This window comes from Trichosurus vulpecula, chromosome 1 (assembly GCF_011100635.1).
Source record: "Trichosurus vulpecula isolate mTriVul1 chromosome 1, mTriVul1.pri, whole genome shotgun sequence".
Lineage (NCBI taxonomy): Eukaryota > Metazoa > Chordata > Mammalia > Diprotodontia > Phalangeridae > Trichosurus > Trichosurus vulpecula.
Genome location: NC_050573.1, coordinates 218,514,841 through 218,586,929, shown reverse-complemented (window position 1 = coordinate 218,586,929; position 72,089 = coordinate 218,514,841). Strand labels below are relative to the sequence as shown.

The window sequence follows — 72,089 nt, the reverse complement described above, 5'->3', positions numbered from 1 at the left end:
CTGAACTTCTGGGAGCCGTGATGACCAGGTAAAATGGCTCTCATCCCATCCCTTCCTCACCCAGATAATACTCCCTCAGGAGAAACCCTGAAATGGAGGAGCCAGAAGTGGAGCTTCAGTAGCCAAACAGCAGGAGTTCCTGAGCCCCAGAGGGGTGGAGCCAGCAAGGGTCAACACCAGGAACCCAGAGGTGCCTTCACAAAGCCAGGGGAAGTGGCAGACACCAGGACAGACAATGGCTGAGACCACCCATGCTCTAGCACAGCACTGGAGGAGACTTCCAGCAACCAGATCACTCCTCCCTCACACCTCACTAAACCAGAAGCCATAGCACAAAAAGTCAGTAACTAGGCCCACAATTCCCAGAACAAGAAGCCTGGGACAGAGCCCCCTGAGACCCAAAAGCAGAAATACACTTTAAAGCCAGGAAAAAAGTTAACCAACATGAAGAAGTACTCAAGGAAACCAAGGACCACTGATTCTTTTTATGGATACTGGGAATATCAAAATACCAATTCCGGAGAGGACAGCATGGATACTACACCCACATCTGAAACCTCAAAAGGGAATGTGAGCTGCTCTCAAGCCCAAAAAGCATTCCTGGAAGAGCTCAAGGAGGATTTTAAAAACAAAATTAGAGAAGTAAAAGAAAAAATGGAAAAAAATTACTAATGAGAACAAATCTTTAAAAAGCAAAATCTGCAAAATGACTAAGGAGATTCAGAATCTAATTAGAAAGAATGACACACTGAAAAGTCAAATTAACCAGATGGAAAAGGAGACTCAGAAGGAAAATGAAGATAACAATTCATTAAAAATTAGAATTGAGCAAATAGAAGCTAATGACTACATGAGGCATCAAGAAGCAGTCAAACAAAATCTAAAGAATGAAAAAAATAGAAGAAAATGTGAAGTATCTGATTGGAAAAATGACAGACCTGGAAAATAGATCCAGGAGAGACAATCTAAGAATTATTGGTCTACCAGAAAGCCATGATGAAAAAAAGAGCCTGCACAGTACCTTCCAAGAAATCCTCAAGGACAATTGCCCCGATGTCCTAGAAAGAGAGGGTAAAATAGTCATAGAAAGAATCCATCTATCACCTGCTGAAAAAGATACCAAATTGAAAACTCCAAGAAATATTATCATCAAATTCAAGAATTATCAGGTCAAGGAGAAAATACTGTAAGCAGCCAGAAAGAAACAATTCAAATATCATGGAACTACAGTCAGGGTCACAGAGGATCATGCAATTTCTACATTAAAAGACAAAAGAAATTGGAATATGATATTTCAAAAGGCAAAGGAGCTTGGACTACAACCAAGGATCAGCCACCCAGAAAATCTAAGCATACTTTTTCAGGCAAGGATATGGACACTCAATGAAATAAGGGAACTCCACACCTTCCTAATGAAAAGACCAGAGCTCAATGGAAAATTCGATCTTCAAACACAAAACTCAAGAGAGACACAAAAAGATAAATGGGGGGTCACACTTTGTTAATGAATAAGGGCAAATTGTTTATATCCTTATATAGGATTATATTGTTTTATATATGTTTTATGTGTGTATATGTGTGTGTGTGTGTGTGTGTGTGTGTGTATGTGTGAATCTTGAGAATAGTACAGTCATTATGACAATTGAAAGGGATATACGTAGACTGTGGGTGTCAGTATAAAATAACTTATATAATGATAAAGATATAATTAAAAGATGTAATGGGATGGTTCTGGGAGAAGAGGTAAGGAGGTAGTAGAAAAGGCTAAATTACATCCCATGAAGAGGCACAAAAACATATTATAGTAGAGGGAAAGAAGGGAGGGAGAAGCAGTATTTCAGTGATACTCTCATTGGATTTAGTTCAAGAAGGGAATAACATACTCTGATAAGTGTAGAAATCAAACTTGTCCTACAGGCAGTAGGAGGGTTAAGGGAAAAGAAAAGGGGGGATCAGAAGGGAGAAAAGGTGTAGTAAGGGGAAAAGGTAAGGTAAGAGAGGGTAATCTAGAGGGAGGTTAAACTGAAGAAGCCAGCGGTCAAAATCAAAACTCTTTCAAGGAGTGGAAGGGAGAAGAGAAAAATAAAAGCATAAAAGAGAGGGAATAAGATGGAGAAAAAGACACAGATAGTAATCATAACTGTGAATGTGAATGGGATGAATTCTCCCGTAAAATAGAAGTGAATAGCATAATGAATTAAAAACCATAATCCTACAATATATTGTTTACTAGAAACACATTTGAAACAGGGGAATACACACAGGGTAAAGGTAAAACCTGGAGTAGAATATATTGTGCTTCAGCTAAACTAAAAAAAAAATAAAGCAGGAGTACCAATCCTAATCTCAGAAAAAGCAAAAGCAAAGATAGAGCTAATTAAAAGAGATAAGGAAGGATACTATATCCTGCTAAAAGGTACCATAAAAATGAAGCAATATCATTATTTCACATATGTGTACCAAGTGGCATAGCATGCAGATACTTAGAGGATAAGATAAGGGAGTTACAAGAAAAAATAGAGAGCAAAACTACACTAGTGTGGGACCTCAACCTCCCCCCTCTATGAACATGATAAATCTAACTTCAAAATAGATAAGAAAGAAGTTAATGAGGTGAACAGAATTTTAGAAAAGGCAGATATAATAGACCTCTGGAGAAAACTGATTGGGGTTAAAAAGGAATATACTTTTTTTTCTCAGTGGCACATGGCACATACTCAAAAACTGACCATGTACTAGGGCATAAAAACCTCACAATCCAGTGAAGAAAGGTAGAAATATTCAATGCATCCTTTTCATGTCATGATGCAATAAAATTATTTGTAATAAAGGACCATGGAAAGATAAACTAAAAATTAATTGGAAACTAAATAATCTAATCCTAAAGAATGAGTGGGCCAAAGAACAGATCATAGAAACAATCAATAACTTCATTCCAGAGAATGACAATAATGAGACAGCATAAAAAAACTCATGGGATGCAGCAAATGCAGTTCTTAGGGGAATTTTTATATTTATAAATGCTTACATGAATAAAATAGATAAAAAGGAGATCAATGAATTGTGCGTGCAATGGAAAAAGCCAGAAAAAGAACAAATTGAAAATACCAATTAAATGCCAAATTAGAAATACTGAACGTCAAAGGAGAAATTAATAAAATTGAAAACAAGAAAACTATTAAACTACTGAATAAAACCAAGAGCTGGTTTTATGAAAAAACCAATAAAATTGATAAACCTTTTGTCAGTTGGATTAAAAGAAAGAAAGAAGAAAACCAAGTTATCAGTATCAAAAATGAAAAGGGTGAATTCACCTACAATGGAAAGGAAATTAAAACAATAATTAGGAATTATTTTGCTCAATTGTATGACCAAATATTTGACAACCTTAGGGAAATGGATGAATATTTACAAAAATATAAATTACCCAGATTAACAGAAGAGGAAGGAAAACACCTAAATAATGCCATTTCAGAAAAAGAAATTGAGGAAGCCATCAATAAACTCCCTAGGAAATAATCTCCAGGGCCAGATGGTTTTACTTTTGGATTTTATCAAACATTTAAAGAACAATTAATTCCTATAATTTATAGACTTTTTGGGGAAATAGGTGGAGTCCCACCAAATTTTTTTATGACATAAATATGGTACTAATACCCAAACCAGGAAGACTCAAAACAGAGAAAGAAAATTATAGACCAATTTCCCTAATGAATATTTTTGCAAATACTTTAAATAAAATACTAGCAAAAAGAATGCAGCAACTAATCATGAGAATAACATACTACAGCTAGGTAGGATTTATTCCGGGAATGCAATTCAACATTATTCAATATTAGCAAAATTATCAACATAATTGATCATATCAACAACAAAACTAGCAGAAATCATATGTTTATCTCAATAGATGCAGAAAAGGCTTTTGACAAATTACAACACCCATTCCTATTAAAAGCACTAGAAAGAATAGGAATAAATGGAGCCTTCCATAAAATTATAAATAGCATCCACCTAAAACCATCAGCAAGCATCATATGTAATAGGGATGAGCCAGATGCTTTCCCAATATGATCAGTGATGAAGCAAGGATATCTATTATCATCCCTATTATTCAATTTGGTACTATAAATGGTCACAATAAGAGAAAAAAAAGAAATTGAAGGAACTAGAATAGGCAAAGAAGAAACTAAATTGTCACTTTTTGCAGATGAAATGATGCTTTACCGAGAGAATCCTAGAGAATCAAGGAAAAAAAACTACTTGAAATAATAAACAACTTTAGCAAAGTTACAGAATATAAAATAAACCTACATAAATCCTCAGCATTCCTATACATTACTAACAAAGCCCAACAGCAAGAGATAGAAAGAGAAATTCAATTGAAAGTTATTGTAAACACTATAAAATATTTGGGAGTCTACCTGCCAAGTCAAGCCCAGGGCCTATGTGAATACAATTATTAAACACTTCTCACACAAATAAAGCCAGATCTAAATAAATGGAAAAACATCAGTTTCTTGAGGTTAGTCTGACCTAATATAATAAAAATGACAATTTTACCTAAATTAATTTACTTATTCAGTGCCATACCAATCGAACTACCAAAAATTATTTTGAAGAGCTGGATAAAATAATAACAAAATTCATCTGGAAGAACAAAAGTTCCCAAATATGAAGGGAATTAATGAAAAGATATGCTAAGGAAGGTGTCCTAGCCATACCAGATATTAAACTGTACTATAAAGCAGCAGTCATCAAAACTATTTGGTACTGGCTAGGAAACAGAGTGGTGGATCAGTTGAATAAGTGAGGCACACAAGATGCAGTAATAAACCAATATAGCAATCTACTCTTTGATAAACCCAAAGAATCCAACTTCTGGTCTAAGAATGCACTATTTCACAAAAACTACTGGGAAAATTGGATAATGATAGGGCAGAAACAGGGCATAGACCAATATCTTACACCATATACCAAAATAAAGTCAAAATGGTTTCATAATTTAGGAGTAAAGGCTGATACTCTAAGCAATTTGGGAGAGCGAGGAATAGTTACCTATCAGATTTATGGGAAAGAAAAGAATTCATGACCCAACAAGACATAGAGAACATTGCAAAATGCAAAATGGATCATTTTGATTAGGTCAAATTGAAAAGTTTTTGTATAAACAAAGCCAATGCAACAAAGATTAGGAGGGAAGTTGAAAATTGGGAGAAAATCTTTGCAGCCAGTGTCTCTGATAAAGGCCTCATCTCTAATATATATGGGGAACTGAGCCAAATTTATAGAAATACAAGTTATTTCCCAATTGAGAAGTGGTCAAAAGATATGAACAGGCAGTTTTCAGAGGAAGAAATTAAAGAAATCTATAGTCATATTTAAAAATGCTCTAAATCACTATTGATTAGAGAAATGCAAATCAAAACATCTCTCAGGTACCACATCTGTCCTGTCAGATTGGGTAACATGACAAAACAGGAAAATGGTAAATGCTGGAGAGAATGTGGGAAAATTGGAACCCTGTTACATTGTTGGTGGACTTGTGAACTGATCTAGTCATTCAGAGAGCAATTTGGAACTATGCCCAAAGGGCTATAAAAATGTGCATACCCTTTGACCCAGCAATACCACTTCCAGGGCTGTATCCCAAAGATATCACACAAGTGGGAAATGAACCCATGTGTACAAAAATATTTATAGTGGCTCTTTTTGTGGTAGCAAACAATTGGAATTCAAGGGATGCCCATCAAGTGGGGAATGGCTAAACAAGTTGTGGCATATGAATGTAATGGAATACTATTGTACTATAAGAAATGGGGAAGATACGGACTTGGAAATAACCTGGAAAGACCTACATGATATGATGCTGAGTGAGGAGAGCAGAACCAGGAGAACATTGTAAACAACCACTGACATATTGCTTCTGTGATGACTAACTTTGATAGACTTGGCTCCTCTCAGCCATATAAGGTTCAAAGACAACTCCAAAGACTCACGATGGAAAGAGCTATCTACATCCAGAGAAGGAAGTATGGAGTCTGAATGCAGACTGCGGCAAACTATTTGCTCTCTTTTTTTTCTCTTTTTTTGGGTTTTGTTTCTTCTTTCTCATGATTCATTCCATTGGTCATAATTCTTCCTCACAACTTGACTATTGTGTAAATAAGTTTAATGTGAAGGTATATGTATAACATATATTGGATTTCATACCATCTTGGTGGGGGGAGGGAAGGAAGAGGAATAAAATTTGTAACTCAAAAACATGTGGAACTAAGTGTCGTAAACTAGAAATAAAAAATCTTAATAAAAAGAGCTATGTGAAATAATAGCAGGGGAAGTGGCACCCTTGCTTTACTTTGGTATTTATTAGAAAATCTCCTAATATTTCCCCATTACATCTACTTCTAGTTTTTGGTTTAGATAGGTTTTATAATTTTTTTTTTAATTTTTTATTTATTTATTTATTTTTTTGTTTCTTTTTTTTTTTTAATGCAATTTATTTATTTAACATATTTGGTTTTCAGCATTGATTTTCACAACAGTTTGAATTACAAATTTTCTCCCCATTTCTGCCCTCCCCCCCACTCCAAGATGGCGTATATTCTGGTTGCCCTGTTCCCCAGTCAGCCCTCCCCTCTATCACCCCCCTCCCCTCTCATCCCCTTTTCCCTTCCTTTCTTGTAGGGCAAGATAAATTTCTACGCCCCATTGCCTGTGTATCTTATTTTTTAGTTGCATACAAAAAATTTTTGTTTTTGAACATCTGATTTTAAAACTTTGAGTTCCAAATTCCCTTCCCTCTTCCCTTCCCACCCACCCTCCCTAAGAAGTTGAGCAATTCAACCTAGGCCACACATGTATTATTATGTATAACCCTTCCACAATATTCATGTTGTGAAAGGCTAACTACATTTTGCTCCTTCCCAACCCATCCCGCTTTATTGAATTTTCTTCCTTGACCCTGTCCTCTTTCCAAAGTGTTTGTTTTGATTACCTCCACCCCCATCTGCCCTCCACTCCATCATTCCCCTGCCTATTATTTTTTTTTTATCTTCCTCCCTCTTCTTTCCTGTGGGGTAAGATACCCAACTGAGTATGTATGGTATTCCCCCTCAGGCCAAATCTCATGAGAGCAAGGTTCACTCATTCCCCCCTCACCTGCCCACTCCCCTCCTCTCCTAGAACTGCTTCCTCTTGCCACCTTTATGGGAGATAATCCACCCCATTCTATCTCTCCCTATCTCCCTCTCTCAGTAAGTTACTCTCTCATCCCTTAATTTCATTTTATTTCTTTTAGCTATCTTCCCTTCATCCTCAACTCACCCTGTGTCTGCTCTCTTTCTTTTACATATATATATATATATATATATATATATATATATATATATACACATACATACACATACATACATATACACATAGATACATGCATACATACACATTCACTTATATATATACATAAACATATATATGCATATATATATATGCATATTCCCTTCAACTACCCTAATACTGAGGTCTCATGAATCATACTCATCATCTTTCCATGTAGGAATGTAAACAAAACAGTTCAACTTTAGTAAGTCCCTTGCAATTTCCATTTCTTGATTACCTTTTCATGCTTCTCTTGATTCTTGTGTTTGAAAGTCAAATTTTCTATTCAGTTCTGGTCTTTTCACTGAGAAAGCTTGAAAGTCCTCCATTTTATTGAAAGTCCATATTTTGCCTTGGAACATGATACTCAGTTTTGCTGGGTAGGTGATTCTAGGTTTTAATCCTAGCTCCATTGACCTCCGGAATATCGCATTCCAAGCCCTTCGATCTCTTAATGTAGAAGCTGCCAGGTCTTGGGTTATTCTGATTGGGTTTCCACAATATTCAAATTGTTTCTTTCTGGCTGCTTGCAGTATTTTCTCCTTGATCTGGGAGCTCTGGAATTTGGCGACAATATTCCTAGGAGACTTCTTTTTGGGATCTATTTGCGGAGGCGATCGATGGATTCTTTCAATTTCTATTTTGCCCTGTGGCTCTAGAATATCAGGGCAGTTCTCCTTGATAATTTCCTGAAAGATGGTATCTAGGCTCTTTTTTTGATCATGGCTTTCAGGTAGTCCAATAATTTTTAAATTATCTCTCCTGGATCTATTTTCCAGGTCAGTGGTTTTTCCAAGGAGATATTTCACATTGTCTTCCATTTTTTCATTCCTCTGGTTCTGTTTTATAATATCCTGATTTCTCATAAAGTCACTAGCTTCCACTTGCTCCAATCTAATTTTTAAAGTAGTATTTTCTTCAGTGGTCTTTTGGACCTCCTTTTCCATTTGGCTAATTCTGCCTTTCAAGGCATTCTTCTCCTCATTGGCTTTTTGGAGCTCTTTTGCCATTTGAGTTAGTCTATTTTGTAAGGTGTTGTTTTCTTCAGTGTATTTTTCAGTATTTTTTTGGGTCTCCTTTAGCAAGTCATTGACTTGTTTTTCATGGTTTTCTCGCATCCTTCTCATTTCTCTTCCCAATTTTTCCTCTACTTCTCTAACTTGCTTTTCCAAATCCTTTTTGAGTTCTTCTATGGTCTGGGGCCAGTTCATGTTTTTCTTGGAGGCTTTGGTTGTAGGCTCTATGACTTTGCTGTCTTCTTTAGGCTGTATGTTTTGGTCTTCTTTGTCACCAAAGAAAGAATCCAAAGTCTGAGACTGAATCTGGGCGCGTTTTCGCGTCCTGGCCATATTCCCAACCAACTAACTTGACCCTTGAGTTTTTCAGTGGGGTATGACTGCTTGTAGATTACAGAGTTCTATGTTCTACGTTTGGGGGGGAGGTGCCAGCTCTGTCAGAGCCGCACTCCTCCTTCCCCAAGGACCCCCAGTCCAGACTGGGCTCAGATCTTCGGCAGGCTGTGCACCCCTGCTGTGATCCGCCACTTAATTCCCCCCACCAGGTGGGCCTGGAGCCGGAAGTAACAACAGCTGTAGCTGCCCCACCTCCGCTGCCCCCGGGGCTGGAAGCCGAACCGCGAACTCCTTCCACTCCCGCAGCTTTTCCCACTAACCTTCTCCGCAGTCTTTGGTGTTTGTGGGTCGAGGGGTCTGGTAACTGCTCACGTATTCAGGGCGCTAGGGCCCCCTCCGCCCGGCTTCTGGTCTGGATCGTCCACGCCGCTCAGGCTGGGCTCTGCTCCACTCTGTTCCCAGCTCCCAGCTCCCAGCTCCCAGCTCCCAGCTCCGTGTGGAATAGAGCTCACCCAGAGACCATCCGGGCTGTCCTGGGCTGGAGCCCTGCTTCCCTCTGCTGTTCTGTGGGTTCTGCTGTTCTAGAATTGGTTCAGAGCCATTTTTATAGGTTTTTGGAGGGACTCGGGTACGGAGCTCACTCTAGTCCGTGCTTACCAGCTGCCATCTTGGCTCCGCCCCCAGGTTTTATAATTTTTAAAAGGCGGTAATTGTATCAATTAGTTCTTTTATTATTCCCCAAAGAATTTCTAAGTACACAATCATATCTTCAGTAAATAGGAATGGTTTTGCTTCTTCGTTGTGTATCTTCACAGCTTTAATTTCTTTCGCATCTCCCTGCTATTGATAGCATTCCTCTAAACATGCCAAATGACAGGAGAGAAAGGGGACTCTTTTGATTTACTCCTGCATTTATTCCAATAGAATTTAATAGCCCAGTCAGCATTCACTAAGTGCCCACTATGTGTGAAGTACTATGCTAGACACTACACAAATACAAAATGGAAAATATCTCCATTTTCATAGAAGATTCTTTATTACTGGAGGATCTTGGCACACCAGATCCTCTCCCTTCATTTAGGCCTCCTGTGTCAGACAGAAGGGGGAGACTCCTTGAGCCTATATGCATACTTTGTTAAGTCTTTGTAGAGTGTGCCAAAGCTATTGAACAACATACATGTCTTGAGTACTGTACCCTTTTCCTCTCAGTACTTCCCATATACAGCAATTTCACCTCCAGAGAGGCAACTTGCATGGAGTTGGGCACTGGACTTGGAGATAGGAAGTCGTAGGTTTAAATACTGCTTCAGACATTTACTATATGTGTAACTCCTGGAAAATCACTTTATTTCTCTTTGCCCCAATCTCCTCAGCTGTAGAATAAGATAGGTGAACACAATAGTTTTTGAAGTCCTTTTGAGGTCTTGAGCTATGACTCTATGACCTTCTCTATCCTACCAAGACCTTGCTTCTCTATAACTTTTACCCATTGCTTCTGATTCTACTACTTTCAATTAAACTAAAGAAGTCAATGTTCTTCCACTGGTATCTTTTCAAATGCTTGAAGTATCTACTATGTTGCTTCTGAATTTGTTCTTTGGGTGATACGCCCTCAGTTCTTTCAAGAAATCGTATGTTCTGGTTTGGAGTTTGTTCATCATCTTTGGCAAGGTGCAGTGGATAGAGTGCCAGGACTGGAGTCAGGAAGACTCATCTTCCTGTGTTCAAATTTGGCCTCAGATACTTACTAGCTATTTGACTTCAGGCAAGCCACTTAACCTTGTTTGCCTTAGTCCCTCATTTGTAAAATGATCTGGAGAAAGAAATGGAAAACCATTCCAGTATATTTGCCAAGAAAACCCCAAATGGGGTCGTAAAGAGTCAGACATGACTGTAATGACTGAATAGCATCAACCTTATAATTTTTCAAAGGCCTCCAGCTTGTTGAATTAATTTCTACAATCAATAAACATTCATTAAGCTCCTACTATGTGCCAGACACTGTGCTAAACACTATGGATGCAAAAGAGGTAAAAGACAATCCCGGCTCTCAAGGAACTTACAATCTAGAGGGTGAGACAACATGGAAACAAATATACACAAAATAAACTATATACAGGATAAAAGGATAAATAGGAAATACCTAACAGAGAAAGTACTGGAACTAAGAGCAGTCATGGAAGGCTGTCTGTAAAAACTGGAATTTTAATTGAGAATCAAAAGAAACCAAGGATGTCAGCGGTCATAGTGGAGGAAGAAGAGCATTCCAGACATGAGGGACAGCCAGAGAAAATGACCAAGGCTGAGAGATAAGGGTCCTGTTCCTGGAATGCCATGTGACCAGTGTCATTGCATCAGAGTGTGTGTTACAGAGTAAGGTATAAGAAGAATGGAAAGGTAGGAGGAGGCCAGGTTATAAAGGGCTTTGAATGCTAAATAGGGTATTTGCTACTAGAGGCAATAAGAAGCCATTGGAGTTTCTTGAATGGGAAAGTGATGTGATATGCCACTTTTCTCAACTCCAAAATATGAGAGCTAGACTAAAATCTTTAACATCTCTTTCAATTCTCTATCTCTGGTCCTAGCTGAAATTCGGTGATACTATATTATGTAGTCATCTTGCATTCATGTATAGAATTTACCCCCAAATTTACCTCCATGATCTATCAAATTTTCAATGGCATTTAGGTAAGGCAGAGTGCAGATGTAATACAATATTTGTGGAAATACCAATCACCATAAGTTTCTATCACCATACTAGGTTAAATGAGTTGCGAAGTGAGGGACTGCATATAAAAAGCACAGCATATTCACTGATTATTCTGTAATATTGATAATAATAATAATATATTTTATAATAGTAATAGCTAGTATTTATATAACATTCAATGATAATAGAGCATTTTTAAAAACATTATCTCATTTTATCCTCCATCAACTCTGAGATATGGGAGCTACTATTATTATACCCATTTTATAGATAGGGAAACTGAGGCACACAGAGGGGATTTTTTGTTTGTTTTTTTGAAGTGACTAGCCCAGGGTTACAACAACTAGTGTTTGGGGCTAGATTAGAACTCAGGTCTTCCTAAGGCCATGTCCAGCACTCTATCCACAGAGTTACCTGATTTCATTTGCAGTATACTAAGTAAAGGATTATAAAGCACTTTCCTCTTAGCACCTCTGTGAAACAGATGTAAAACAAGACCGGAAAACAGAAATATGGTCCTGATTTTCTAAAAAAAAAAAAGGCATATATTTCAACATTTAGGTAGTTCAAGTACTATTTTATAGATGAATAAACTGAGGTTCTGAGAAATTGTCACTTGTTGAGAGTTACAGAGTTAATTAGCAAGTATCAGAGCTGGGATCTAAATCTAGGTGTCCTGACTCTAAGCCCAGTACTTTTTTCAATATAAAATATTAAAGCAGATGGTGAGCCTAAGGCCCTAAGAATGGTCCTTCAACTGACAATTTGCCCTTCTAAATCAGAAGAGCTGAAACAGTGTACTTACATTCATTCCATAGAACAAATCAGAAATACATTTCAGTTTAATTATAAATGATAACAGCACACACACACACACACACAAAGGAAAGAAGATGTGAGGTTATAGTTATACTTCCCATCTTTTTAAATATGATTTTTATTTTTTGTGTGATGATTCATACTGTTATTAAATTTAAAATGGTGAAATTTTTGAGTTATATCAACACCTGTGAAGTCAGAGTAAGGAGATTTACATGTAGTATGTTTTGAAGGGGTTGGGGTCCCACTTGTGCTTGAAATTCTTCTATTGGTAATATATTGCTTTGTGTGAAATACATTTTATTCCTTTGTTCACCTTTTAAAAGGCAAATACCCCTGGGAGGATTAACATTTAACCCTAAAGCATTAATGTGGAAATTTTAATCATATACTTTCCTCTTGAAAAAGAGATAAAGGGGCAGCTAGGTGGTACAGTGAGTAGAGCACCAGCCCTGGAGTCAGGAGGGCCTGAGTTCAAATCCGGCCTCAGACACTTGACACATGTACTAGCTGTGTGACCTTGGGTAAGTCACTTAACCCCTATTGCCTTGCCAAAAAAAAAGAAAAGGAGATATAGAAGGGTGCCAGAGAGAGAAAGAGGGAGAGCCAGAGACAGAGAGAAAACCAGGAGACACACACACACACACACACACACACACACACAGAGTCACAGAAAGACAGAGACATGGAGACAGAGAGAAACAAAAAGACAGAGAGAGAAATACAAAGAGACAGACACAGAGAAAGGGAAAAGGAGAAGCTATATTTCTGATGGAGGAGTATAGTATTCACAGGAGAGAGCTGTTGCTGGAAAGTGGCAGGAGGTGTTTAAGACAGGTATTATAAGCTTCATAACTTTGCCTCAGGTCAGCCCTGCAACCAATGACTGAAACTGATTATTAAGGTACAGCTTCAGCTCTCCTATACTTGGGAGAGCTTTGTGGCTTAAGTTAAAATTCAGCCATCACCATCTGTAGGATACAAGAGGGCAGAACAGAGCTGCACATTCTCACCCTGCTTTTAGTGGTATCTACAGAGTAGGGCAGATACTGTCACTCCCCTCTGACAGCAAGGCTATTTAGCATTGCTGACACTAAGTTGATCACTGGAATGACAGAGAGTGAGTAAGAATGAAAATTCTCTTTGTATTTATGTTCCCCACATTCATGTTGCTACATAGATATATGTGTCTGGGTTTGGTGAAGATGAGAAAGTAGCATGAAAAAATCCAAAGTTTCTATCCTTCTTGGAGAAGATACTCTGCATTTTGCCACCACGTGGCTGCCTAATCAGAACAGGCTACTTTAAAACTCTGAGACTCGTATACTCGCACTCTCTTTTCCCCCAGACATCCAGAAAGGGTGTAGGTCCGCAGCATAGGCACTATGAACTGAGACTGTTGAGACAAGTGTTATATCAATTGAGTTGGGACTCTTAGGCACTGGTGGGGTCAGGATGGGCACTTTTATGTAAGCTACTAAAATCCTTTTTAACCACTAAATTTTAAAGACATTATATTTCCCACACACAGTGCTTCCCTTAGAGGTGAAAGGGAGCAAGACTGAATATAAAGAAAAACTTTCTCACAATTAGTTGTCCATAAATGGAATGGGCTGGATTGTAAGGTAAGAGGTTTTCTAATGGAAGCTTGGTTAAACATTTCTGGAGGTAAGGGAGAGTGGGACACTCTAAACCGAATGTAAGAAAATTTTAGTCCAACTTTGGACTAAAAGACAAGTGGGGTGGTATAGTCCTAAGAGCACTAGATATAGATTCAAATCAGCTGATAGTCATTCCCACTATTTACCCTTAATCTTTAGCAAATGCTTTAAATTTTCCAGGCCCCAGTTTCATAATCATTAAATGATGAATTTTTTTAAGTCTAAAAGACATCTAAAATCAATTTTATATCATATGTACTGTGTCCCTAATAGACCAAATAAAACTTAGGGTTCTATTAACATAAGTGTTAAATTGAGCTAATTGTAGTGTTCTAACTTAAGCATGCATTTAATTGTTTTTGTGTATTTGTGCAAATTTATATGATAAGAGACTATTAGAGTTGAGAAAAAGCTCCTAGGTTTTCTAGTCTAAGCCTCAGTCTCCACAAGTGGTTATCTCCTTTACTTGCAGACCTACAATAACAGAAAGCTTATAACCTCCCAGAGATACCCATATTGTTTATTTTCAACACTTATTCTCAGGAAGCTTTTTAAAAAAACACTCCAATTTGCCTTTCTGTGACTGCTAACCATTCATCCTATTTTTTGTTCTTTAGGGCCACCAAGAATAAATCAAATCCCACGTTCATTTGACAAGCCTTCAAGATGTTTGAAGGCATGAGACTACACAGTAACTTATATATTACATACTCTTAATCAACATTGACCTGGATTCATTTAAATCATGACATGCTGAAGTCTTCTCTTCTTTAAGTTAAAAAAGGCTAATTCCTTTAAAGTTTTTGGTCTTCTAACAATCCTAGTTCCCCCTCTCTAGTTTGTTGATGTCCTCTGTAAAATCTTCTATTCAGAACTGGATAGCATGTTCTAGATGTGGTCTGTTGTGGGCAGCAAACAGTATTACTATCACCCCTTTCTTTCTGAACACTGTGTTGCTATTAGGACATCCCAAGATTGGTTTAGAATTTTCACTACTATAGCATGCTGCTTAATCATATATGGGATTATTTGGAGTCCACTGAAACTGCTAGTGTGGACACTAGTATTCACAACCTTTCCTGTATGACCTTGGACAGTTACTTAACTTTTCTCATCCACAGTTTCCTCGGTGGTTTCACAGATTGATCTCTAAGGTCCTTTCTAGTTTTAATTCTATGATCTTCAGTATTGAAAGCAGGACTTGTACTCATGTCTTCCTGACTGCTGTTTTGACACTCTATCTACCACACCACAGTGATATAATTTCTCCGTCATTAAAATCATTAATGGAAATGTAAACCAAAACAGATCAAAAGATAGTATTCTATGGCACACCACTAGAGATCACACTACTTTCCACCTGACATTAATCCATTACCATTCATTGAGTCTGGTCACTTAACAATTTCAAAATTCACCCAATTGTACTACCAGGTAGTCTATATCTTTTCATTTTGTCAGTAACCATACCTTGAAGTATATTCTTAAAACTGCAGAATAACCTGCCAAAGAGTAAGCTGTTGTCATTATTCCAGGATTGTCATTCCCTGCTGGTCAGGCATGTTCCTGGTTTAAAAGGTGACATATTAGGAGCCCAATAATTGGTAGTACAGTGGAATGGGTTAGTGGGAAAGCATAAAGGAGACATTCATTGAATTCTCCTTAGTGCAAAAGGGCAGCACGGGTGGGGGGGAATGATTGACTGACTCCATATTAATTTTATACAAGATTTTCATATACTCTTCATGAAAAGTATGAGGAATCAAGCCAGTATTCTGATGCTTATTAAGTGTCCATATTTTCCTATTTCTCCTCTGGTGACTCCATCCTAGAGATGTCATTTAAAGACTCAAGTTAGAAACAGTGGGAAAAGGGTCATACCCCTCTGGAGTGCACAAAAATATATCAAATTATTTTTTTAAAAATAGCCCAAAGGAGCTCAACTAGTTTCAAATTGCTTCAGGCATTCTTAACTTCCTCCCTGACAAGTGTTACAGGATTTAGCTGTAATAATCGCTCTCATTCAAAAGAAAAGTTCATAATTGCAATAAAATCTCTACTCTCTTCTGGTAGGCACACACATTAAAATGGAGTACAAAGTATGCAAACTCATTCAATTGTCTTTATCTTTGAACAAAATGGTTAAAATAGTGCTGATTTAAAGAAAAATAATGGCATTAAATTCATGAAATTGCTGTTGAGACAAGAAGGCAAAGCTTGCCTTAAAAAACTGCATCTGGAGAAAATAACCAAAACTGCTATTAGATCTGCGGGGGGAAAAAGTTTTTTCTTCTTTTAACATTTAAGTCTTTATTTTATTTTGTAATATAACCATTGCACTAATGTCTAGACAAGATTCTTCAATGTAAAACATTGTAACAAAGAGGTAAGGCATTGCATTAGACCCCAAACACTTATCCATTATACATATTCATGTTAATATGCAAATATCACTGTAGAAAGGCAGTTGGTAATAAGCAGATCGATTGTAAACTTCTTGTAGCCATGGTTCCTGAAGAGAGTTCTACAATGGCTAAAGAACCTTACCCTATGGACCTAAAACAAATAGTTAAAGCAAAGTTGAGGCAGTGTGGTGCAGAAGAAAGAACATTGCACCTAGAGACAAACCCAGGATGAAATCACAGCTCTGCCACTTGTTACTTACACAACCTTGAGAAAATCACAACATCTCTGAGTCTCCATTTTGTTATATATAAAACCAGAGTTTGGGGTAGATGACTTGTAAGATTACTTCTAGTTCTAAATTTATTTTTTCTATGATACTAAGGGGAAACTTAGAGAATTCTGCTTCACAAAATTGTAGAATCTTAAAGTTGGACAAATCTTAAGAATTTATATATGAATCTCCAAATTTGACAAAACTATACATTTAAAAAGCAGTAAGAAGTATGGCCAATGGTAAAAGACCCTATGCTAAAGCATGTACTGTACACAGTGAAATGTCAAATATAATTTTCATATATACATAATAGATCTTACACATAAATTGTATATCACATCCATATATTGATCTATTGATCTATTATCTATCTTTCTGTAAAGTGTTTATCTAAAATGTTATCTTAAAACAATAAGAATGCTATCTATATAGTAAATTCTGATCCTGCCTGAAGGCAAAGCTCCTACCAAACATCAATGCTTTCCTGACTGTATTCTTCTTATGGGGATAGGTCTCCAAAGAAAGTGATCCGGGTATGCCAACATATTCTGTAGGAACATTCCCATTGGTCTTCTCCTGAGTGGGAGAAGAACAGTTTTGCAAAGTTTCTATTCCCTGAGAGGAAAGTTCAATGGAAAAGCTCCCCCAGTGTTCTGGCCTTCCCTGGCTCATACTCTGTGCACACTGATCCATGCTCTACAGTCAGAATCAATCGACACTCTATGCATGCCTATGCCTTTGTGGATATGTCATACAGTTAAATAATCAGCCAATGTGTGCTTGAGTACTTCCAGTGGCAGAGGGCTCCCTAAAAGCTCCCATTCCATTTTTGAAAAGTTCTAATTCTTTGTAAGTTTTCTGTTATACAAATTTGACATATATATTCTATCCATGTGTATGTGAAGGGAACTTTTGGTTTACATAATATAGTTAATATTATATTGAAATCTTTTTCTCCCAGATTATCTTTTCCCTGCTTTCCTCTTAATTCAACAATTCAAAGGTAATGAGGCAATTATTGAAGGAGAGCAAAAAGAAGAGAAGAAAACATTAATTCTGGAGTCAAAAGATATGCATTCAAATGCCAACAATGATGCTTATCTATGTGACCTTGAAGAAATCACATAACATCCCTGGGCCTCAGTTTCCTCATCTGTAAAAATAGGACCTCACAGCCTCTGAGGTCACTTTTACCTTTACATTTATTCCCCAAAGATCCTATGAAATTAATTTCTCTAATTTTCAGACCTAGCTTCTTTCAGGTCTTTGTCATAAGCTCAACTGATTCTGTCTTTATGTGTTATAGCATCTGGATTCATGTCAAGAATTTCCTTCTTGTACTTCCTCTACTCTATATATTTGCTTTCTGGTAGAAAAGAAAATTGAATGTAGGGAGACAAAAAGACCCATTTCAACTCTGCCCCAAACCTAGAAACCTCAATAAATGATCTACCTCCAATACACGGATTGGATATAAGTGAACCTGTGCCTTAGAGTTCCCCAAAGATTTTTTGCAGTTATTTGTGAATCTCATGTTTACATTGCTAACTTTAAAAAATACTGTGCCTAGCCAATATAATATAATGTCTATTTTACCATTATTTACAATACCAGGCATTTTCCTAGTTTGTTGTAGAAATGGCTATGTATTTTACTTTTTCATATTTCAGATAATTTAAATGACAAATTGATAAACACCTTGTCTCTTATTTAACATCTTGCTGGTAAATCCATTGGTCCTTTTCTTTGCCTTCATTTTCCACTAATTCTCACTGTCTTTTGCCATTGAATCGGGGATATCCTGAAGAAAATATGACCATCCTATGTGTTATCTCGTCCCTCAAAGATAGAAATGTGTTTTATATATTTAATTTTTACTTATTCAAAATGTTTTACAAACTCTTGTGAAATAGTAAATTTGTGTCTAACTCAAATAGTGCTCTGAGCTCACTGTATTCACATTTTCAAGGTAATACATATTTTGGAGTATTAGCTGAGTACCTCCACATTTCCTACCTTGTGATTATATGGAGCATACTTAGAGCTGCTTGGTCCTTTGGCCTAGAGAAAGAATGAGCATGAAGGAGTGCTTTATCAGGGAGAGGTTGTGCCTGAAATTATCTTTCATTTTAAAAAAGGAATCCAGTGAGAGACATAAGGAAGTGCTAGAGAAACAAGATAGCTCTCTTTTAAATTGTGTAGCCCTTCCTCTGCTGCCTTCAGTGGACTAAAGGGCCAATAAGGACCTTGAGTCCTCATCATATAATGCCCAAATCCTTCAGCCAACTTAGGTGGTCAGTTGGCCTTCATGCCCTTCCATACATGCCTCAATTCCACAAATCCTTTGGATACTTTAAGTTAAATGGAATGCTAAAATAATTAAAGATGATGATTATGAGGATAATGATAGTTAGCATTTATATAATGCTTTCAGATTCAAAAAGCAACTTCACATATTTTATGTCTTTTAATTCTCACAGCAACCTTGTGAAATTGGTTCTATTATCATTCCCATTTTACAGATGGAAAATAGATGCAGAAAAAGATGACTTGTCCAGGTTTGCACAGCTAGTAAGTGCCTGAGGCATATTTTAAACTCAGATCTTCTTGACTACAAGTTCAGAAATAGCTACAGTGCCACTTACCTGACTTAGAAAATGTTGTAAACTGCTGTTGTTTGTCCTTTGTTTTTTGAAAAGGACCGATGACACAACAGGATGATATCTTGACTTGTGCATGAAATGGATTTAAGTGATACAGAGTTGCATAAAGTTGTCAAAGTCCAGTGGCAAAACAAAAGTCAAGACAAATGGAAATGGCCTGGGATGCAGTGGATGACCTTGACATCTTTGCTGTCTGAGCAAGCTCTAAGCTGCTTTCATGGTGGTTGAAACAAACTGTTTTCATCTGCCCCTTCTGTCTTAGGAAGTATTCATGTGCTTGGGGCAGACATTCCCCTAATACACCGATGGATTTGAGGTCAGTCAGTTAGCCTTAACCTGGTTTATAGCCTGTCTGCCAGGACAGTTTAACCTGGTATGGCCACTATGTATGCTACAACTTCTTAGAACCACAGGTGAGAGTTGGGTGAAAGGTAGACACCAAAGGTTAATGAACAGCCCTGAAAAGGGCTCAGCAAGCCTTTGTACTAGACCTCTGAACACCCCTACATCCCACTGTAAACTAGCATAGACTGCTAATTAATGTTTATTTATGATTCTTTTGCCTCCAACAGAATCTTACTTTGATTTCACGCTTATTGTTTTGGTGTGCCAACAAGCTTGGTTCTCAAAGGCTATATCTGTGGAGTACAGGCTCTGATAGCTTCCATCAAGCTTTAGCTATTAATCCATAATGAAAATGGGCTCTGTCTTGTAACTAAGCTAATTAAGACAGTCTCATCAAAAAGTTAGTTATATAGAAATAAATTCTTTGGTGACAACTATTCTTTAAAACCAGAAAGTCGTCTCTAGATCTGAATGTCTTTTTTTAGGTCTTTTCTACTGAGTCATTCAAAGGTTGCAACCTGAGCAGACCACCACAGGTATTACAAGTATTGTCTCACATAATTCCTCAGAGCCAAACATGGATGACTTTCAAAAGAAAGGAAAATCAAGTACATTAATGAAAAGTACTGGTTTAAACCATATAAACCGAAAGGTCAAATTTGTTGAGTGGAGATAGTATGAAATACGAAATTTGTTTTCCATGAAACGTCTTTAAGGCATAAGGTGTCATTTATTGAAAGGTATACCTTTTATATCCATAGCAAATACAATTTATTTATTGTATTTTACTAGCTAAATTAAACTATGCAAAATTTTTGCTTATTTCAACACTGTAAGGATATGCGATTTTGTCAGTGTGGATAATCTTTCCACTGACCAATCTTTTCATTACTTCATAGATAACATTCCTGCAATTCTGTGACTCAAAAATTAATCACTCTATGGTCAAACTGGGAATTAGCTTCTCTACGTTTGGCTAGGATAGTCTTTGGATAATAGGAATATAACTTGTTATCAAAACCTTTCCAGTTTGGTAGGTCCTTACTGAGCTTTTTCTCTATTCTGATAACCTTTGCAATCTATACACCATCTCTACATCACAATAAGGTAGCAGAGCAGAACTTCTATTGAGGAAAAAAAGTATTTAAACTTTTAAAATATGATATTACAAACATTTATGAATATACAAACAAGTTAAAGAAAGATAATTCCTGCCTTCAAGGAGCTTACAATATATAGAAGAAGAAAACATACAAAAGGAAATTGAAAAGAGGGGATGAGTACTAGACAGGAAGGGGAATGATCAATATGGTGACGGAGTTGAAACCAAGCAAAGTATCTAGTGACAAATCAAAATCCACGGATATTTTGAGCCTTCTATAAAAGGAAGATATAGGAGGAGTTCTTGTCCCACCCTCCAGCCCTCCAATCAGAAAGGCAGAAGCAACTGAGGGTACTGATGTGGTAAGAGTAGCAAAGCTGAAGCAATTATCATTAAAGTGAGATTGAATATTCAAACAACTTTGAAAGAGTCTTAACTTATTGTTTCATTTTTGTATGTAGATGGTTCTGAGCTTTCAAACACAGCTGCAGTGGTAGATGATGTACAGTTATCTCTTCCACATTGCAGGGGTTAAGGGCACAGCACCCCCATGTTTAAAACTTGGCCCTCCCTTCATACCAGAGAAGAAGCCTGAATTATTATGGTATTAGAAGATAAAATATGTTGATACTATATAATACTGTACATATATTTTATGCAATTCTGAGTTTCTAAAATTTTTTCTATGTTGTCTACTGGCCTTCAAATGTCAGCTGTGGCTTCTGTAAAACTCCCCCCAAAATTCCCATTTATTTTCTTATGCTGTCTCCATGTATATCAAAACCATAAAGGGGAAAATCATAATGTAGAAGGGATAACTTTATTTATCAAATGTGACCAGCCTAGAAAAATTCAAAGAAGCTCATCTCCAGAAAGTTAGTTGTTTTTGTTTGTTTTTTGGAGGGGGAACAAGTATTTGTTTTATTTTTTAAGTGTTTATATTTCATATTTTCCAATTGCATGTAAAAACAATTTTTAGCATCCATTTAAAAACTGTTTAGTTTTAAACTCTCTCCCTCCCTCCCTCCCTCCTTGAGAAGGCAAGCAATTTGATATAGATTATACATATGCAGTCACCCTATCCATGTTGCAAAAGAAAATGCAGACCAAAAAACCCCAGCAAAGTGAAAGAAAATGTATTCTTCAGTCTGTGCTCAGTTGCCATTCAGTTTTTTTTTCCCCTCTGGAGGTAGATAGCATTTTTCCTAATTAGTCCTTTGGAATTGTCTAGGATCACTGCATTACTGAGAATAGCTAAGTCATTTACAATTGATCATTGTACCACATTACCATTACTGTGTACAACATTCTCCTGGTTCTGCTCACTTCACTTTGCATCAGTTCATGTAAGTCTTCCCAGGTTTTTCTGAAATCTACCAGCTCATTATTTCTTATAGCACAATAATATTTTATCACAACCATAGGCCACAACTTGGAACAAGCTTTTTTAAAGCACCTGCTTTGTGTGCATTTTACTAAGTGCTTCACAAATATAATCTCATTTGATCTTCAGGATAACTCTGCAGAGTAGGTGCTATTATTGTCCCCATTTTACAGTTGAAGAAACTGAGGCAGACAGAAGTTCACTGATTTGTCCAGGAACTCACGGCTATTAAGTGCATTTGAGCTTCATTCTTCCCGACTCCAGAACCAGAACTCTATTCGATGTACCACAAGCTCTCAGTGAATGGCCACAGCTTTTTTTCTGTCAAATATGAAGCAAAGATCTCAGCTGAGAAGGTTAAAGAGCTGCTGGGACAGGTAGGATAGTGAGCTAATGAGGGAGGTTTAGCAGGAATGCCTGGTATTGGTGAGGACCCAGTGGAGGGTGTGTACCCTATATCTGGAGTGGACTCAATCAGGGATTTTCTCCACCTCTGTTCAGCAGCAGGTGAGTGTGTAGGAGAGGATGTGAAAGATGGTGGGAGGGATCCCACCTGAGACTTGACTGGGCAAAACCAGCTATAAACAAGGTGTCAAGGGGCTGAGTCCAGAGAATAAGACAGTGTAGAATTGAATCAGTTCACCAATGGGTCAAGGTGGGGAAAGGAAGGGAGAGTGGTTGGTGTAGGAGAGATGGCCTAGAGGTCACAGTGTGGATGGAGAACATGGCTTAGGGTTGTAAGGCAAAGGGAGAGACTATGATCAGGTGAGGGGATTTCAGAATTCATGGATGTGGAGGTTGTTGCATTGTGGCTGATGTCAAGAGCAAGGTCTGACCTCTGTGTGTGTCTGAGGTGGCGGGATGAAGGAGGAAGAGAAAGAGGAGGAGGAAGAGGAGGAGGAGGAGGAGAGCCACTGGTCAGGAAGCTGCCCCAGCCCCTGTGGCACATAGGAGCCTGGGACCTCCTCCCCAGCCCTGGGCTAAGTCACCATGGTTGAGCCTACCTTCCTTTGCCAGGCATAGAGATCAGGTGTGTACACAGTGTGCACACATATTCACACTTACTTTTCCCTCTTGCAGTCCTGCTGGAAGCCTCTGTGGAGCCAAAGGACTTGATGAGCACACTTTCCAACAGGCTCCCTGTCTGACTAGCCACTGCCATGATGGCACCATACACCCTGCCCTCAGAGAGCTCCATGTCCTTCGCCATCCGATAAGGGAACCGAGCCAGCAGGCAGCTCCTCAGCCTGGGGCCAAGGCTGGAGAGGACAGATGGAAAGAGGAGGAAGACCAGGCCCTGACCGCTCCCGCCAGACCTGCCTTGCCCAGGGAGAGAAGAGGCCCACAGCACCCCAGCTCACAGCAACACAGCGCCCATTCCAGGGAGGAGGGTTGGTGATCTGGGAAGCTCAGGCTTCCTGGAGGAGGTGACCTGGAAGAGTTGGGAGGGTGGCATTGGGTAGCAGGGAGGGGAAATTTGTAAGCCAAGCTGGGGAGGTGGGAAGAGATCAACAGGTGTGTAAGTGTGTGCACAAGCCCCATGTGTGCACTTATATGCAAGTGCATTTACGTGTGTGTGCACGTGCGAGTGAAGGGGTGAGAAGACTGGAGGATGGTGTTGAGGGAGGGGAGTGAAGGGTTCATGGCTGTATTTGAGGAATATTAGTTTGGCCCCTGTACTGGGGATGGCTCCTCCAGGGGCAGGGAGGCCACTGACACTGACTCAGTAGGAAGCTGTTGTTATCATAGTCCAGGAGAGTCGGAGGGCCTGATGGAAGTGGGGCCATTATGGAGACCTGTTACAGACTTAGAATTGATAGGAAATAGCATCTGATAGGGGAAGGGGTGTGTGCAGCAAAGGGAGAGAGTCCAGGATGACTCCTTGTTTGGGAACTGGGTGGCTGGTAAGGCTTCAGTGCCCTCAGCAGGAATGGGGAGGAAGGAAATTTGAGCTTCGCCTCGGGCTCCTGGGGGATGGGATGGGGTGAGGGAGACAGGCTTCCGGAAGTAGGAGATGCGGGCCTGGAGATGGGGAAGGGGGTGAGGAGTCAAATGGGCAGAATATGAGAAGATGGGAACCACAGAAGTATCTGGGCTCATGACTGAGGAAGAAAATGTCAAAAGAGGGAGAGGCCTGAGGACCTTCGTGGCTCTAAGGGGAGGAGGGAGCCACGGAGCCAGCTGAAGCAGGGCATCCGGGAGTAGCAAGAGCTACCGGTTCGAGGGTGACAAGAGGCCCTGGGGAACTTGGAAAGCCCCAGCAGTGCAGGGGAGTCCCGGGTGTGCATGGGGAGAGGTCCCAGTGGGGGCTGCCGAAGTGGGGCAGCCAAGGAACCCTTCCTGCAGATTGTTGGAGTGGCTCCCTGATGTCTCAGAGAACATTCAGTGGATGAAGGAGCAGACAGGAAGCATCTGCCAGCCCCTGGTGGATGAGAGCCAAGAGGAAGCTGGGCAGCCACCTTCGTATGAGGTACTTGTGAGCTGGGGGTCTCTGAAGGGTCTCTGGCCTCTTGCTGGCTCAGAGGGAGCCATCCAGTTGCTTGTTGTTCAGTTCTTCAGTCTTATACAACTCTTTGTTACCCCATGTGCTATATAGAGCACACTGATGTTGGTCCATGAGATTTTCTTGGCAAAGATGCTGGAGTAGGTTGCCATTTTATTCTCTAGTGGATTAAGGCAAACAGAGGTTATATGACTTACTCGGTTCACATAGCCAATAAGTATTGGAGGCCAAATTTGACATCAGGTCTTTCTGACTCCAGGCCTAGCATTCTATCCATTGAGCCACCCAAATGCTCCAGAGTGTTGGTTACCAGGTAGTTAAGTTTTTGGACCACAAGGATTTTTAAGCACTATCTGCCTATGGGTAAATGTGTTGCTTTCTTTTATAGGAAAAGATATATGTGTGCCTATATCTATATCTATATCTATATCTATATCTATATCTATATCTATATCTATATCTATATCTATATCTATATCTGTATCTATATATCTGCATCTATATCTCTATAGTTATATCTATAGCTATATTCATATATGCATATATACACATACATATACATATATACTGCATATGTATGTATCAGTATGTGTGTATATCTGTGTATGCATATGTGTAGATATATATGTACATGTGTGGGGAGTTTTATGAAAGCCTCAGATGACATGCAAAGTCCAGCAGATGGCACAGAAAATGTTTAGAAACTCAGAAATGCATAAAATATATGTATAGTATTGCATAATATCACATATTTTATCTTTTAATACCATAATAATTCAGACTTCTCTGGTATGAAGGAAGGGCCAAAAGAGTTACACAGATTTTCTACGTCATGGGCTCACCATGCCTCTAACCCTTTTGATGTGGAAGGGATAATTGTACAAGCAAAATAATAATCACTATTATATCATGTCAAAGATTTGCTCATCTGTCTTTTGCTTAAAGATATCCAGGGAAAAGCAGCCCACCACCTCTAGACACTGGCCATTCCAATAAGGTAAATATAGTTATAAGAAAAAAAGGATATAACAGAGAATGAGCTTTTAAAATTTTTAAAGTCTCTTTAGGGATGCAGTGATTTGCTCAGTCCTCCACTAAAGCAGTATTCTAATGCTTTATCATGATCTTGAAAACTCCACAAGCTCTGGCAGCAATTAACCAAACTAAAAAGATTTTTATTATTACTCTGGTGATAGATTGTGTGTCTTTCCCAGCCCCACTGAGTATAGTGAAATTAGTATCCATAAAGTTAGTTGCCAAGTAATGATTTGGGGGGGGGGGGCATGTTAGTGTGGTGAAAGTAACACAGAAAAATGTTATACTAAAGATATAGTGAAATTATGAGGTGTATCAGGGGATGCAGCCCCTACACTGATCCTTTATTGTTTGAAATGCTGAAAAAATGGGTTGTATACGCAGACGTGGCTAAGAAATTCACTTTAGAACTTATTATGATGACCACATTATCAATAATGGATGCAGTTACTATGATTTCATAATTGAGTTAGCTCTGTACCAGGCCAGGACCATTTCATTTTTCCATCCAGCATTTTATAGAGACTACACAGAAGTTTTCTACACTTTTAACTTAATATTCCGAAACCACTATATTATATTCTCCAAATTTACTTAGAGCATTGATAAAAGTGGTCCAGATTAAGGAAAACTGAGTATTATTCAAAGTTTTGTCCCTACACTGTCACTTTTACAATATGTGTGTGTGTATATATATATATATATATGTATATATATATATATACATATATATATATATGTGTGTGTGTGTGTGTGTGTGTGTATAAACACATAGACTTATATACACTTACAATATGTATATGTATGCATGTTTATGTAAGCCTTCTGTGTCCTACTTTCTCTACCTATAAGATGAAATAACAAATAGACCATGAGGTAGTGTTTGAAAAGTGCTTTGAATGAAGTGAGCTTATAGAATATAAAGTAACATCAAATATTTTTATTCATTGACTGTATTTGACAAATTATTTGACTAATATATCATACCAAAAATAATACGGACATATCAGTTGGAGAAGGATGATGGTTTTTCCTCACGTAAACTACTGGAAAAACAATTTGTCAAACACATTTATCTTTTTCTATTTTTCTTAAGCCAGCCAAAAAAATATTTAAGGTCACAACTGAAGGTTTGAGACTAACTCAGATATCTTCTCTTTGACCCACTGCTTCCTTAGTCATCATTAGACAGGTAAGGTTGTGATGATTTCTTGAGGGTAATGTGATAACAGAGGATAAGAGAATGTGCTATCATGGAACCACAGAGTTTTAATGAGAGACCTTGCCAACAACCAGTTATTTTACAAGCTAAAATTCATCTTGACATTGAAGACATTGAAGAATAGCCCCTACTTTGGGAGGCATAACAATGTCAGAGTGACAGGAAGGAGAAATAATTATGAGGCAGACTAGATGAAAGAGATTTAAAGCAAGTCATTACAAATTTGCAATTCTTTTTTTCAAAACAGACTGTATAGAGAGCTGCTTGACAATTCATTTTTGGCATTTACAGTTTTTTATGTTTAGTTTTTTTTTGTTTTTTTTTTTTAGAATTTTAGTAAAGGGTATAGAGAGATAGTAGGTGATATAGTATTTTGACATTTAAAAATATCCATGATTTCATATGTGGGCACTCTCTTAACTGGCAAAGATCACAACCCCTTTATGCCTTAGAAAACGTATCCATGAGTTTCTACTGTTTTCCTTCTTTTAGATTTTTTACAATTTAACCCGTATATACCTTGTTTTTTTATAGTTATATTCAAATCGTTCTACCAATTAGACTATAAGATCTCCAAAAGCAAGGATTAGTTCAATCTTTCATTGAATCTCCACTGCTTAGCACCATACTTGACAAACATTATGTGTTTGATAAATCTTGCTGAATGACGGTTGTGCTCACCCCTTCAATATAGTATCTTTGGGATATTTCCTCTTTTCTTCTTCTCCAGGTAACAAGCTGACAAGCATTTGTTAAATGCCTGCTGTATGCCAGGTACTGTGTTAAGAGCTGTCATGAAGGAGCTCACAATCTAATGAGAAATCCAGTGAGAACTTTGGAACAATGAATGTTGTCCACCAAAAGGTAGTCATAGTCATATGGGAAGGATGAGGCTGGAGAAAGATAAGGGAAGTAAAATAGAAGATCAGAGAAGGAAGGTCAGGGAAATATGACATGGAGGGAAGCAAGAAAAATTGGAAGTTTTGTTTTCATCTACCATAGGGGAGATGGGGCTAAAAAACTCCCTTACATTTTTCTGAGAAATTGACTGGACCATGAGAGAAATAATTATTTCTTTCTTATGTTAATAATTAATTATTGAATTAGGACCAAAATTTTTTCAGAAGACTGTAGATTGTTCAGTCTCTGAAAGATATTGTTGATAGGTGAGATTGCCCACATCCCCTGGGTACATAATTTTTGATCCTGGGTGGGAGACCCTACCCAAATGTGAAATCAGGCCTATTATGTTTATGTTAGCCAGGTCTGAGGAGAAGTGGACCTCCTTTTGTCTAAATAGCTGAAGGTGGGGGTAGTCTGAATGGGAGATAAGTCTCTTTGTCCATGACTGAGTTATCAGTCACTTTTCCCCAACCCCTCTTTAGAATGGGTCTCTCATTATATTTATTTTTTTCATTGTTAACCAATCAGAGTTGATTGCCACCCTCAAGATCCCCCATTTTCCAAGGGCATATGAGTTCCATGAGGGGTCTTTGGCATTCAAGAGTGCCACTGACCATTTTTATTAATTATCCCCTAGGCAATAATTAATATAATGATTAATTATACATAAACTTTGCCTCTCAAACTTTATAAGTTACAACCAAAAGGCACTGTTGCAGATCTGGAGAAAGCAATGTGAAATGTCTAGAAGATGGAAAGAGAAGAATAAAGCCTCCATCTTACCTCTGTTCCATTGGCAAAGAGCAAGAGATTATGATGGGATTCTTGGAAGACTTCTTGCTGATCTCATATTCAGAACTCCTAAGTGTTTCTCAGCATTTATGTAGATGTTTTTAGCTAATGTTTCCTCACATAGTACTTTTTGTTTTATTTTCTGAAATTCATATTCTCTTCCTTTGTATTTTTTTGTACTCACACCCACCCTCTGGCTCCTTACTTTGGAAAGATACTAATGGAGAAAATGCAAATTGAAATGAACAAAAACAACAATACCAACAACAACAATAAAGTTTGGCATTTAAATTTGTTAATTTTTAAAAAAATAAGCAGGAATTTTGGACTCCTTCCGAAAGATTTCATCCTACCAAGAATCTGAAACTAGGTGGCACAGTGGGTAGAGCATCAGGCCTGGAGTCAGAAAGACCTGAGTTCAAATATGGCCTCAGACACTCACTAGCTGTGTGACCCTGGGCAATTCACTTAGCCCTGTTTGTCTAAGTTTCCTCATCTGTAAAATGTGCTGGAGAAAGAAATTGCAAACCACCCTGATATTTTTGCCAAGAAAATCGCAAATGGGGTCACAGAGTTTGGACACAACTAAAATGACCAGACAACACCAACAACCAAAAATCTGATCTCACTTCATTCATCATGGGGACAGCACCAAATTACCAAAACCACTCCCCTAGGAGCTAGCTAGTAGGGACTCTCAAAACCCAACAATTCATCTTGGGACATTCCTAGGCACCAAGGCTTAATTAGGAGCTGTCTTTTATCATCTCAAAAAGGTTTTGATGAGCATGTCCCTACCTTCTATGGGACACTTTCAAAAATACTGGAAAAAGGCTCACAGTTCTATAAGCTCATAAAGTTGACAAAGGACCTCCATTAACAAGCTCTTCATGCATATGTCTTCCACATCTGCTTTACTTAAGCCAGTGTAGCATCCCTTTCAAGTAAAAGGCAAGGGTTAGCCATATTGGGCAATAAACTGTTGGGCATTATAGTGGTTGTTATGGTAGAGAGGGACAGAAGTCATAAAAATGATTCCTCTCTTAGAAGACTAAAGAACTAGCATGATTCCAGTCCCACACAAAGTTATTTTGGTTTGTAGGATACCACTGAACTATGATGAGGGCAAAACCGAAAAGAATATAACGCAAACCAACTTGTGGTCTCTTAGCAATAATACGGTATTAAGAAAGATTTTTAGGAGGGAAACTATTGCATTTACTGTTCCATCTTAGTTTTCTAAGGCAATAGGGCCATTCACCTTTCCTATTAAGAAGATGCATGGGATTAGGTGATCAGAGTAAATGGTGATCAGAGGAAAATTCCAAGCTTTCCAGATTTCCTCCACAAACAAGGCAAAATAGCACCTCAGGGTGAGCATAGAGAAGCAACAGTAAATAAGAATTAGAGCAGAACAGTGGTCCTCCTAGGACAACTGGAGAAGATCCAAAGAAAGATGGAAAGATCTCAGGATGGAGATTTGGCCCTAGTGAGGTGTAAACATCTTCAGGTTAGCTCTGCTGAAAAAGCAAGCAGCCAGGCAGGTTTGGAGGTAGCCTTGACTTTAGCCACAGAAATTTTCCCTCCTGGATAGTGTGGGGAGTAAGGGGTCTGATGGGGGAAGATTGAGAGAGCCTCTGGTGACAAGAGACACCAGGCCCAGCTGTGTTGCCAAGACTCAATGACAGGGGAGAAGAAACCAGCACAGGCCCCGTGACTGCAAAAGTTATGGAGTGGATACTAGAGAGCTGAGGTTTTGGTCTTGGTTCCAGGTCAGAGGGGAGAACTGAAGGTCATGGACATTGGAGGGTTCTCAGGGAACAAGAGCATTTCCAGCACAGTGTGCCATGGCTTGGAGGGGAAAAGGAGTGTAGATGTTGGGCTCAGGGCAAAGCTCAAATAATAACAGTAAGAAGGACCTGAGGCCAGAGGCACCATCCCCCGTGCCCCAGGATTAGAGGTGATTATAATAATAAGCTGCTGAAAATGAGCAGACAAAGGAGAAAGAACCCAACCACAGACAATTACTATGGGAATAGAGAATACCTTCAGAGGAGGATAGTGAAGCAAAGAAAGTCTCTCCTACCCCAAAGAATAATGTCAGATGGTCACCTGCTCAAAAAGGATTGATAGAAGAACTCAAAAAGACTTCAAAAATCAAATAAAAGACATTGAGGAAAAATTTTTAAAAGCTAAGAACAATCCAAGAAAGACAAGATTATGAAAAGAAAATCAACCAAACTGGAAATGGAGATCCAGAAACTTAAGGAAGAAAACAACTCCTTGAAAATTAGAATTGGGCAAGGGGAAGCCAGTGAAGTTATGAGACCAAGAAATAATAAAACAAAATATAAAGAATGAAAAAATAGAAGAAAAAGTGAAATATCTCATAAAAAACAAACCTCTAGAGAAGAGAGTATACCTACCTAAACAGACACAGGAATTATATGAATATAAATACAAAACCCTTTTATATAAACAAAGTTAGGTCTAAATAATTGAAGTAATATTTATTTTGCGTGGGTAGGTAAAGCTAATATTAAAAAAAACAAAAGGCAACTTTACCTAACTAAACTATTTATGTAATACCATCCAAATTAAATTACTAAAAAAAATCTTTCTGAATCAGGAAAAAAAATAATATCAGGTTCATTTGGAAGAGCAGAGGGTCAGGAACTTCAAGGAAACCAGGGGAAAAAGATGTGAAGAAACTAGATTCCGTAGTATCAGACTTTAAACCATATTATTAAGTGAGAGCAGTGCTGAAGTATGAAATGGATAATTTTGATTATTTCAAATCAAAATTTTCCTGTGTAATTGAAACCTAATTAGCCAAGAATAGAGGGAAAGCAGAAAAAATTGGTAGAGGGAAAATCTAACTGTCAAAGACAATCTCCCAGATAGAATGTGATTAGGTAGGAATATTGTTGGGGTGTAGGAAATGATGAGCTGGTACAGTTAGAAAAATGTAAAAGACTTGGACTTATGAAGGAAGATGCTATCCACCTACAGAAAAACAGATGACAAGTGGAAATAAGCCTAATACAGTCTTACATATATGCATTTGAGTGTATATGTATGTGTGTAAACATATATGTGTATGTATATAAAATGTGTGTATGTGTGTGTTTGTTTATGGATATGTATATATATGTATATCTATGTGTATATGTGGATGTACATATATGCATATACAGACACACACATATACACACACATATACACACATATATATTCATGCCTAATTGTTACCTTGGCAGGGAGGGGAGGGAGGGGAAAACAAAATAAAAAGTACATAGCAGAAGACAAAAGAAAACATACAAGGAAGCAAAGAAGGACAGCTTTGAAAATACTGTGTAAGGGGGTGGAGCCAAGATGCTGGAGTAAAAGCAGGGACTAGCTTGAGCTCTTCTACCAAAGCCCTCCAAATGCCTGTAAAAAATGATTGTAGACAAATTCTAGAGCAGCAGAACCCACAAAAAGACAGAGGGAAACAAATCTCCAGCCCAAGAGAACCTGGAAGGTTCACAGGAAAGGTCTGTTGTACCTGACTGAGAGAGGAGCATAGTCTAGTACAGGCCATGCCAGCACAGACTGGGCCCCAGTAACCTGGAGCAGGCCTCAGGGAACTGAATCACTTAGTGGCAGCTGTGGGAGGTTTCCAGACTTCTCAACCCAACAACTTGGAAGGTCAGTAGGAAAGGTCTGGGTGAGAGAAGAGTACAGTCCAGCCCCAGTCCCAGCACAACCATGGGGCAGCAGCGGTGGTCATGGCAGTGGTGGCAGCACTGGCTACTTCCAGAGTTCTCAGTCTACAGACTGTAAGAGGATTGAGCAACTGATCAGGAGGAAATTACAGGGGTCTCTTTGCTGCACTGAGGCAGGACTCTGTTGCTTTGCCCATACTTGGATCTTGGTCCTTGGTGGCAGTTCTGGGGGGAGGAGGAGCATTAAAATAGTAGAACTTGTGGTAGCAGCAGAGACGGGACCCTCCTCATAGTCCAAAGGTAGAAAAGAGTGCTTGTGGTCACTCACAGACCAGAGCATAGGCCAGGAAAGGAGTAAACATGTCTCCTTAGATCATACCAACTTGGAAGAACTGAAAGCTTACAGGTCCCTAGAAATATCTCTGAAAACAGCTGCACAGAATCCCTGAAGCTTTGGACAGTATACCCAAACAGCAAGGAATAGGCAGCCAAATTCCAGAATTATCAGGTCAAGGAGAAAATACTGGAAGTAGCCAGAAAAAAAAAAAAAAAAACAATCCGAGTGTGTGGAAACAGAATCAGGATAATACAAGATCCAGCAGCTTCTATATTAAGGGAAGGAGAGCTTGAAATAGGATATTCCAGAGGGCAAAGGAGCTAGGATTAAAATCAAGAATTACTTTCTCAGGAAAAACGAGTTAAATGAATGAGGGGAAAAATTGATATTCAGTGATGTAGAGGAATTTAATGCATTCTTAGGGGAAAAAATACAGAGCTAAATAGAAAATTTGACTTTCAAACACAGGACTCAAGAGAAGCATCTAAAGGTAAAAAGGAAAGAGAAATCATAAAGAACCTATTAAAGTTGAACTGTTTACAATCCCACACAAGTATAGATGTTATTTATAACTTATGAGACATTTCTCATTGTTAGGGTAGTTGGAGGGAATATATATATATATATATATATATATATATATATATATATATGTATATATGTATATATATACACACATACACACACATATATATGTATATGTATATATGCATATACATATATACATATGTATATGTATGTGTGTGTGTATATATATATATATATATATATATATATATATATATATATATGGAGAGAGAGAGAGAGAGAGAGAGAGAGAGAGGACATAGGGTGAGTTGAATATTAAGGGATGATATCTAAAAAATAAAATTAAGGAATGAGAGAGGAATGTACTGGGTGAAGGAGAAAGGGAGAGGTAGAATGGGGGTAAATTATCTCACATAAAAGAGGCAAGAAAAACCTTTTACAATGGAGGGAAAGAGGGGGGAGATGAGAGGCAGTGAGTAAACCTTACTGTCATTGGGTTTGGCTTAAGGGGGGTATAACATACACACTCAATTGGGTATGGAAATCTATCTTACCCTACAGGAAAGTAAGGGGAGGGGAATAAAGAGGGGTGAGAGAAGGGAGGGCAGATTGGGGGAGGGGGTAGTCAGAAGCGAAATACTTTTGAGGAGAAATATGGTGAAGGGAGAGAATAGAATAAATGGGGAAGGATAGGATGGTGGGAAATACAGTTAGTCTTTCACAACATGACTATTATGAAAGTGTTTTTCATGGTCACACATGTATAGCATATATCAAATTGTTTGCCTTCTCAATGGGAGGAGGGAGGAAGGGAGAGAATTTGGAACTCAGAGTTTTAAAAATGAGTGTTAAAATTGTTTATACATGTAATTGGGAAATAAGATAGGCAATGGAGTATAGAAATATATATTATCCTATAGGAAAATAGAAGGGGAAAGGGATAAGAAAAGGAGCTGGGGAGTGATAGAAGGGAGGGCAGATTGGGGAAAGGGATAATCAGAAACAAAACACTTTTGAGTAGAGACAGGGTGAAAGGAAAGAGTGAATAGAATAAACATGGGTGGGAGAAATAGGATGGAGGGAAATACAGGTAGCAATAGTAATTGTGGGAAAAAATTTTGAAGCAGAAAAATAAACAACCTAGAAAGCCTTTCGTGGGTTGATGCAAAGTGAAACGTAACAGGTAGAAAGTAACTACAGTATTGTAGGATAATCAGCTGTGAATGACTTAGCTATTTTTAGCAGCACAAGGATCCATGACAACTCTGAAAGACTTAAGATGAAAAATGCTATCTGTCCCCAGAGGGGGGTAAAAAACTGGTAGTTTCTGAATATAGATTGAAGCAAGTTTTTTTGACTTTATTTTCCTTGAGTTTTTTAAAAAATCTATGTTTTCTTTCACAACATGACTATTATGGATTTGTTTTGCATGACTACACATGTATATCCTATATGGAATTGTTTGCCTTCTCAATGTGGTGGGGGCGGGGGGGGAGGAGTAAGGATGGAAGAAAGAAGGGAAAGAATTTGGAACTTGGTTCTAAAAACAAATGTTAAAAATTGTTTACATGTAAGTTGGGGGAAATTAAATAATAAATAAATAAATAAGAAAATGTTTATTTTATATAGGTTTTCCTGAAATGTAAAGTTATTACTTTATATTGAATCCTCTCTTATGTTCTACCATGTGCATGGCACGGTTTTTTCTTTTTCTTTTCTTATTTTGTAATTAAGTTTAAATTCATATATAGTGAAAAAAGTGATCACATATTCTTCTAACTCAGAAAATGAATTTTGAACAGGTCTTCTTCATAGCAAAGGAAGTAAATATATTTCAGATATTTAAGAATGAGAACATCAAAACAACTATTAGAATGCAAGAGTGTCTCTCTAGGCTTAAACATGGCCATATCAGTGTGATCATTGGTACAGTTCTTACAAAGGTACTGAACGGATCTCTCTCTTTTAGGAAAATGCTATTTTTCTCTAAGAAAGGGCCTAAGGACTAGAAATCAGGTAGAAATGTAAATCCTAGCTCAATTATGGTATAAGGACTCACAAGAATATGGGTGAGGTGTCAGGAAAAGAAAAGGAAAGGAAATTGCTAGGGAAGTTCAGAGGTCATGCATTTAATATGTTACATGCATTAAAGATGGAAAATACATGGGTCACAGCAGATGAATGCTTGATGGCACTGAATAATCATTTCAGACTATTGACAATGCTATGTATTTTCTTCCTCATCAAACTTCTAAATACTGCTCAGGATGAGAATAAACTTCGAGTTTGTCTCCTTGAGATGTGCCCATTTTCCCCTCTCTGCCATTTCTCCTTTTTTCTGCCTTTTCTTCAGACTCTCTCTATTACAGCCCATCCTCAGGCATGCATGACCTTCCTTCCATTCCAATCACTCTCCAAAATTTGTCACTGGGAGAGGAGGAAAGGTAATCAATCCCAATATTCACTTCAGATTTATCACCTCATACCCAAAAGTCTGGTGATGGTCCTTTGTGAAAACATAGGATCAGGTCATCAAATGACAGACAGTCTGTCACAGTTCTGTGCTTAAGAAGACCTTTCCCCCTCCCCTACCCAGAATGTGGCCTCTACTGGCTTAGCCTTTTTTAACCCAAGGTCACTGCTATGCTACAATGAGGCATTGGAGCTGAACTTCACTTGACAAAGATCATGTCTAATATTAAAATTAATACAACTCCTAAAAACTTTGTCTAATACACATAGTGAACACTTACTTCAGTGTAGACAATCGAGTATTTCAGTGGAGAATTTCCTACATGCTGAAAACAGACTTTATAAACTGTCTTGAGTTGCTTATCACCCCCGCATAGAGAAGAATGAGAAAACTTAGTGAGAAGGTGGTAATTAATATAAGAAGATTTCAAAGATAAGGCTGAAAAGTCTAGCAGATCATTATTCTTAACTGTAAACAAGTCCTATACCTTCATATGTGAAAATGGCACTTTCTGAGGGTCCTGGTTACACGGGTTGGGAAATTAGCTTGGTTCAGAGCCTTTCAGGGAAGAGGTTTCTCTAGGGAAGGAATTTTCAAACTTTCTGTGTATATCATGGGCCCCTTGGATGGTCTGGAGAAGTCCACAGACCTTTCCTCAGAATAACATTTGTTGCCTACCTTCATAAATACTATATTTCAGTTAGAGGTTAGTAAAAATAAAGAAGATTTTTTCCATCCAATTTTTTGACCCCCTAAAGTCAATCTTATCCCTGTTGGATAGGATCCAGGTTAAGAACCCTTGCTCTGGGTCAGAGGCCTCAAATCTCATCCTGAGGGCCACTCTAAAGTGTCGTGATATAATTGGAAAATATTTAACAAAATAAATAAAAATGCAATAAAGCACAGATAATGCTGACATGTGGTTTTCTAAGTCAATGTGAAGTCACAGTGATCCTAATCTATGATTTAGTGACCCTATTTCTATTTGAATTTGAAAACACTGCTCTGCTGCATACTTGTTAAACACCACAAGTTTATCTGTAAGCAGACTAAGTTATGGTCTGTGAGTTTTGATACGAGAAAATATTGGAAATTTCCCCTGTTCCTGAATATGCTGGCCAGGTTTTACAGTGCCTGAAATAAGATCTTTATGAATTAATTCTTTGAATGAAGCACAGCTCTCTCTTGGCATCTTCTTTTAAGATTCAGATTTTACTAGGCAGAGAAAAAAGTTCTCTATTACCCTTGTTAGTACAGAAGGTATCCAGTAGAAGGTCAGGGAGGAACATTTTCTCCCTTCTGTACTGAGAATTTATTGTTTTTACTCACTATTAGACCTGTAGTTCAGCATTAGACACAACACACATTCTATCTGGAAAAGACATCAAAGGCTAAAGTTACTCCACATCTCCACCTTCAGGCCAGAAAACATTTAATAGTTCTAGACTGATGATAAGTTATTCAATGAAAACTATGTCTAGTAATCTAGGATGTGAGAAAGGAAAGGAGGGAAAGGAGGGAAGAATAAGGAAAGGAGGGAAGTTAAAATAGGACTTTTAAGCCCTTGGGATAGGGAAATTTAAATTTTGAAAGTAATTGTCTACCCTTACTTTCCATATGCCAGAATTACAACTCAGATGGAAAGAACAACATATTTCTACAAAGTTTTTCCTTTTTTTCCTTTTATTCACAGTTCAATATCTCCAACTTTTTCTTATATCATTTTGTAATCTCTTTTTTTGTCTTCTTTTTCCCTCCCCCTACACAACCCCTTATCCACCAGTAAACTTAGTTGTTTTTTTTTCTCACACTCCCAAATGTTATTGGCTAAAATTTAACATTCAAAGTTTCTGATAGATAACCAATTTTCTATGACATTAATCATCCCCATTATTGGTTCCAAATATTTAGCATTCCACTTGAGAAGAAAAGTAAAATAAAGTCAGTGTCCCTTAATATTTCTTATTTGAGAAACAAGAGGGTGGGCAGATAGTCCTGAGCCTGAGAGAGTGCTGGTAAATGTGGGGGTTGTGTGCAATCTATACTTTTAAATTTAACCTGCATTATTATTAATACTTTCCTAAGTCTACTCAATCTACAAAAGAATAAATCCAGCCTTAATTTTTAGTGCTTGTTAAATTTCCAAGGTGAAAACGTTCACCCTTAAAATTTAGCAATTGACCCTCATAAGCCAACACAAATAAATAAACAAAATTGTCTTTACTTCTCTTTAAAATCTTTAAGTAATCAGAAGGAACAGAACAAACTTCAGCAGATGAGATTATCTTTATTTGGACCAGCATAATTCTTTGAATGTTGTCTCTTGCTAAATTCTTTGACTTTCAGTTATAATTTTATACATATTGAGCTCCTGTTACTGTTTGAGACCTAAGAGAGCAAAAGGTTAATTCAGGGGGTGGGGTGAGGTTAGGGATTTGAGGTGTGCTGTAATCATGGAATAGTATAATAGCAATATAAAATTATTTCACTGTACATGTCTACATTTAAGAGTTCAATTTTAATGGACCATTGAATTAGCACTAAAGTATTAAAACCTTTTGCAACTATTAGAATGACTAATTAAATGGATGCTCTCTGGCCAAATAATACTGCCAACTTCATTTTTGATAGTTATTTATAGGTGAATAGAAAAAACTTAGTTGTAGCAACTGGGACTTCTCCTATCAGTCTCTACCAGGTGACTGGACCGGAGAAGGCATAGAATGGAACATATAAAATGTACACTATCTGTTCACCTATGCCCTACTCCAGGAAAAATGGGTAGATGAATATTCCTAATTAACTGCAAATCCAAGGACTACAAACCTTGAAAGATAATAATGATGTTTCCTCATACTGTTTTATGAGGAAACCATCTCTCTTCGTCATTGACATGGTTTAATACACTACAGACAGTTATTGAGAAGTACTTTTTTGGTTTAATTGCTTGCAACAAACTAATATTAAATAAATTTCATAATTTTTATGTAAAATATTTGGAGATGTACGGAAATAATATATATATATAATATATATATGGCATGATTATTATGTATCCATATGGGTTTCCTCAATTTTAAAAGGTCTAATGAATGTTTGTTATTATTTTTCTGTGTGCTTAATAAAATACTATGGGTCTCATTAAACCAGTTGGCTTCTGCATAAGTTTAGAAAATCACCTTATCACTTTGAGGCTTTCTGAACATCTCAGAGAAGTATTTATATTATAAGATATCTTGGCATGCTGGTCAGATTACATTTACTAATTATGGATGAAATAATGGCAATATCTTTTTAAAATAATATTAAAAATAGTTGTGCCTATTGTAACATTCATGTTACTCCATTGATTATCTCCAACATAGCCTGTATATGTCCTGTTTTCCATAGCTGTTTGCTTGTTTTCTGTACCACCACCTTCTGCTTCCTTAGATTGAACTAAACATTTTTTTTGTTTTTCTTTGTATCCCTAGTACTTAGTACAGTACCTGGCACATAGTAGGTACTTAATAAAGGATAGTTAACTATTATGGAAATATTTGTTCCTTATATCTAAGAAAAGAAAATAAGAATCCACCTGAAGTATATAAGGAAATCATAGTGGGAAGTTGTTTTTTATAAATCCAATTGTCCTCTGTTAGATTATAAAAAAGAATGTCTGTCTAGTATAGACCCTTTTAAATGTGTACTGTTTATTCACTGGTAATATTTAGAATGCAATTGGAGGTAAAATGACTGATTCCTAATTTCCTGACTTCTGTTCTGAAAATCTTAAAATATATTCTAAATCTGATTAATCATTTTAAAATATAAAATTAAAGTTTGTTATTGTGGGCACTGCCTGATTCAGAATGCATGGCAAGGTACTTTGCATGTCAAGTGATTCATGTCAAAAACAACTAAAACTATGTGAAATAGATTGTATGTTAAACAATTTTGTGAGTTTTTAGCCTACATTTAAAAATCATTAAAATACTAGATTCAACCATATGGAAAATAAATATTATCCTTCTAAAGCATTTAAAATGTTACTATTAGCACCAACAATAGTTTTATTGAGAAAAGTTTTGCCTTGAGAAATTCAGATAGCAATTCCTCATTTCTCAAAGGAAATATAGGGTCAGTGAAATTTGGAGTAGGGAAAGAGTACAGAGGCCATCTAGTGTAGCCCATATTAGAAAAAGAATACTCATTACAAAACACCTACAAGTTATTATCCAGTCTATACTTGAAGACATTCATTGAGGGCTGGAGAAAGTATTCATTTAGGTGAGAAAGGATTGAACTTGATCTTTTTCGCCAAAGAGGGACAACTGGGATAGAAGCTGCAAAGAGAAAAAATAAACTTGACATCAGGAAAACAAACAAACACACAGGAAGACAAACAAACAACAAAAAAGTCTTTCTAACAATTCTAGCTATCCAAAAGTGGAAAGGTCTAATCTGCATGATGGTGGGTTACTTTTTTTGAGAAGAGTCATGGTGGTCACTTATGGGGTATGTCTTTGTGGGAATTCCTTTTGTGGATGGTTTGGACTGAACAGCTGCTGAAGATGCTTACAACCCTCAAATTCTGTGATTCTATTGTCCTTTGATTCACTGACTTTTTTATATTTCCCAAGGCAGCTAGGTCATATAGTGCATAGTCAACAGTGTTGTACTTGGTATTAGGATGATCTAATTTGAATCTTTCTTAGACACTTACAAGGTCTATTACCCTGGGCAAGTTATTTAACCTCTTTAAACCTCAGTTTCTTCATCTATAAAATGGGGATAAGATCACTTCTCTCACAGGGTCATTAGGAAGATCAAATGAAATAAGATATATGAAACACTTTGCAAATCTTATAGTGCTCTGTAAGAGTTAGTTATCATTATTATCATCATCATGGTTGTTGTTACAAGAAGAAACTTTGTATGGTGGAAGGCACATTTAACAGGGAGTCAGAAGTCCCTATTCAACTCAAAAATAGAATTACTCATCACCTACTATGTGAAAGGTATTGTTCTTTATATTGGGGATACAAAGATAACATTAGCAAAGCCCTTGACCATGTCTGACACTAACGTGCCATATTATCTTGTACAAGTTGTGCAGCCTCTTTGAAGGAGAGTTTCTTTATCTATAAAACAGGGATAATAAGATCTGCCCTACCTATCACCCAGGTTTATTGTGAATATCCAATTAAATAAATGGAGGCAAATATTTTTGAAACTTTTATGCAATACAAATATAAACTATGTTCATACCCATTTTAATCATTTCTTGCTAATGTCTTGAATACAGTGTGTGCCCATAGACTATGTAGAAAGGAAAATTAATATGGCATTATATTTACACTAAAAGGTATACAAATCTATTCAACTGGAATTTTGTATGTCATCTGTATGCTTCATTATTTATCTTTCTGGTGGAAAAAAAAGAAAAAAGAAGCAACTCTCTAGTGTGAAATTTTTAGCTACTAATTTTAGCTACTAATAGGGATGATATATTTTATTTATGTCTGCATGATTCCAAGAAACAAGTCAATTCAATGAGGAGGCAGTGATATGATAATGGGAGTAATGTAGCTTTTCCCCCATTTAATCAGCAGTATAGTTTGATTGAACAAGCAAATGAGCAATAGCAAAAACTACAAAAACTAACAACCCTTTCCGGTTGTTTTTAATTTTCAACCAGTTATCTTGGTGTCATGTAAGTTCATTCATAATTTGTATGGCTCTGTAGTTAGTAAGTATAATTAGCTCTTGTACATACAATGGATAGTACAATAATTGGGGGGGAGGCCTGGATACAGTGATGGGAGTTTAGAGATAATTGATTGATATTCTTGACTTTATATTCACAAAAACCATGATTCAGAGAGTTTTGGTGACTTGACAAGTCAAGGTCATCTGAATAGTTAGAAAATCACAGAATCTATGATTGAAAAGAGACCTCAATGGCCTTCTAGTCCAAACCAATGAAACAGAGTCATAGGACCCAAGAAGAGAACCAAAGAGCAGTATCAAGTATAGAACTAAGACCCTAGCTCCCAGTCCATTTTTGTTTATGCTATATTATGAAAATTAAAGATACTTTATGCTAAAAAAATGTAACGAGTTTGGGACATTCTCTAAGAAGAATCTTGGATTCAAGTGATTCTGTACTCATTTTGTGGATTATTGCCTAGAACTAAGCTAAAAGAATCAGGTCGTTCATAATCCATGAAACAATAATCTAGCTTTGCAGTTTCAGGATGTGACTAAAAAGAAAATAAATATGGAAAACTGCAAGGACTTCATTCCTGAGTGATGAATTAAATTCTTTTTAATTACTGAAAAAAAATCAAATCCAGAATTATAGAACAAAATAAAAATAACATAGCATCTTGTTATTCAACATAAGCAAGTGGAATTTGAAACACAAGCAATCCTATTTAGCATCATTGAAAGTAAAAAGCTATGAGAACTATCTTGTGTAGGGGCAGGAAAAGGGGATGGGGAATATCAGCCAGGGATATCAAGTAATGCTTCAAGAGCTATACAAATATTATTATTATTATCATTATTATATTCATTCCATTAGTAATATAACATTTTTCTAAGTGGACCCATAGAACTTAATTTCTCCTAAAGGTAGAGTGAGCAGTCTTTTATTACTCTCATTCAAGGCAACCAAGAAAATAATGTCACACTTGTTTCACCATGTATTTGCAAAAGCATTATTTTATCTTTATATGGGTATAGCTTTAAGAGTATGAAAGTTTCACTTTTATATTCACACAGCCAAAGTTATAGACTAGTATTTTACATACACAGGACTTGGATAATTCTGTAATCCAGCTGATTGCATAATTATAATACTCTTTTCTATTTTTTATTGTTTTCCTTCTGTGTCAGTTTGCTATATAGTCTAAGGAACATTTATCTGTGAAAATATTTTCAAACCATGAGAAACAGTATTAAATTAATATTATCTCTCATTTAAGTGACTCCTATTGGAGCTAGCCATTCTAGAATTATCAAAGCAAAGACAAACACTGTTTGCTAATTAGTCAAGGTTCTGTTTTTTTCTTTGATAACTCTGAATACTTTCTAATTGGTTTTCTTCTAAGTGGCATGGCTGTTTTAGATAATGACATATGTATATAATGAGATAAGGCCTGAAGAACATTCAGTGATGAGCTTCAAATGTATCTTAAGCAAGAAATGGTGATGCCTCCATTCGCACTACCAACATAATAGTTTACTTCCTTTTTAAACATTTTTTTAAATGAAAGGAGCTAAAATTGCCAGTAAATATCATATATTAAAATAATAATACATACGAAGCTTTAACATCTGCAAAAATATTTTATATACATTACTTAATTGGATCCCTATAGTATGCCTGTGAGATAAGTACCATTAATATTATTGTCCACATTTTACATCATTTTTGCTGATTAGCATATGAAGGCTTAGAAAAGTTAAGTGACTTACTTGTTTATTAGTAAGTGTCACAAACAAGCTTCAAATCTAAGTCATGGTTTTGATATTGCCACTGACAACTACTTTTTTTTTACACCAAGAGACCTCCTCAGGAATTAAGATTTAAATTAGTGACAGATTTAAATTAGACTGTAATATATTGACAATTCAATTTGGAGATGTCAATTTTAATTTTAACCCCACTTTAAAAATCTTCCATGAGCAAAGCATATATTTCAATAGTTAAATTATGGGCTTCTTCCAGGCATCAAAGGAATGTGGCTAAAAATAACAATTCTACATAATTATTACCATCATCATGATCATCATCACTTGGGAGCTTTAAGATTTACAAAGAAATAATATTTTGATTGTAAAATTTGCCACATGAATGAGTGACAAAGACAGATTGAGGAACTTTCCTTTCTAGAGATGTTCTAAAATAGACTATATTCTCCTTTCTGGAACAGCATATTTGACCCTTCCTGAGGGCCAGAGGATACCCAATGTAACTTCTGTCTAAGTCCATTGAATTTATTATTTCCTGATTATCTATTCTATATGTTAAGCACTAACTGCATTCTTAGCTAATTAAATAAGTAGAAAGCTTAGCCTCCATCCAGGGGTCTTATAACACAAATAAGATACAATAAACTAGCCATAACTGCATATGATAGAATAGAAAAAAGTAATTATTGAGCAATTTTATTTTTCCCCATTTTCTGCCTTTTCCCTCTCATTCTATTCTGCTTCTGTTATTGCTCCTTAGAGCATGCCTTAATCAAAAATGTATTTATTAAGTGCCCTCATGTGGATGGTTCCTGAAAGGCTCCACAAAGAAGCTCATTTTGAATTGTTTGGAAGAAAACAACAATAAAAAGCCCTTTCTTTGATAAGTCAGAGAGGCTAAGAACAGAGTGTGAAAGCGAAATACCCAGGGAAAGGAGGGGAAATATAAAAAAGAAGATGAAAACTATAAAGAAAATAACAACATTACTTAGGAGTTCCAGGGCACAGGAAATAGGTATCAACCAAGATCTTTAGTTCTATATATTAACTAAAGTACAGAGTATGAGAAGAGTCATAAGATGATAAAATCTTATAACCAGAAAGATCCCTAGAGATCATCTCATCAGATTTAAAAAGTCATATTGTTAATATGTTGAAAAAAACTAGTGGGGCAACCAATGAGAAGGAAGTTGATATAAAAAAGGAAGAGATGCATGATACAATTGAATTCCTCAGACTTTTTAAAGTTCTACAAAAAACACAATGTTAGTTTGATATCAGTGCTGGGATTTCAAAGATTGATTAAATTATATAATTGAGAATAAAAGGACACAGAGAATAGAGAGAATCCGTAGTTAAAATTTAAATTGAGTTTTTGTGGAAGAATAAGCTTAGATTTCAGAAGATGTCATCAGATTGGTATTCAGATAGTGATTTTTTTGGGGGGAGCAAGCATTCCATAGTTATAAAATGAAGTAAAAGCCATGCACTAACCTCTGTTTTTTAAACTATCCAGAACATTAATGAAAAAGCATTTTTACTATTAAAAGCTTGTGAATAGAAAAAAAAATTTGAAACAAGATATCTAGTGAGAATTACTGAGTCTACCTTATATGAATCAAAATCATATACTTTGTGGTTGAAAGGGACTTATAGGTCAGTTTATATGTTTAAGATAGGGAAACTGAGACCCAAGGTTCATAAGTGGTTAACATCAGAGCAGAGATACGAACCTATCTTCTGACCAAGAAAAAATATCAAACTTTAAATTCACTTGAACATTATAATAACCATTTGTATTTATAGGAAGGCAGTATAGAACAGAGAAGGCTAATTTTTTGTTATGAACACTAGCTACACAACTGAATTTCCAATGGTGACAGACAAATTTGCTACTATCATTGCAGAAAACTCTCCATGGGCCTGATTCTGCCATAACCCACCCAGGCATAATTCCTCATGAAGCCAGTGGCAGTTTTGCTTGATTAAGGATGGCAGAATCAGGCCCACTCATACATTCCCATGCAAATGCGTTTGAGAAAATAGCATTCAATAGATTCTGTAAACATATTTAGAATGAATAAACATACTCAGCTAAATTTTCAAACATCTGTTCAGGCTCATGGCAGCACCATTCTTATTAAACCCCAAATAATTTGCATGTATAACTTTTTAAACAGAGCTTGACTCTGCTTAACTTATTAATGGTACTCAGTGGCCTCTGGGTTCCTAAGAACATTACTTTTAGGACCCAGAGTCTGCTAAATATTCCTAATGGGAGAAAACGGGAATTTCTTTATTTAAATACTTAATCTAGAGCTTATGTGTTGAGTGCCATAGTAAAAGCAGAGGAGTAATATGATAAAAGGAGAGGAAAAGGCAAATAAATAGTTATGCTTTCCAGTTTTAGACTATACATGCATGTTTCACTCTCAATGAAACCTAGAAGAAATGTGTAGCATCAGATTAAAAAAAGATTAAAGCCACATAGCAGTGGCCAACATTTTTGGTGAGAATACATTTCCCTATTTTATGTTATACTTAAAAAAGAGAATTGTTTAAAAATCCATTTACTTTTTGTATTTATCAAGTAATCTTGTATGATCTTGACAGTTTCAAGAAGTGATACCTTGTCAGAATACCATTTAATTTTGTTATATCAAAATGTGAATTTTGTCATATCAAATACTTTTTATAGTCAAGAAAAAAATAAATCACGTAGCATCTTATCTTTTCTAAACTTTTCTTTCAGATATACCACTGTAAAAAAATAGGTCAGCTATAGAGAATCATTTGTAAAAGCTTTGTTTCTTTCTTGCATTTTCACCAAGTATATTCTTGATAAGTTTGTTGATTATTCTTATAAATTTTTGGTAGAGATAATGGGGTAGGCATATGGGTTGGTACACATTGGTAATTTCTGATCACTTTTTAGTAGTGATTTTAGCAATAATTTCCTTTATCAGTACTCATTCTTTCCCCTTTCATCTTTATTGAATATTGGTTCCTCAAAGACATAAAAATTGTGTTGTCTCCAACACAGTTTCTTGCTATATATTTGGTCTGATTCAGCTACTCTTTCTGTCATTATTCCATTTCCTAATGTAGCACACTATGGTTCAAAAATCTTTAAGTCCAAATGTACATTTTCATTAATAAACATAATTTATTACAGAAATATTGACAGATCCCCCCTTCCATTCTGGTTTATCCCTCCATTTGCTGTAATTTTTAAATATTCTTTGGATACTGTGACTAAGTTCTCACCAAGTTGTCAGTAAACCCATTTTGTCATCTACCGTTCCATAAGTTTTGTGAGTCAGTAATAATGATGATATTCCTTTATCAGGGTAAAGTTTGGCAAATGAGTTAGTAGGGCAAACCAGTTAGCTTTGACCTTCTCTGTCATAGCTCTCTGTTTTACAAGGAAAGTACGTATTTCTTGACTGAGGAATTTCTATATTCTTTTGTCTTTCTCCTGACAATTTGTTTTGATATGTATTCTTTTACCCAGTTCCCAATTTTTGGTTATCAATACCTTGATTAAATGGGTCAAATTGTGCCTATTTTTCTAAGGCAATGACTCACTATTTCAGTTTAAATCCAGAGCCCCAAAATAAATACCTATTTGGTTGGATGCTTTGTGAAGTGATTGGAAAGTTTTCTTGGTTCTCTGAAGACAGATACCCTTTAAAAAATATAGTAATTGCCTCACTTTGAAAAGCACTTTTTAATTTACACATTTTCAATGCAATTTCATCTTTTAAGTCTAGTAATGTTGGAAAAAAACTAGGTCATTTTAAGAAGCAATATGTAATATGCAGTGTCTTGAAATGACAACACTATTATTAAAATAATTTGAAAATATGGGTGAACTCTCATTGGCTGACATTACCAGAAATTCAGGGTATTTAGATTAAAATATTCAGCAAGATTCTTCGATGGAGAAACTAATAATGACTGTCTTTCTAGATCTGTGTTTAAAGAAATACTTTGTGATTCTCTGATGTTACAAATTAAAGGAAGAAATTATAAAGAAATATTATAAACTTCACTACTGTACTCATCATGAGATAAATAAATTACATAGCTGTGTAGTATATTACTGTTTTGTGATTGGTTTAAAATGGAATTTTATGATCAAAGAAAATTATGGAACTTGCACTTTCAAGGCAGAATACAAAAAGGGAAGGGGAAACTAATCCTACAGTTGCTTGTAGTTAGACTTTCTGTGTTTCAGTTATTCAAAATATAAAACTCTCGGAACAGCTTTAAGACTTCTTTCAAAAAAACCTCTTAATAGAGGATTGAAGTGTTATAAATAATAGGTCAGTAATTTTAATAGGAGACACATTTTTCATCTTAAGAGGTTTATTACTAAGGTCACTACTGAATGAATAACATGTGGAATAAGATATTTAATAGGAGTGCATGGAATTGTGACAGCTCAGTAAAATTTGAGGCCAAAGGAGGCAGTGAGGATCATTTGAAGGACTGCTCTGAGAGCTGTTATTGTTGTAATTCAGAGAATGTTATATTTGTTGAACAGTACTTTTTCCATACAACCACCTCCATCACTGTTTAAATCTGCTAAAGCAAACATTGTATTAATACACATGTGTCAGAATTTTCATGGTAAATGTTTCTGATTTGCAATAATGCTAGTAAATTATTCTCTGCATTAAGAAGCTGGATTTTTTACTTGAGACGGCTTAAGGACTTTAGTGTATTAGAAATGCCTGCCAAAGGAGGAAATCGCATGTTCTCAAATGGAATTATATAGACTTTCAATTAAATGTAAAGAGGTTTGCAAATGTAGGGAGTATGACAAAAACATTTTTTATCTTTCATAGGATACTCTAATCTATTTGCTTCTTATTACATTCATGGTATACTACAGAAATATCTATTGAAAGATGGATGGATAGATAGATAGATAGATGTAAAATTTACCAGTTGTTTGAAAGACCACTTGATACAGAGACTAATATGTAAATAGATATCTGTGTGTATATATATATATATATATATGTACATATATATATATATACATTACTCTCTCATATATTATATCAATATAGATTATGTAATATATGATTATATATTGTGTGTGTATATATATACATATATATATATATATATATATATATATATAATAGAGAGAGAGAGAGTAGTTCTCTTTATTGATAAACAATGAGAAGACGCAGAGCTGAAGGAGGTAAGAGGGAGGAGAACAAGATGCCTTGGGGTCCCATCAGTCCTTCTGGAAATGCTCATGGCTAGATCCAGGAGCTCTTGCCTCTTGGTGCTGCTGGACTTGAGTCAGTATGCTTGGCAGGCTTCTTTGATGACAGGCACTATGACCTTACCCAGGATGCCCTTTCAAACATAGGCCTTGAACTCCTCTTTGAATAGCCTGAGCTTGGCCTGTTTCTCTCCAGGACCATCACCATCTTGTTTCTTCTTCACTGCCTTCCTGTCAGGTTTGTAGTTAGGAGGAATAGACTAGCTCCTTAAACTCCTCTATCAGGATGCCCAGTCTGAGGTCCACTGCTTCTACCTTGATTAGTGTTAGGTCTTGCACCTGCTCAGGCTCCATCAGATCCAGAACCAAGACCTCCAAGTTTCTGAAGTGCTGGTGCAGTGCAGGGTTCTCAAAGCTGTTGCTGCAGTATTTGATGTAGAATTTATTTTGTTCACCTGCTGTGTCTTGGAAGTGAATTCCTCAGTAAAGGCTACCTTCTGTTTGTCATCAGAATAGGGCAAGAAGATAAGCTGAAAGTCTAGGGGGGCCACCTGAACTCTCTGGGCATCCAGGTCCTCCTCCTGGGGCACCAGGGCCACAAAATATAGTGGACTGTATAGGCAGGGAATGTAATTGCACTGCATCAACACCCCTTTCTCCAGACACCTAGTGAGTAAAGCACTAAACAGTATTGTACTTCCATTAACTAGTGATTCCTCTGAGTACACAAACAGAGAAGGCATTAAGAAATGGTGCTACCTGAGCATAAAGAGAGGTTTAAAGCCCATCAGAATCAAGCCCAGTTTATCAAATCTCTTCAACTCATCCATATTCCCTTTTTCCCATCACAATCTGACAGTTTCCAGAGATCTGAGACCTCTTGTTGTGACTAGGCAGAAGTAAGATGCCTGTTTCTACATTAAATGTTTGGGTCTTGGTTTTCATCTGTTCATTTGTTTCCTGGTGAATCCTGATGGGAAGAGGCCAGAATGCCTTCTGAACCATATAAAAATGGTAACAGTAAGAGCCACATCCTTGTCTAGTTTTAGTTTAGGCCTGGCCAGTGGGTGTTTCCTGGTCTCTTTGGCCCATACCTTCCTCTGAGGGTCCTCTAGCCTTTCTAACTCTTCAAAGTGAATTCTGAAGTCAGTTGCAGAGATGATGTCCCTGTAGAACAATAAAAAACAATAAACCTCCATGCTTCTTCAGTTTCATAAGGTCGAGGAAAATACCTATGGCATGGAGATGGCTTCAGTCGTGTTCTGGCTGGCAATGGCACTATTGTTGCCATGGGGATCATCACTATTGGTAAACAGCATGATCTGCTTGTGACTCATCTTGAGCCAGACCTGATTGAAGAGGTTGGCACAGATCTAGGGGGCCTCCCCCAGGGAATAGTCTGTGCCATATCCAATCAGTTCCTAGAAATTTTTCTCTCCTTGTTCTTGCTTAAAGCAATCAAGTTTAAGTATTCTTTTTGCACCTGGGTTATCCAGCTCATGGAGAACAAAAGCATTTCGAAATTCACTGAGCTCTTGTCTTTATCAATGCCATAAAAGACCATGGCCAATTTCTTGGTCACTGCTGGTGATCTTGAAGCTGTATACATACTGGATACACTGGATGCTGAGGTAAAACGTCATTTTTTGTTCTTTATCCTGGGGCTCAAACACTAAGAAAATCCACTAAGAAAATCATCAAACTCTCATGTCTAAGATACTCATAGATTCCTTCTGTTTCAGCCCCTTCTTCCAGCTCCTCTTCTTCTTCTCCCACATTTTTGTAATTAATCTCCCACCTGGAAATGGTCTTTGTGATCCTAGGGTGCTGGGAGAAAAACTGGAACAAAAAAGGTGTTGGGGTGCTTAACTGAATGTTTAGGTGAAACATTAAAACCTACATATTAATCTAAAGTACTTAAAATGCTTTTATGATAGGATTAATATATCCTGTGGAATATAATATTATAGGAATTTGAGTAGGATCCCTCTTATATATTCAGACCAGTATCAGGATATGTGTTCAGAAAGGCTATTAAGTGCTAAAAGTTTTAATTGTTATTGATTAGGTCATGGTGACCACACCAAAAAGAGTCAGTACACAGACAAAGCAGACTAAAATTATATTGCACTGTGTAATATAAAGTTAACGTTCATTTCTTCTGAAATTAGTGACTGAAAATAAGCTACAAAAGTATAACAACATGTGACAGTGTAGTACCAAGTACAAGACAGTTTTTTCTCGTAATTCTAAAAGGCCATATGTCTCAGTGTAAAAATAAACCGTATTGGGTTCTGTGTCATGGACTTCCCTTTCCCTTCCTCGGCATATTTTTAGGAGAAAAGGAGAAATACAATGGTAATTCTTAGGAGAAGGAAAGTATGAACTCCAAATATAGCATATATTATTATACAGACATTTACTTAGCTAGTAGCAATATTTTGCTACTATTACAAGGTCCGTAGACATAGTCCCACTTCTTAGTTGATTTGATGTAGTCTTTTCATTGTCCCTCTAGACTCACTGGGCAATGCTGTCTAAATGGAGTAAAAAAAGACAGAGTACTTTGCAATGTACCAAGATATGGCTTTCCCACAATAATGTGTGACCGACCCAATTTATCCCAGTTCTGATTGATCTTATCCACAAAGGAGAAAGAAAATCCTTCAGAGAAAAGGGAGTTTCACTGTGTTTTTGATCAGAGCCTTCTCAGATTAACCAAGTTGTCAAACACCTAGGACTGTTATACTGATCAAGATGCTGAAGATAGAAGCAAAGAAAAGAACAGCTAACTTCACCTCCCCCCTTATCCATGGGTGCAGGATCATAATAATAGTGTATTTTATATTTCATTCAGTGAATCCTTCCTGCTCATTACCTGTGTGATTATGAGCTCCTTGCCCAAATGATCAGAATAATTGGCTCAATTCTTTATTTGCTTTTGACTTCAGAGACTGGCCTTTGAGTGTCCCTCAGCATTCTCACCATATCAAAACAGAGGGCAGCTAGTTTCCAGGACTAGCAGAAAAGCAGTCAGTAAAATACTTAGTGAAAAATACTTTATATAAAATGTCCCTGAAATCAATGTGTTTCATAGACGGCATGATTTTTAACACATTATAACCTGAACTTCAGGCATGCCTCTCTTTATTGTTTGCATTGTAAACAGTTTCTTGGAATGTCACATCTAATGTCAATAATTGCTCTTATACTATAGCAGAATACTTCAAGTGGGGCGGGGAGAGGTGGGGCAGCAGCAACAAGGAATAAAAAAGAAAGTCTTAGAGATGAAATCTACCTTTATTTCTATAGATCACAATCAATTTCTTGTTCACTAAGAGGTCATTTGAAGTTTGATAGTTTGGTTCTCTATGATTTCCTTTAAGAATACCTCTGAGACCCCTGTAGCCATCCAGATATGTCAGTTTGACAAACCACAAAATAATATTATCTGGTTTAGATGAGGGTGGAGGTTACATATCATAGAGCTCCTCTCAGATCCTCTAGTGAAAGGGGGAGGGGAGTGACAAGGGCAGAGACCTCACAATTTCCTACCTGGTTGCTCAGCCAGACTTCATTATCATTTTCTCTAGAAACTCACCTTCTTGCAAAGTGAAATCAACTTTGAAACTCATGCCTTCTCCATATCCTTCTGCTTCTTCCTCCATCTGAGTGGAAAGAGTAGAGGTAGACATAGGAGAGCACCTACCAGAACTTCTAATTAAAAAGGAATCCCAGGGCAGACACTGTATAATTTACCACCTGGCTGCAGAATTTTATCATGTCCAGCTTTTGGGTACTCTCCTCCTTTTCAACTCCTTTTTTATATGCTATCTTCCCCTATTAGAATGTGATCCTCTTGAGGTCAGTGGCTATCTTTTTTTCAATTAATTAATTAATTTTTAGTTTTCAACATTAATTTCCACAAGATTTTGAGTCCTAAATTTTCTCCAAGATGACATGTATTCAGATTACCCCTTCCCCCAGTATGCCCTCCCTTCTATCACCTCCCCTCTCTTGTCCCCTTCCCTCCTACTTTCTTTTAGGGCAAGATAGATTTCTATACCTCATTGTCTGTATATCTTATTTCGAAGCTGCATGTAAAAACAACGTTTAACATTTGTTTTTAAAACTTTGAGTCACAAATTCTCTCCGTTCTCTCCCCACCCACCCTCACTGAGAAGGCAAATAAGTCAATACAGGTTATACATGTGTAGTTATGCAAAACACTTCCATAATAGTAATGTTGTGAAAGATTATATTTCCATCTGTCCTATCCCATCCCCAATTTATTCTATTCTCTCTTTTGACCCTATCCCTTTTCAAAAGTGTTTGCTTCTGACTACCCCCTCCCCCAATCAAGCCTCCCTTCTATCATCTCACCTCTCTTACCCCTTTCCACCCTACTTTCCTGTAGGGTAAGATACCCAATTGAGTGTGTAATGTTATTCCCTCCTTAAGCCAAATCTGATGATAGTAACATTCATTCATTCCATCTCACCTCCGCACTCTTTCCCTTCATTGTAAAAGCTTTTTCTTGCCACTTTTATGTGAGATAATTTACCCCATTCTATCTTTCCCTTTCTCCTCCCAATATATTCTTCTCTTTCCCTTTAATTTTATATTTTAGATATCATCCCTACATGTTCAACTCATTATATATATATATATATATAATATATTTGTGTGTGCATATACACATGTATACATACACACATATTTGTATGTATATATGTGTGTGTGTGTGTGTGTGTGTGTGTGTGTGTGTGTGTGTGTGTGTATATATATATATACACACACACATATATATGTATGTATGTATACCCTCCAACTACCCTAATAAAGAGAAAGGTCTCATGAGTTACAAATATCAGCTTTCCATGTAGAAATGTAAACAGTTCAATTTTAATAGGTCCCTTAATGGCTTATCTTTCTTGTTTACTTTTGCATACTTGTCTTGATTCTTGTATTTGAAAGTCAGATTTTCTATTCAGCTCTGGTCTTTTCATCAAGAATGCTTGAAAGTCCTCTATTTCATTGAATATCCATTTTTTTTTCCTCAAGTATTATACTCAGTTTGGCTGAATAGGCAATTGTTGGTTTTATTCCTAGCTCCTCTGACCTCCAGAATATCACATAAGAAGCCCTCTGATTCCTTAATGCAGAAGTTCCTAGATCTTTGTTATCCTGATTGTAGTTCCATGATATCTGAATTATTTCTTTTTGAATGCTTGTAATATTTTCTCCTTGACCTGGGAACTCTGGAATTTTCCATTTCTGTTTTACCTTCTGATTCTAGAATATCAGGGCAGTTTTCCTTGATAATTTCTTGAAAGATGATGTCTAGTCTCTTTTTTGGATCATGGCTTATACGTAATCCAATAATTTTTAAATTATGTCTCCTGGATCTATTTTCCAAGTCAGTGTTTTTTCCAATGAGATATTTCACATTGCCCTCTATTTTTTCATTCTTTTGGTTTTTATGTTTTATAATTTCTTGATTTCTCATAAAGTCATTAGCTGCAATTTGCTCCATTCTAATTTTTAAGGAATTATTTTCTTAAGTGAACTTTTGAACCTCCGTTTCCATTTGGCCAAGCTTGCTTTTTAAGACATTCTTCTCCTCATTGGCTTTTTGGAGCCCTTTTGCCATTTGAGTTAGTCTATTTTTAAGGCATTATTTTCTTCAGTATTTTTTGGGGTTCCTTTAGCAAGCTGTTGACTCATTTTTCATGATTTTCTTGCATCATTCTCATTTCCATTCTCAATTTTTCCTCTACCTCTCTTATTTGATTTTCAAAATCCTTTCTGAGCTCTTCCATTGCCTCAGACCAATTCATATTTTTCTTGAAAGCTTTGGATGTAGAAGCTTTAACTTTATTGTTTTCTGGTTGTTTTTTGATCTTCTTTGTCACAAAATTTAGATTCTGTAGTCTGAGTCTTTTATGCTGTTTACTCATTTCCCCAGCCAAATACTTGGTTTACTCACTTTTTTGTTAAGGTAAGGCTGTGCTTCCAGTGTGTAAGGTGTCCCAAACTTCAGGGAAATTTCAGGGATCTCTTTGCTGGTGCTGAGGCAGGATTCTCTTACTTTGCCCTGCTTGGACCTGGGTCACAGTTGTGGGTGGTAGTCCTATGGTGAGGAGGAGTGCTGCTGTGGCAGGGCTTGTGGCTGTGGTGGAGATGGAATCTTCTTCACAGTTCCAGGGCAGAAAGGAGTGTTTGTGGTCACTCACAGACCACAGCACAGTTCAGGAAAGGAGTAAACACCTCTGCTTTGATCATACCACTCTAATGGTGACCAAAGTGGGAATTTTTGCTATTTTTTTGGAGTGCTTCTCAGCACTAAGACAATAAATTGCCTTTGATTAAGCCTTGCCTTTATTTGAATCAAGAGTCTTGGATTGAATCACTAGTCTTTGATGACCTGCTTAAGTCACAAGAAAGCCTAAGTCACATGAGTCTGAGTCACATGGTTGCGACACACTTTGTGGACTGACCCTGAAAAAGGGTATATATACTCTGAGGTTAGCATTTTGCTTTGGGGACTCACTCATTGGAAGAGTGTTCATGTGATTTGGCCAGAAGAGACTCTGGGTAGCCTTTAGGGAGCCCTCAGCTTTGAAAACCCAGATGCTGTTGCTTCTCTCTCTCATAACTATGTATATATTGCTGTAAACAGACAGTTAGAAGCCCTGTCTGCTGATTTGTGTTTATATCATTTCAGCTGGTAATTTCTGTTTGTGTTTTCTCTGAACTGCAGGGTGCTGACCTTTTCCCCTGAACTAAGAGTTTTATGTTTAATTAAAGTGAGATTGTAAACCCCTTAAAGTTGCTTTCCTTAGAAAAGCAGACCAAAGAGCCTGTGCCAGCAGCCCTCCTGTGTGTTGGTGTTATTGGCCTTATACTTCTACAGCAGCTTCAAGCAGCATTGTTGTTACAATCACCTTGGAAGAACTGAAGTTTTACAGGTCCGTAGAAGTATCTCTGAAAACAGCTGCACAGAAGCCCTGAAGTTTGGGACAGACTGCCCTCCATACTGGAAGCAGAGTCTTACAGCTCCATGTTGATTGAGTTCCAGTATGTCCCTGCTTTTGTCTAATTCTTCCTGTAACTCCCTTAACCTCTCCTCTAAGAATTTGTACGCCTTACTACTTGGTGCATATATGTTAAGCAATGATATTGCTTCATTGTTTATGGTGCCTTTTTGCAGGATATAATGTCCTTCCTTATCTCTTTTAATTGAATCTATCTTTACTTTTGCTTTGTCTGAGATTAGGATTGCTACACCTGCTTTTTTTACTTTAGCTGAGGCACAATGTATTTTACTCCAGCCTTTTACCTCTATCTTTTGCGTATCCCCCTGTTTCAAATGCGTTTCTTGTAAACAGCATATTGTAGGATTATGATTTTTAATGCATTCTGCTATCTGCTTCTGTTTTGTGAGAATGTTCATCCCCTGAACGTTCAGGGTTATGATTTCTATCTGTGCCTTTTTCTCCATCCTAATTCCCCCTGTTTATGCTTTTATTTCTCCCTTTCCCCTTCTCCTCCTCAACAAAGTTTTGCTTTTGACTGCCGCTTTCCTCAGTTACCCCCCCCTTTATTCCCCTCCCTTATCTTACCGTTACCCACTTGCTACTTCTCCTCCCCCTTCTGACCACCCCCCTCCCTTTTTCCCCCCTTACCCTCCCACTTCCCGTAGGACAAGTTAGATTTCTAAACTTATCAGAGTATGTTATTCCCTTCTTGAACTAGATTAGATGCCAGTAAAGCTCAAATACTGCTCTTCTCCCTCCCTTCTTTCCCTCTACTATAATATGTTTTTGTGCCACTTCATTTGGTGTAATTTACCGTTTTCTACTACCTCCTTACCACTTCCCTCATAGCCCTCCCTTTATATCTCTTACTTATATTTTATATCTTTACATCAGTTAATTTATACAGGCATTCACAACCTATGTATATCCCTTTCAATTGTCATAATAGCTGTACCATTCACAAGAATGACTTATATATGTGTGTGTGTGTGTGTGTGTGTGTGTGTGTGTGTGTGTATATATATGAAACATACATCAGATGATATAATCCCACATAAAGATGTAAACAACCTACCCTTATTGGTTAATAAGTTTTGTGGGGTTTTTCCCCCTGGTTACCTTTTTATGTCTCTCTTGAGTTTTGTATTTGGAGATCAAATTTTCCATTGAGTTCTGGCCTTTTCATCAGGAAGGTCTGGAATTCCCTTATTTCATTGAATGTCCATTGCCTTGCCTGGAAAATTATGCTTAGTTTTGCTGGGTAGTTGATCCTTGGTTGTAGTCCCAGCTCCTTTGCCCTTCGGAATATCATATTCCAATTTCTCCTGTCTTTTAATGTGGAAGCTGAGAGATCCTGCGTGATCCTGACTGTAGTTCCACGATATTTGAATTGCTTCTTTTTGGCTGCTTGCAGTATTTTCTCCTTGAGTTTATAACTCTGAAATTTGGCTATAATATTTCTTGGTGTTTTCAGTTTGGGATCTCTTTCAGGGGGTGATCGGTGAATTCTTTCAATGACTATTTTGCCTTCTGGTTCTAGGACCTCTGGGCAATTGTCTTTGATAATTTCTTCAAAGATACTGTCAAGGCTCTTTTTTTCATCGTGGATTTCCGGTAGACCAACAACTCTTAAATTGTCTGTCCTGGATCTATTTTCCAGGTCAGTTGTTTTCCCAATCAGATATTTCACATTTTTTTTCTATTTTTTCATTCTTTATGTTTTGTTTTATTACTTCTTGGTGCCTCATAGATTCATTAGCTTCCACTTGCTCAAGTCTATTTTTTAATGAGTTAGTGTTTACATTTTGCTTTTGAGTCTCCTTTTCCAATTGGTTGATTTTGCCTCTTAGGGTGTGATTTTCTCTCTCTAGATTCTGAATCTCCGTAGCCATTTCGCCAATCTTTTTTTCCATATTTTCTTTTAGCTCCCTAATTTGGTTTTTAAAATCCTCCTTTAGCTCTTCCAGCAGTGCTTTTTGGGCTGGAGACCAGTTCATATTACCTTTTGAGGTATCTGATGTATCTACTGTATCATTACTTTATTCTTCCATATTTGTATTTTGATCCTGCCTGTCTCCATAAAAAGAATCTATTGTCCTTGGTTTTTTTGTGTTCTTCTTCATGTTGGTTTGCCTTTTGCTGGCTTTACAATGAATTTCTATCTGTGGGCCTCAGGGCTTTCTGTCCCAGCTTTCTTATTCTGGGGGTTGTGAGTCTAGATTTATAACCTTCAGTTTCCTGAGGTACGGGGGAGGGGTCTGGCTCCCTGGCGTCTCACTCCCACAGGTGCTCTCCAGCACTTGCTTTTCAGCAATGGTCTCAGCTTTTGTTGTTTGAACTGATGTCTGGCACTCCCCCTGTGGGAGCAAGGTTACGTCTGGGCTCCTGGCATTGACCCCTGCCGACTCTGCCCCTATGGGACTAATGAACTTCTGCTATTTGATCACTGAAGCCCCACTACTTTCTGCTCAGTTCCAGCGTTCTTTTTTTTTTTTCCCGAGGGATTCTCTGGGTGGTGAGGGGAGGGATTAGAGCTGTTTACCTGGACATTAAGAACTCCCAGAAGTTCAAGAAGCTGCGTTTAATACGTTTGGGCTGCAAACTTCTGGAGATGGTGTTTCATGGGTGGTGTTGCCCTGCCTCTCGTCGCTCCCACAGACTGCCATCCTGTGTTGGGAGTCCTGGGGATCTCCACCGGTTTCGGGCGCCCAGCTTTCTCCCAGCCCGTCTCCCACGTGGATTTCCCGGCCAGCCGCTTCTGCCTTGGTCTGGAGCAGCTCCGCACCGAGCACTCTCGGAGCCTACAGGTTCGTGCCTCCAGCCTTTCAGACTCTCCCGGCTCGGAAATTTGCCCCACGCAGACTGCTCGCGGTTTCTGACTCTCTCAAGTCTGCTCAAATTCACTTTTTTATGGGGATCTGACAGACCTTGTGAGAGAGCTCCAGTAAGACGCTGCCTTCATGCGGCCATCTTGGCTCTGCCCCCGTATGTCCCTGCTTTTACTCTGCCATCTTGGCTCTACCCTTCCCAGTGGCTATCTATCATGGGTGTGGTTTTATGTTTTTTTTGGTTTTTTGGTATCATCAGTGTTTTAGCACAGTGCCTGGCTCATTGTAAACATGTGATAAATGTATAATGACCGATTGACATTTGTTTCAGTGTCTTAAAATATGGTGAAAATCACACTGGATTTTCTGTAGAATAGGAAATAAATTTTAACACTCCTCAACTAATTGTGATAGTAGTAACTTTTGAAATATATTGTTTGATGCTATAATTATAATGATAGGGCTCCAGTATGGAGTCACTTAGGCTGAGTAGTCTTAATGAACTTGAAAATGTAAGCAATATTAGATAGCTTTTATCTTTCCATTGACTTTAGTCATTCTAAGCTTGTAAATAATTTTGATTACTAATTGGACAAGACTTTCAATCAACTGCAGTAACTATGTACACTCATACCTACTCCAGGATCCCCTAATTACCATCTCCAACCCTCACGCAATTTATCATCTCAACTAGGAAATTCCTTTACCCAGAGTCTGGGGAGAAGAAAAAAGACTATTTCTTTTTTGTAATAATCCAGTTATTAAAATTGGGGAGACCCAATCCTGGAAGACAGGATTAACATTTTTCTCTTTCTGGGTATTGCTAGCTACCAAACTAGATCAGGTGAATCTAATCTAAGGTGAAACTCTGAGCTTATTGTCTTTTACTCAGGCTTGGGTGGGGAATAGATTCTTTGTTTAGATTGCCCAAGACTAGGGGTAATTTAGAAGCAAATGACATAATCTATGTTCATTAGAATAGACCCAGCCTCTCATTGTAATAGTCATTTTTGCATTAATTGTTAACTAATCAAAGTTGATTGCCACCCTCAGGAATGCCTCTTTTGCAAGGGCATATATGCTGTGAGCCTGTAGCTTTGACATTTGAGAGTACCACTGACCTATTTTATCAAAATACTAGCATTATTAATAAATTGATTGATTACTGAAAAATTATGTCTCTCAAACTTTTTAAACGCAACACTGGTACAGACAAGCACACTGGGGAATTTCCCGACCCCTTTTTGGTCTGATTAAGAATGCCCTCTCCTTCTACTTCTAGTGAACACCAAATGGCGGATGACGCCAGTGCTGCAGGAAGTGTGGGAGGCCCCAGGAACCTCGGAGTTGGAGGTCAGGGTGGCTTCCATGTTGGCTTCAGCAGTGGGGGCCGAGGTCGAGACCAGGGCCTGGAGCCTGGGGAGGAAAGGCCGAAGACAAGGAGTGGGTTCCTGTCACTAAGCTGGGCCCCCTAGTCAAGGACATGAAGATCAAGTCTTTGGAAGAGATCTGTCTTTTCTCGCTCCCTATCTAGGAGTCTGAGATCATAGATTTCTTCCTGGTATCTTCACTGAAAGATGAGGTTCTGAAGATCACGCCTGTTCAGAAACAAACTAGAGCTGGACAACGTACTAGTTTCAAGGTTTTTGTGGCCATTGGTGACTACAATGGCCATGTTGGTCTGGGTGTCAAGTGTTCCAAGGAAGTGGCCACAGCTATTCGTGGTGCTATCATTCTGGCCAAGCTGTCCATTGTTCCTGTGAGATGTGGCTACTGGAGGAACAATATTGGCAAGCCTCACACAGTGCCCTGCAAGTTCACTGGATGATGTGGATCAGTTCTGGTGCACCTGATCCCTGCTCCTAATGGTACTGGCATTGTCTCCACTCCTGTGCCTAAGAAGCTCCTGATGATGGCTGGAATTGATGACTGCTATACTTCTGCAAGAGGCTGTACTGCCATTCTGGCCAACTTTGCTAAAGCTACCTTTGATGCCATCTCCAAAATGTACAGCTGTCTAACCCCAGACCTGTGGAAAGAGCCTGTGTTCACTAAGTCTCCCTATCAGGAATTCACCGACCATCTTGTGAAGACTCACACTCGAGTGTCTGTCCATAGGACCCAGGCAGCTGCTGTGGCAAACACATAGATGTTTTTTATAAACAAATAAATTGAACTATGCCTGCTAAAAAAATGTAGAATGCCCTCTCTCAAATCTTGTGCTGATTGTCTATCCCAATCAAGCTCACCTTTAAGTTAAAGAATCCCACTCTGGACATGTGTGACCATTGATATTTTACCACTGCACCTGTGCCACCTCAGGGAGGGACACTGGCCCTACATAGCAGAATCTTGATTGCCACATAGGATCTGTGTACGTTGCTTTCATTTTTGCCTGCTTTCTGCACCTGATAGCTATAAAACTCATGCTTCCGCTAGCTTCCTGAGTAACAACTTTTTGTAAGTCCTTGAATCTTGGTCTTTTTGGTATCCCAAGTCATAAGGCAAAATAAAGCAGTAACAGATAGATAAATAAAGAGCTAAAGTCCTCTTTACCATTTCATAAATTGAGTCAGCATAGCATCTTGCAACTATTTTTACTCATCAATGTAAAATAAAATCTAATCAATTCCCCATCATGCTAATCAATGCAGTGTTTGGCTTCTATTGAACCAGAAAATAATGTCATAATAACTTCAGTTACAATTTGAAAAACAAAAACAAAAAACCAAACTTTTCTATGTGATATGTAAATGAAGCATTTTATGACCTGAGGCTTTACTATAAAAATTCCATTTGAATCCATCACTTTTCAACAACAAATTAAAGAAAGAGTGACTCAAGAATGAGAAACAATGAATTTAAGGTTATAGCTTATTAATTATATGGGATATTACAAAATATATTGACATCAACTACAACACATACAAGTATTTGTGCTTTAGAAGATTGGATATTTTTCTGTACACATGGAAGTAAGTATTCCAAGAGGCCATTTACTGTGATTGATTATACCATTTTAGGTCTAAATCGATTAACCATTCTGGGATCTTGCAGCTTGATTCTCCTCCTTCTTAGGTGAAGAAGATACAAAATGTCATGAGAAGTTCTAGAATTCTGAATAATTTTCAGGTCCATTCCGGTCCCAACATTTTAGCTAAAGGGTCATAGGAATTTTGAATTGGAATGGATCTTAGAGATCATGTACTCCTAGGATCAGAGCATTATAAATTTAAAGTTTAAAGAGACAATAGGGGGCAGCAAGGTGGTACAGTGGATAGAGCACCAGCCTCAGATAGTTGACACTTACTAGATGTGTGACCCCGGGCAAGTCATTTAACCCTAATTACCTTGCCAAAAAAATAAACAAACAAAAGAGACAGTAGAGATGATCTAGTGTAATCTTTTTTATTTTACAAATGAAGCTAAAGTAATAGGGTAAGGTGCCTAAAGTCACAAAAGTAGTAAGTGGTAGAGTCAGGATTTGAACTCAAGTCATGAATCAGAGGATTTAGGACTGGAAGGGAGCTTAGTTGTCATCAAGTTGTCATCAAGTCCAACCCTCTAATTTTGTAGATGAGGAAATTGAGGATTATAGAGGTTAAACTACTAACTCATGGATGCACAATTAGTAAGTATCTGAATCGTGATTAAAACCCAGCTCTTCCTGACTCCAAATCCAATGTTCTTTCCACTCTCCTAAAAGAGGATGAACCTGAGGTCCTGATAAGTTAAAAGACTCATACATCAATTTGATCCACCACTTCTCTGATGGCATGCTTCTGATCCCCTATACACTATTAATCTAATTCAATTATATAGGGATAATAAATAGTTGACAGAGCTTCAATATTTGTTTGTATTTAAAAAAAGCTCTTATGCATTTTAGAGATGATCCCCCATTTTGGTAATGACATTTTGCAAACATATATATATATATGCAATACACACACACACACACACACACACACACACACAGCTACAACTAATTAAGACCCCATTAGCAAAAAAAGGATCCTTGAAAACTGCTAAATTTAAGTAACTTATTTTTTTTTTAATTTATTTAATATATTTGGTTTTCAGCATTGATTTTCACAACAGTTTGAATTACAAATTTTCTCCCCATTTCTACCCTTCCCCCCACTCCAAGATGGCTTATATTCTGGTTGCCCTGTTCCCCAGGCTAACTACATTTTGCTCCTTTTCAATCCATCCTGCTTTATTGAATTTTCTCCCTTGACCCTGTCCCCTTTCCAAAGTGTTTGTTTTGATTACCTGCACCCCCATCTGCACTCCCCTCCATCATCCCCCCCCCTTTTTATTTTTTTTATCTTCCTCCCTCTTCTTTCCTGTGGGGTAAGATACCCAACTGAGTATGTATGGTATTCCCCCTCAGGCCAAATCTGATGAGAGCAAGATTCACTCATTCCACCCTCATCTGCCCTCTCCCCTCCTCCCACAGAACTGCTTCCTCTTGCCACCTTTACGTGAGATAATCCACCCCATTCTATCTCTCCCTATCTCCCTCTCTCAGTATGTTGCTCTCTCATCCCTTAATTTCATTTTATTTCTTTTAGATATCTTCCCTTCATCTTCAACTCACCCTGTGTCTGCTCTCTCTCTTTTACATATATATATACACATATAAGAACAGACATATATATATATATATATATATATATATATATATATATATACACACACACACACACACACATACACATACATACATATACACATAGGTATATACATACACACACATTCACCTATATATATACATAAATATATACATATATATGCATATTCCCTTCAACTACCCTAATACTGAGGTCTCATGAATCATACACATCGTCTTTCCATGTAGGAATGTAAACAAAACAGTTCAACTTTAGTAAGTCCCTTGCAATTTACGTTTCTTGATTACCTTTTCATGCTTCTCTTGATTCTTGTGTTTGAAAGTCAAATTTTCTATTCAGTTCTGGTCTTTTAATAGAAAAAGCTTGAAAGTCCTCTATTTTATTGAAAATCCATATTTTGCCTTGGAGCATGATACTCAGTTTTGCTGGGTAGGTGATTCTAGGTTTTAATCCTAGCTCCATTGACCTTCGGAATATCGCATTCCAAGCCCTTCGATCTCTTAATGTAGAGGCTGCCAGATCTTGGGTTATTCTGATTGGGTTTCCACAATACTCAAATTGTTTCTTTCTGGCTGCTTGCAGTATTTTCTCCCTGATCTGGGAGCTCTGGAATTTGGCAACAATATTTCTAGGAGATTTCTTTTTGGGATCTATTTGAGCAGGCAATCGATGGATTCTTTCAATTTCTATTTTGCCCTGTGGCTCTAGAATATCAGGGCAGTTCTCCTTGATAATTTCTTGAAAGATGGTATCTAGGCTCTTTTTTTGTTCATGGCTTTCAGGTAGTCCAATAATTTTTAAATTATCTCTCCTGGATCTATTTTCCAGGTCAGTGGTTTTTCCAATGAGATATTTCACATTGTCTTCCATTTTTTCATTCCTTTGGTTCTGTTTTATAATATCCTGATTTCTCATAAAGTCACTAGCTTCCACTTGCTCCAATCTAATTTTTAAAGTAGTATTTTCTTCAGTGGTCTTTTGGACCTCCTTTTCCATTTGGCCAATTCTGCCTTTCAAGGCATTCTTCTCCTCATTGGCTTTTTGGAGCTCTTTTGCCATTTGAGTTAGTCTGTTTTTTAAGGTGTAGTTTTCTTCAGTGTATTTTTCAGTATTTTTTTGGGTCTCCTTTAGCAAGTCATTGACTTGTTTTTCATGGTTTTCTCGCATGCTTCTCATTTCTCTTCCCAATTTTTCCTCCACTTCTCTAACTTGCTTTTCCAAATCCTTTTGAGTTCTTCTATGGCCTGGGGCCAGTTCATGTTTTTCTTGGAGGCTTTTGTTGTAGGCTCTATGACTTTGTTGTCTTCTTTAGGCTGTATGTTTTGGTCTTCTTTGTCACCAAAGAAAGAATCCAAAGTCTGAGACTGAATCTGGGTGTGCTTTCGCTGCCTGGCCATATTCCCAACCAACTAACTTGACCCTTGTGTTTTTCAGTGGGGTATGACTGCTTGTAGACTAACGAGTTCTATGTTCTACGTTTGGGGGGGGAGGTGCCAGCTCTGTCAGACTCGCACTCCTCCTTCCCCAAGGACCCCCAGTCCCGACTGGGCTTAGATCTTCAGCAGGCTGTTGCACTCCTGCTCTGATCCACCACTTAATTCCTCCCACCAGGTGGGCCTGGAGCCGGAAGTAACAACAGCTGTAGCTGCCCCACCTCCGCTGCCCCCGGGGCTGGAAGCCGAACCGCGAACTCCTTCCACTCCCGCAGCTTTTCCCACTAACCTTCTCCGCAGTCTTTGGTGTTTGTGGGTTGAGAAGTCTCGTAACTTCCGCAGCTCACTGAATCAGGGTGCTAGGGCCCCCTCCGCCTGCCTTCTGGTCTGGATGGTCCACGCCGCTCAGGCTGGGCTCTGCTCCACTCTGTTCCCAGCTCCCAGCTCCCAGCTCCATGTGGAATAGACCTCACCCAGACACCATCCAGGCTGTCCTGGGCTGGGGCCCTGCTTCCCTCTGCTGTTCTGTGGGTTCTGCCGTTCTAGAATTGGTTCAGAGCCATTTTTTATAGGTTTTTGGAGGGACTCGGTAATGGAGCTCACTCTAGTCCCTGCTTACCAGCTGCCATCTTGGCTCTGCCCCCCAAGTAACTTATTTTTTTAAGAAACTTACTCATTTTTTTCTGCCTAGCACAGTTTTTGGTATATAGTAGGCATTAAATAAGAGTTTGTGGATTTATTGTTACAGAATATACTATATTGACATGAACAGATCTAAAGTACTATGCAGAATCAATGAGAAAAGATAATTTCTGATTGGGTAAATTAGGAAAGTCTTTTTGGAAGATCAAGGGCATTCTATAATTGTTCATCCTTTGTTTTGAAGAGGACCAATGTCTTGATTTGCAAGTAAACTGGATTTAAATGATGCACAAAGTCATTAGCATCCTCTCTTTTCCACCGTCATCAAAGTCCTGAGGTAAGACAAAACTCAAGAAGACTGGTTGTGGCCTGGGATGCAATGGATGACCTTGACATCTTTGCTTTCTGGTCAAGCTTTAAGTGAGCCACTGTGTCTACCTGAGATTTCTTCATGGCTATTGTAACAAATTGCTCTCATATTCCCATTCCACCTGGGGAAGTCTTCATATGCTTGTGGTAGACATGTGGTAGGTATGTGGTAGACATCCTCCTAACTCAACAGTGTTGAGGCCTGTTGGATATGCTCAGCCTGGTTCAAACTGTCTGTAGCACATGCTACAGTTTCTTGGAACCACAGGTGAGAATTGGGTGAAAGGTGGATACCAAAGGTGGATGAGAAGCCTGAAAAACGATTTGGTAAGCCCTCACCCCAGAGGTAGTAATTTGGCATTTTAAGCACAAAGAATTGCATAAGCAAAAACCCTGTAGATAAAAGAATATAAGTAACAACCAAAGACCAGAATGATTGGAATGAGGCACATTTTAAAGGCAGTTATGTGACATAAGTCTATAAGACAGGTGTCAGGTTGTAGAGGGCTTGATCACCAGGCAAAGGATTCTGTTTCTCAATTAATAGACAATGCAGAGCCATTCATTAAATTATATGTAGGTTTAAGGAAGATTATTCTGGCAGTAGAATGAAGAATTGAGTGAATAGGAAAATACTGGAAATTAAGAGGCCCAAACACGGGGATCACTGCAGTAGACCTGCTCTAAGGTAGTGGTACTAGAAACAGAAAACAGAAAAGGGACTTGAAAAAATATCATTGATAGAATTACTGGAACTTGATTGTAGAATGCATGTAGGTGGTGAGAGAAGAGGAAGAGTCACAGGTAGCATTGTGGTTTGTCCATGAGTGATTGGTTAAAAAATTATTCAATTCCAAGTATTCAATAAGATTACCTTGGTAAGCAGACAGTAATTTATTAACAATGCCCAGAACATGACTGAACATATCAAGAGAACGTGAAAACCTTTGTCCAACCAATGTGACTTGAAAGCTTGATTTAGTGTTTGGGTATTATAAACAAACTGAATTGCCTAGAGAAATACAGTCTCTTTGACCTTTTCAAGTTTTTATTCTCCATGTTTTGTTGCCTCTTGATTCTTAGCTAAGGTGGGCAAGTAACAAAAAAAGGCTAAATTAACTCAATCTCAATATCAATAGAGATGAAGAGAAGAAAATTAGAAATTTTGTCCCTTTTTTTCTCAAACATGAAATTATTGTTTGCTGACTTTTTGTTTTCTTTTCATTTTATATATACTATGAAGTTCTTAGATGGAGAAAAGAATGGAGTAAAGATATCCCCTAGTTCATTCCATTTCTTTAGGATGATCTGATTAGATGAGAAATTAAATGCTGAATCAGATTCTTATCAAAATCAAGGCACCAGAGGCTGGAGTAAAAATGATGGGAAAATTGGAGGTGAGAGTTTATGACAGAACCAAGGAAAACTTATAAATTAGGTGGCATCCCCTAAATTTTGGGTGAGTAGATTTCAAGTATACGTAGGATTCCATCAACTAAAATTCTACAGAGAAGATCAATTCAAGAGACATGAGGAGCTCTTAAAAATGAAATTATGAAGACACAAAGAAAAACAGTTCTGATGAAGAGGTAAAGGGAGGGTTTTTTTAAAGAGACTAATATGGATTCATAGATAACTCATTAAAAACATTGCTAAAATGTATAGAAATTGGAATAAGAGCAAGAAATGGAGGACTATTACAAAGAGTATTTCACAGCATTATTAAGAATGAGTTGATATAGGAAGGAAAGCTGAGGTGAACAAAAAAATATGATGTCTTGAGGAGAAGGTGAAGATGAAAGAAGGACTGATGCTGGTTGAATAATGATAGCCCAATGTCATTTTGGAAGAATGTATTTAAAGCAGTATTACAAGGATCTGTCCTTGACACTAGCCAGCCAAAATTTTAATCAATGTCTTGGATGAAAACATAATTATCAAGGTGAATATGAGACAAAGTTGGGAAGGATAGTTAACAGAGATGACAGAGCCAGAGACTAAAATATTCTCACCAGGTTAGAATGATAAATCAAATTAAATGAGATTACATTTAACTAGGATAAATATAGAAACCTACCCTTGGATGAAAAAATACCTTAAAAATACAAAATGGGGGAAAACAGTAGTTTCTCTGAAAAACCAAAATGAGCAAATTCAGATTTTTTAATCATCTGCTAGTCCACAAGTCAAGTATGTGCGAGGTAAATAAAATGTGAGGACTTCACAGGGAAGATACTTTTTGTTCTTTCTTCTGGTTCTGGTTTAAATATTTGCTCACTAAGAATAGGATCACTTTACTTTCATTTACTGTAAAAGTACTGCAGAAGAATGGAGAGGGTCTCCTCCTCCCCTTATTCTATTCTCCTTCAGATTTATAGATGTCACCTCAGTTGTAATCATTAACTAAGGGAATGGGAATTGGAGTTTCTGTGCCTCAATTTCCCAGTTCTTTGTCTAGCTTTTGTGCTCAGATTGTAAGCCCACCTCCTAGCCAATGGTGAGAAGGGTCAGAGGTGGGTGGGAATTCTCCGGCCTTAGGTAAAATTATTGGTGCTTTGCTCCTTGTACTCTGCCTCCTTTGCTGGTTCTGTTCTGTTCTGGCACAGGATGCCCTATTCTCGCAAGAATTGAATAAAATTCAATTTCTGTTCCAACCTTATATTAGGAAGGCAGAATTTATGATTTCAAAGAGAATCTCATATGTGCCTAAAAGGTCCAGAACCGCAGGATATAAGGAATTCTCTAGGCAGAAGGCAGGAGAACTAAAGCATGTATTTACACTCCACAATAACAAGCCCACAAACCAGCATCCCCATTTTGATATTTTCATCAAAAGCTTCCAGGCCCAATAAGTCCGCCTTATAAGGGTAATCAGAAGGCCACAGAGAAGCGAGATGGTATAAGGCAAAATCATATACATGCTTCCCCTCTACGGTAAGAAGATTACCCACTAGCCTCTAGTCAGCTCTGCTACCGGCAGCTCAGCTTGGGCTGTAGGTGTCTCTGGCTCCAACCGGAAAAGGAAAGGAGAATCTTCAAGCTGTCCTCTCCCCTCTTATAGAGTTTTTGACATCATCAAGCGCCGCCTGAATGACCAGGGCCGATTGGTTCTTGACTTGGCCCCTCCCCCAGCGTAGACCACGTTAACACACCTCCCCTCAGCCAGCGCCATGACTCATCACACAGGAAGCACTGGTCCTGCCCTGGAAGAGCAAGCCCCAGTGTCCAGGGAAGCTCAACGAGGCGAGCTGAGTCATTCAAAGAAAACAAAGTCCATTCTGGCTACACTCCACCCCTCACAATGTTCTAGGATGCACAATCCAATCATAATTCAAATTAAATTATGTATCCTAGAACATTGTGATCCAATTATGCAGGAAACTAAAACGTATCATTCACAATAAAGCAAAACATATCATTCAGTGACATTCCCAAATATTGGTTTACGATTCAAATGTGATCCACCCCTAGATCCCAGCCAGATAATCTCTTCAATCAATCATCCCAAAATAATTATTAATAATTCAAATGTCCACCCCTAGATCTTCATATCCATTACATAGGATCAATAATATCATAACAAGAAAACAATATAGCAAGGATAACACAAAATAAGTACACAGAACACTATCATCATCCCCCCCTCAAACAATTGGGGCTCAAAATCTTGGGGTAAGGGGTGAAGGTCTCATTTTCCATAGCTTCTTCTTGCTGAAATTGGATGTAGAGGTGTCCCTGCCCCAAAGAGTCCAATTCCAGAGTTCAGTTCTTTAGCGAGCTGGCAGGAATTCCAAGAATGCTACGTGCTTAGGCAGTCACCGGAAACTGCAGGGTGCTTAAACCTGCAGGAGACAGAACTAGCGACATGGTTAACTAAAACAGAGAACAAAAAGAGTAGGCAAGTATGGGCTATTATCCTTCAAATAAAATCATCTCCAGTTTAGTTGAAATTTCAGTTATGCAGAGATCCAATATCAGAGCCAAACTCAGATGGGAAATGTTTCTTTTTAAACAGAACACAATGAGGAAACTAAGCCAAGAAGATCCCACCCTAGATGGAGACCAGGATTGTCCTCCCAGCCTTTCCCCAGATGTACAAGGGAAACCAGGAGGATCCCATCCTAGATAGACTACGATTGTCCTCCCAGCCTTTCCCCAGATGTACAAGCTTTCATCCGTTAATCACACAAAGTCACCTTCCCTCTGAGTGGCTTGTGTCAATTACCAGCATCAGCCATACCTGTGGGGTCTGTGAATCTAATATTATAGCCCTATTCACGGTAAAATATATGGTTCAGGGGTACGATTTGGTAATTATCTTCCCCTGAATAGACAACTGTTACAGTGTTGTTCTTCCCATGGGCTATGACTTCTGCAGCCTTTGGAATATCATCTGGCTTACGTTTTACCCATACTTTAGCTCCCAACTTTATTCTGTCAATGGAGCAAGCCCCTTTTGCCCCTCTAGTAGTTATTCTGGGAGGAGGGTCAGTTTTCACAAAGGGTATTTTTTCACAGGGGATAATAGTCACTTGAACTATCCTATCATTCCTACCAAATTATACAGGTTTTTCACCCAAATTCTGGAGTGTCACAACAATTTCTTTTTGATAATTCGAATCTATCACTCCAGCCAATACATGTACTCCTTGAGCTGCTAATCCTGGTTTAGGTAATATCCATCCAAAATGATTCTTGGGGATTCTCATACATACTCCAGTAGGGGTTTTTCTTATCTCTTTCCCATTCAACCTAAAATTCTCTATACAATGTAAATCATATCCTGCCGAACTAGGTGTTCCTGGACATGGTAGGGGGACATCTTCCCTCACAGTCCAAAATTCAATATTTTGGATCTCACGTGTTTGCTGTTCTCTAATCTGCAAATTTGGGGTCATCATTCTGGCTAGAGGTGTACTCCCCCCTAAGGCCCTATTATTCAAATTACATAAGGCAATAGACAAATTATCCTTCCAATGTAGATATGAATTATTAGAGCTTAATTTTCTCAGCTGTTCTTTCAACAATCCATTCATTCTTTCAATCAGCCCAGATGCTTGTGGGTAATATGGAATATGATATATCCATTCTATATTATTCAACACACAATATCTTTTCACTTCTTTGCCCTTGAAATGTGACCCATTGTCACTTTGAATCTGCATTGGGGTTCCATAGTATAAACTTACAATATCTAGGGTTTTACAGGTGTTTTTCTGAGTTGCATCCTTATAAGGACAAGCCACTAGGACACCTGAATAGGTGTCAACACACGTACATACATATTTACATCCTTTATCCTGGGGTAGTGGGCCAATATAATCTATCTGCCAAATTTGGGCTGGAACTTTTCCCCTTGCTATTTCTCCAGTTACTATACTAGGAAGAGTTCGTTCTTTTTCTAATTGGCATATACAACACCCCTCTGTTATTTGTTTTAACAACGCATGAGAGATACTGATACCTCGATCTTGTGCCCATCGGTGGGTGGCCTGGACCCCTAAATGGCCAGCGGTCTGGAGGACCCATCTCGCTAAGGCTAAATCATCAGTTGGAGTTGGAGTAGGGACAATACATTCAGTGGCAATCTTTGCTAGTCGATCCGCGTGTGCATTGTACTCACGCTCTGGTGTGGTCAGGGTCGCGTGAGCATCAACATGAAAAACTGACAAATCCATAACCAAAGACATGTCCCATATATTTCCCCATAACTCTTTACCCCAAACTTGTTTGCCATGAATCTCCCAATTCTGATTCCTCCATATAGGCATCCAAGTAGCTAATACATTAGCTACCGCCCATGAATCAGTAAATATATGACACTGTCCTCCCTTCTCCATTCTGATGGCCTGATGTACTGCCATCAGTTCAGCATATTGGCTACTTCCCCCTATGCCAGAACTTTCCAGAGTTCGCCTAGTACAGGGGTTATAGGCTACTGCTTTCCAATGTCTCTTCTGTCCTAAGTATTTTGCTGTCCCGTCAGTAAACCAAGCGTGTTTCTTCTGTTCTACATTTAGTCCATCATACCCATTATTCCATTTCACTAAGGATGGCACCATCTGTTGCTTAGATTCAAGGGGTTTTTCATTTCTCTCAGTGCCAATGTTCGCCACCGATTCATGTAAAGCAAAAACTCCACTTTTGCCTGCTCTGGACCTATTCTGAATATACCACTTCCATTTGATTATGCTTGCCTCTTGTGCATGTCCAATTCTGTGAGAAGCTGGGGTACTCATTACCCAAGTCATAATTGGAATTCCAGGCCTTAATATCACTTCATGACCCAGGGTTAGTTGCTCAGTTTCTACTAAAGCCCAATATGCAGCTAACAGCTGCTTCTCAAAAGGTGTATACTGCACTCCAGATGAGGGCAGTTTCCTTGACCAAAAGCCTAAAGGTACACTTCGGCTCTGTTGTTTTTGCCACAGACTCCAATTTGCATAGTCATCTTGTGCAGTCACTTGTAACTCCACTGGCCCATTTTGCATAGGCCATAAGTCCAGGGCTAATTGTATAGCAGACTTTGCTTCCTCAAAAGCTCTACTTTGTTCAAGGCCCCAATTGAATTCATATTTCTTTCTGGTGACTTTATACAAGGGTTTTAAAATTTGTCCCAAATGTGGGATGTGGTGTCTCCAATAACCAAATAGCCCTATGAACTTTTGGGCCTCTTTCTTATTAGTAGGGGTGGGAAAATCCTGAATTTTTTGTCGAGCTTGTGGGAGAATTTCTCACAGTCCTCTATTCCACTGTATCCCCAAGAATTTTACAATTTGAGCTGGCCCTTGAACCTTTGCGGGGTTGATTTCCCATCCTTTGCTTTTCATATGGTCAATTAATA

At 37.8% G+C, this 72,089-nt stretch overlaps 2 pseudogenes; one reads left to right on the top strand and one right to left on the bottom strand.

Annotated features, from left to right (window-relative positions):
* Positions 1–24,207: 24,207 nt before the first annotated feature.
* LOC118836065 lies at positions 24,208–51,708 on the bottom strand (annotated as a pseudogene).
* Positions 51,709–59,456: 7,748 nt separating this feature from the next.
* Positions 59,457–60,313, top strand: LOC118856988 (annotated as a pseudogene).
* The last annotated feature ends 11,776 nt before the right edge of the window (positions 60,314–72,089 follow it).